Raw genomic sequence first — 72,089 nt, forward strand, 5'->3', positions numbered from 1 at the left:
GTTTCACATCATCACATTACTTGAAACCTGATGTTCCTCTTAGTTCAATGAGTTGACTTCAGAGTGTTTAGAGGCATTGCCGTGTTCAGTGGGCAGATAGCATTTGATTTCACTCACACATGCCACCATTGTAAAGCCTATACGGCTATTTCATGGCATCGTGCACATCATTTTAGCCTTGTAAAGCCTCTTCGCTATTCCTGGCATCATTTGCCCACAAGCCTTATAACACAGATCAGATTTTATATATTGCAATTCTATCTTCACCGATAGTTCAGATTTCACTTGCCACAATCACTGTTTTACAATTGATTTATACAGTAATTTTCACGACACTTTGAGTACATTTCCTGCACCATGTCTATGACTAGCAACCTCAATCTGAAGGCATCTGCTAAGCTAGACAACTCCAATTATGGCACATGGAAATACCGAATGGAGACCATTCTAGTACTTCAGGACAAATGGGAGTATGTCGATGGATCTACACCTAGACCATTGGACAATCCAACCACTAGTAGCTCTACTCCACCTGTTATCACAGCACCAGCAGCGGGATCTACAACAGGATCTACAGCTACACAAATAGTTTTCACACATGTAGCAGATCCTGCCATTGCCTGAGCTTAGGTAGAATGGGATAAGAAAGACAAGTACGCCTATCATCTAATCAAGCAGAATGTGCAAGATGTCATGCTAGGATAGCTCAACATAGTCAAGACATCGAAAGAAGCATGGGATATGTTCGAAGCCCTCTACAAGTCCAAGAACACATCTAGGATTCTCACACTGAGAAACCAAATCAACCAGAGTTTTCGCAATAGCAGCGAAACCGGTCATGCTTATGTACTCTAGATAAAAGACTATAACAATCAACTTGCAGCAGCAGGAGAGACTATGGACCCCACAGAAACGATCCAAGTAATCCTGAATGGACTAGGAGAGGGATATGAGAATCTAGTCCAAAGTATTGCCATCCAACGGTAAATTCTGACACTGGAAGAGCTCCAGTCAATCCTACTTGGTGAAGAACTTAGGACGTAAGCCATTTAAGCACGAAAAGGTCATTCTAATGATCAGGCATTCACAGCTTTAGACAGAAGCAGAGGCAGAGGCAGATCATTCAAGAAAAGTGGTCATCATTAGCAACAAAATCAAATTCAGCATCAGCATCATCCTTAGCAACATCAGAATCAGCAACGAGAAAATCATTTCAACCGAGGAAGATTCCAAGAATGAGGGAATGCATCTAGCAACGTGTCAAACATCCAGTGCAACTACTATCACAAGTTTGGACACTATGAAAGAGATTGCTGCAAGAAGCAATATGACCAAGGTGGTCAATCCAGTAGTAATCGAGGAAATTTTTGAGGCAGAGGAAATCATCATGGTGGACATTCTAGTCATAGTCATTTTGCAAATAAACATGGAAATATGTTTCTTGCAAATGAGGAAATGCAACAGACTGATACAGTGTACCTAGACACTCATTTCAATCCCAAAGAGGATTTTAGCTATCAAGTCGACCAAGCAGAACAGAATCCTTGGTATATCAGCAGCAATGCATCATCTCACATGACAAATCATCAGGAATGGTTCACAGAGATGAAACCATTAGAAGGTCTGAAAAATGTCATCTACACAGCAGATAATACACCGAATCCAGTTCAAGGGACACGTGTTATCCCTAGGAACAATTTCACTGGTACGAAAGGATTGGTGAAAGATGTACTCTATGTTATGAAGCTCAGCAAGAGCCTCTTGTCAGTAGGTCAAATGACAGAACACAACTATCGAGTCATCTTCAATGGAGATGAATGCACTATCAGAGACAAATCCAAAAGATGTTAGCTAGTAGCAAAAGATATTAAGGAAGGATGCTTATATAGAATGCTAGCTACAGTACCAGATAAGCATGCCATGTCAACTCAACCACAACAAATGCCACTATCTGCAATATGGCACAAGAGATATGGTCATGTCAATTTCAAGTACTTGTTAGATCTCAGGAATCAGAATATGGCAATGGGATTCCAAAACTATAGTTTCTTGGAAAAGTTTGTGAAGCATGTTGCTTCAGTAAACAAAAGCGGACCAATTTTGGTAGAAGTACCTCTCGTGCACGAGGTATTCTTGATTTGATACATACAGATGTATGGGGTTATGCCCAGACCCGTAGCATCAATGGTTCACTTTACTACGTGACTTTCATGATGCCTACAGCAGATATTGTTGGGTCTACTTTCTAAAAGAGAAATCTAAAGTGTTTTCTAGATTTCAAGAATTCAAAGCCATGGTAGAAAACCAGACAAGCAGAAAGATCAAAGTCATGAGATCAGACAGAGGAGGTGAATACATGTCCTTGGGAATTATGCGACCTTCCACCAAGAAAGAAGGCCATAGCAAACAAATGGGTATACAAATTGAAGTACAATCCAAATGGAAGTATTCAAAGATACAAAGCCAGACGAGTTGCAAAAGGATTTGCACAACAATATGGTCAGGACTATGATGAGACTTATGCTCCAGTAGCAAAGATGGATTCCATACGATTCTTGATATCACTAGCGACACTCAACAGATGGAATGTGTATTAGCTCGATGTCAAGAATGCATTTCTCAATGGTTACCTTTACGAGGAAGTCTATATGCAACAACCAATAGGTTATGTTGCACCAGGAAAAGTGAATAAGATTTACCATCTCAAGAAGAGCCTCTACGGCTTAAAGTAAGCACCCAGAAGCTGGTATAGCAGAATTGACAAGTATTTTACTGATCTGGGATACATGAAGTCTAATGCAGATCGTACTCTCTACTACAAAGTTCAAGGGGAAGACATTACTATTGCACTTTTGTACGTAGATGATCTGATTGTGATAGGAAGCAAGGATAGCTTCATCAAAAAAATAAAACAAGACTTATCAATAGAGTTAGACATGAAAGATCTTGGACTTATGCACTATTGTCTTGGAATTGAGTTCTGGAGAGATTCAGATAGCACATTCATGAGTCAGCTCAAGTATGTTGACAGTCTCTTAAAGAAGTTTCATATGGCAGATTGCAAGATTGCAGCCACTCCCATGGAACAGAGTTTGAAACTTACTAAAGATTCACAAAAGCCTACAATCAATGACAGGTACTACAGGCAGCTCATCGGATCTCTTATATATCTGACTATCACACGGCCAGATATCTATTATGCAGTAAGCTCACTAGCACAGTTTTTGGCAAATCCAAAATAGTCTCATTGGAAAGTAGCCAAAAGAGTCTTGAGATACATTAGAGGTACAAGACAGTTTGGAATAGAATACAGAGGAAGTCATCCACCACGGTTGCATGGATACTATGATAGTGACTATGCCAGAGATCATGAGACCAGGAGATCGACACAGGGATATGCATTTATATCATGGTTGTCAAACAAACAACCAACTATTTCTATCTTCTATTGAAGTAGAATATAGGGCACTCACTACAGGTGCATATGAGGCTATATGGCTCAGAAGACTATTGTCAAAAACAGATTACTTTGATGAGTCAAAGCCAACAACAATATACTGTGATAAGCAATCGGTTCAAGCATTGGGCAAGAATCCAGTATATCACTCCAGGACATCCCTCGGAGCTATGTCATGAAGGACCTCTCTACATACGAAGACCAAGTCACTATCGACTGGATTTGGGTTTTCTAGAAAAAATTTGATGCACAACTTCAGCCTATTTGCGAGAGTGGATATGCATATTGCAAGCTTGGGCCACATTGTGCATGTACCAAAATAGACTACTTTCAAGGGAGGTGAAGTGGCCTCCACTCCTTGTAGAAGAGCTTGCTCCTCTTCTTCTACCACTAGAATCAGGTGAGCAACTTCAAGGCTCAAGCTTGGGCTCTAATGAGCAACACGTAGATGAAGAGTAGCATATTGTGAAATTCTCATCTGCACCCAAGCCCCCTCCATTTAAATCAAGAAGGATTCTTATTTGGACGAGGTCCTTTGTGGAACGCCCCACTTCACAAACTCTTCAGCCCACTCCCATCGATGCATCACATTCTCACCCCTTGTTAATATCCCTCACTCACCAAAATATTCCAATCCACTTCTATCATCACAATAGCCAGCAACACTGCCTCATCATGGAAAATAGCCCAAAGAGGGACATGCAGATGAACAGAGTGTGCGATCGAGATCTCAAGTGCCAATAGATCAGAATACCACCAATTACCCAGGGGAGCAAAACACAAAGGTTGAATCTTCAATGACCCAACCTATTGATAATGTAGAGGTGGAATATTCGATGGCCTAGCCTATTGATAATGCAACAATAGAGCACAAACAAATGAACGTGAGTGTGCCAATAGGAGCCTCTTCTCAAGAACACTGGGCAAACACAAATGAATGAAGCAATCCAAGTACTTCCCTAGGCAACCTTAGATGCTGGAACTACTTCGATACAAGGGGATTTGTTGCCAAAGGGATGCAAACGCCCCCCCAACCCCACACAAGAAGTGCCTTTTCTTCTAGTCCCCAGGCATGTCATTCCAAGTGAGGGCATAGATCCCTTATTCCATTTTGAAAACCCCATGCCTTGGGATGTTACCTTTGGAAATTGGCGATGGCTGAGGGAGACTAGATTGGACACTACAAACACTACAACATATTGTGACACATTGGGCTCCACCCCAAGTGCTACTCCATGGAAGACAAAAGCACAATTAGATGGTTAGGGACACTTGTGCTTTTTATGATGAATGCACGACTGCCAGCAATAGACAGAGGCAAAATTAGTGAGTGTTAAGATGTCAAATGCTAACTTGCAGGCCACACAAGTAGCATTGGTAGGCTAGTATCAAGAAGCAATAGGTTTGCTCCACATTTCACGGAACATCGTGGATTCACAGAATTGATGGTGGAGCTAGAGGAGAAAATCGATTTGTTTATAGACTCTGCTACTACTAAACTTCAACAAGTTTATGCAAAAATGCCTATATGGCCACACAAATTAAGGATAAAGATGAAAATTGAGGATCATTCAGTCTGAGGAGGTGGATGAAGTGAGATTAGAGTGTGATAAGCTCTCTTAGCACATCGACTCAATGAAGAAATTGATTAGTGGCATGTAGCTAGTTTGGCTTGTAATCGAATGTTGTAGATAGTTTTGTAATCAAAATTTACATACTTTGTACTCGTATATTAAACTTTGCACATACTGAATATCGAGTTGGATTTATTTTGCGTGTACTGGATATCAGAGCCAAATTTTGTGAATATCAAGCTGGAGCTAATTTGGGAACAAGTCCAATTTGTCCAATGTTTGTATCCTACTAATTTTTCAGCTTGTCAGACCAATTTCTAAATGTGACTAATTTTTGAACGTGTGTGTGTGTGTGTGTGTGTGTGAGAGAGAGAGAGAGAGAGAGAGAGAGAGTTTGGCTAAATAAGTTCCTTCATTTATGTGGATTTAAATAGCTTTACATTACAATAGTGCTTGAGCACCTGCACTCCGCACTCAAGGAGTTGCACTACCCAAGAGCAAGCTAGCTATGCATATTTTATAAATTTGTTTGTTTGTCGGTATCGCCTACTATGATGATTGCTCTCACCAATTTTGCCACTGAACAATGCATCATAGTGTGCACATGTTGTGCCAGATGGGCTGATTTTTTTATTGGATTTGGCGGCCCATTTGCATGTTTGGGTCTTGTGTCCCTCAGCTCGAAGTACAGTTTTTGTAGAATTGATCACCTGTGGGTAGCAAAAGAGGACCATCTTCCATCTCCAAAAAGGCAACGTACATGCAAAAATGAATGATTTTTATAAAAGTTATTAATGATGTACAAAAAAGGTTGGTATCCCACTACATGCATCTGCTTCCATCTTCAATACTCTTTCCAACAGTTGTTTCTTATCATATACTCCATAATGTCAATGGACGACTCATCATGGAAGAGGTCGTGCTCAAAATGTGCCATGTAGGATTGGCGATCCTCCATTTGCAGCCACACAAACAACCATGGCGTGACTTTGTCGATCAAATAGGAGCACATTTCTTCATCACTTTACATCTCAAACTTTGGAAGTGCCCTCTAGGTTCCAGCTAGGTTTTTGCAAATCCTTGTTACAAGGAGTCATTCAAAATAAGACTATTGGCTACCGACAAGTGAGTGAAGTTGTTCCAGATGGTTGGCAAGTCCTTGAATATAATGGGCTTTGGACTCAACAATCTTCGTTGAAAATCCATCATGAATCCAACATTATGATAGTCTTCCTGCACCAGGACTATTATCTTTCAAAATAGTTTGGCAAAGCATGTGCTTAGGATGTTGGTTACTTTTGGTCTTCTAGCTGTGCTCCAAATAAAACCTTCAAATTATGACAAATAGAATTCCAAGAAGGCAACAGCATCTTTACGAGTAAACACGGTCCATCCCGTGTGCCCACCACTACTTTCCATCAAGTGTGCATAGGATGGGGGTCCCCATCCCATGCATCCACCACTGCTTTGCATCAAGTGTGCATAGGATGGGGGTACATCGCCATGATATGACTCAATGACCTTCACTAGTAGGCCATTCAAATCTAAGATTACAACTCTTCTTTCTTGATGGAGAGGCACTAGTACCACTATCAGTGGAATTGCTGGAGGTGGAGGCAAGGACACGGGTGATCCATTAAAGGGATGTCTACAGGTCCCGAAGGCTTTGGCTTCAATCTTTCCAATATGTCCAAGCACCTCTTGTGAATCTGATCCCTTTTTTTTTCTTCCCTCCTCTATTGCCTCTTTTGCTACCTAGCGATATGTTTTTGGCATGCTTTCTTTTCATGGCAACTGCTGATCTGGATGGCCAACTGCAAGCCTGCTTCCCTTTCTGCCACATACATTGAATCTTGGACCACATTGTCTGCCTGAAATAAATCTGGATAGATAAACATGATAGATTTAAGTACAGGATTCCAATATTCAATACAGTTTTTAAAAACAGTATATCCGAACCGAAATTAAATACAGGTTTAAGCCCAAATTTTAAAATAGATTTTAAATACAAATGATAAATAGATATTAAGAACACATGTTGAAATACCTATTTTAACTATTCTGGAATCATTCAAATCTGGGCATTTTAGTTTGAAGGACACTTGAACAACTCAAATCATCCACATTAACATTGATGGTGAACTAGTTCAAATCTTACTACATACAAGACAAGCTCAATGACAAATAAATCCACTGCAGTGTGCTAATATTCTTAATTGAAAGCACAAAATAACTTGATGCCATGTAAAGCAAAGACAAAATTTCAATTGTGTAACCACCAAATCATACAACTCCTAGTGATGGAATCACAAAATGCTTCAAATTGATAAACTTTGCATAGATCCATACAAGTCTCAGAATACTGAGTTTTTGTTAAAGCTCTTAATACCAAGCCAGAATCAACAAAGTAGAAAGTAGGCAACTGGGCATGCCCATTAACAGATACAATGTAAGCTATAAGTCTTCACTGACCATATGGCCATCTGGGGCTATAACTTCTTGTAGGCTCTGGGCTTTAAGTGCGGACCATGTGAGGGAGTTGTTTTTGCTTTTGGACCATGTGTGCTCTGTTTTTCTACCAGGACATCTGCAGGCTTGGCACTAGAGCCTACAACAACTGCATGACTTTTTACCTTTTGCTCCTTGCTAGCGGCTCCGCTCCTGATCTCCGGAGTTCTTCTGCACCTTGAGACATGTGAAGGCACAGACTGTAAATTTTAGGCACATGTTCATCTTTCGACTCTAAAATTACCAAAAAGCCAAAACTGTCTCACCTTTCTCCAATCCATTTGCCTTTTATTTCTTTGCTCTTTTACCAATAAAACTCTACAGCAGTAGGTCATCCTTCTCTACAGAAACATCCTGCCCTGAAGGTTCATCCTCCCTTGCAGGGGATTTCTCTTTCTCTTTCTATTCAGCTAGAGGGAAATTCCCCTTTCCACTAATGTGCATTTCACTTACATCCTCCTTCCCTATGAAGGAGTCAAGCAGAGACAAACGGTCACACTCAGGCCGCTTCTCTAACGAACCTACTTGAGACATTTGCTACCCTGCAAGTAACAACAATAGTCAAGTGACTAAAAGTTAACAAGACTTAAATGCAGGAAATAGTCTCCAATAGTGCTTATGTTATTTGCAACTCTTGTTTGAGCTCTAATAGTGCTCTATACTAGTCCTACTTCATGCTATGCTTATGCTTTTTAGTGCAAGTTAGTATTCAATTAGTGCTATAATAGAGCTCTAATAGAGCTTTCTACATTTTAGTACTCTAACAGTGCTCAATTAGTACTTACTAGAGTTCCAATACCTGTTAGTCCTCTAATAGTGGTGTAATAGTGCTTGTTAGTGATCTAATAGTGCTCTAATGTGCTTCTTAGTGCACTGATAGTTGGTCTGACCTATGCTAGAACTTACTAGAGTTCTAGTACCTATTAGTCCTCTAATAGTGCTATAGTAGTGCTTGTTAGGGTCTTAATAGTGCTCTGTCAGTGCTTGTTAGTGCACTATTAGTGCTGGTTAGAGCTATGCTAGAACTTCTTAAGAGTTCAAGTACATGTTAGCCCTCTAATAGTGCTCTAATAGTGTTGTAATAGTGTCCTCCAAGGCTATGCTATAACTTGATATAGTCCAAGTCCCTAGTACTACTCTATTAGTGCTCTGATAGTGCTATAATAGTGCTTGTTAATGCACTTAGTGTTGGTCAGAGCTACATTGGAACTTCTCAAGAGTTCAAGTACATGTTAGTCCTCTAATAGTGCTCTAATAGTGTTGTAATAGTATTCTCCATGGCTATGCTATAACTTGATATAGTCCAAGGTCTTGGTACTAGTGTAATAGTGCTCTAATAGTGATCTAGTAGTGCTTGTTAATGCACTATTAGTGTTGGTCAGAGCTACACTAGAACTTCTCAAGGGTTCAAGTACATGTTAGTCCTCTAATAGTGCTCTAATAGTGGTGTAATAGTGTTCTCCAAGTCTATGCTAGAGCCACACTAGAACTTCTCAAGAGTTCAAGTACATGTTAGTCCTCTAATAGTGCTATAATAGTGTTGTAATAGTGCTCTCCAAGGCTATGCCTTAACTTGATATAGTCCCAGTGCTTGGTACTACTATAATAATACTCTAATAGTGCACAATTAGTGCTGGTCAAAGCTAAGCTAGAACTTCTTAAGAGTACCAGTACATGTTATTACTCTAATAACGGTCTACTAGTGCTACAATAGTGCCTATTAGTGCAGTAACACTGCAAGTCAATCGTGTGTTGGTACTTGTTATGTGCTCCAATGGTGCAAGTCAAAGATGTGCTACTCTGTAATAAATATTGTAAGTGCTATGCTAGAGCTCTAAACAATGGCCAAGGTAGTGTTGGTGAAAACTTACCTCCAAAGCCAATTGAAGCATGTAGTTTTGTGTCCTCATATGGTGTTTGATGTGCACCTACCACCAATGACCATGCAACATTAGTTATATGTTGTCCACAACCCGGATGCATGCACTCTTGCTCGATGGCACATAACTGTGCGAAGCAAAACAAATGGTACGGGTGTTTGCATGGTAGCATGCAAACACCTTGTACCTCATCATCATGGCCAAGGTTGCACCTAGCACAAGAACCAAAAAGTATCAAAGGGATTGGAATCCTAGCGGCTTGCTACCAGCATGGCACAAGAGGCTGCAGAGTTGTAGAGGCTCTGCTCCACACATGTTGGAGCATCTTCCAAGCAAACTCTACATGCACCTCACATTCCCTTAGATCCACTTCCTGTTGGTGCGCTTCTTCCTGCAAACACATGAATAACTAGAAACCATATCCCAGGTGTTTGAAAAAGTCAAAGTCTTGCAAGCACCAAAGTTTGCACAGGTGAGACCAACATACCTCTGCAGAATCCATGGTAGCCTGAACATTGCCGGAGCTATCAACCTCCATGTAGAAAAGCATGGATTTCAGAGTTTCTATTCTAACATGCAGATTCTATTTTTCTGTTTCCTTTGCAGTCTCATATGCCTCCATGGCATTGGCCATATCATTCTTCACCTTCTGGGCTACTGAGCTAACGCCTCGAGTTTCATGCAGCTGGCATTTTGCCTTCTCAAGAGACTCCGCTGCCTTTTTGTATTCCTCCCTCACCGCATCTAGCATCTTTTCTCTGTCTTGCAACAGTACAACTGCAGATTTGAAATTCTCTAACCTGGCATCTTCTACGCCTAGGGTTGGCCACCCTTGGTTGCTCCCATCGAAACAAACGCTTCTGCCAACAAAAGGTTGCGAAGCAAGAGGAGTTCCAGATTTCCTCTCGCTGTCATCCTTCTTGTTCCTACTCAGCTGCTTGTCAAACTTTTTATGGAGCTTGTCTTGATGTTGGACTAGGGAGAATATGCTCTCAGCAAAATCTGCCCAAGCAATCAACCCTGTGTTTGTATGACCATCCTGTCCATATAAGCAAATCCTCTCGCAAATGAGAGGGACAAAACTCCAGGTTGATCAGAGGTTCTTGATAGACCTTTAGATGAAATTCCAAAAGCTAGGAATACACCTCAAGCCTGACAAACCGACACTTTATTTTTTCTTTCCCCTGCCAAAAATGTGGGAAAAAATAGTTACTCAGGACCTGTTCAAAACATCAAGTTTTGTGAGTTGGCACGGGTTCAGGCCCACCAAGCTCAAGCCATACTTTGCATGGGATTCCTCCTTGGTCTTGCAAAACACCTTCTGGCATGGAGTGTCAATGTGGGGTGCTTTAAAGCTTGACATTGCCCCAAAAAGTGAACTGAATACTGATACTACAAATTTAAAATAGAGACACAGTTAGAGAAACATCTGATATGGACTGCAAAAAAGGAAAGAAATATACTATTAAAGACACAGTTAAAACAGATATAAATTAACAGACAGAAACACTTACAGAAACAGACAAACAGATAGAGAAATACTTAACAAAAACAGATGGACATAGAAACATTTATTATAGATATAGATATATTGAAAAAATACTTTGACAGGAGGTCTCCGACAAGAGGTTCAAGTAGAGGACTATCAATACTATAGTTCAGCATCTATATATTGGGATTTGTTAGTGCAGCTCACTAGGATTTCTATACAATTCTCTCGATTCATAGTGTAAGATAAGAAACAGTAAAGCTAATTTGTTGCTGCATGACATTCGACAAGCCAATAGCTATGCTTAAGGGGATTTGAAAAGGTAAGACACAGAAGCTTCATCACCAACCGAGCTCTTCTATGAAGTCTTTATCTAGTAGCATCCTGTCTTTGCAACTCATTTTCATGCATGCATAAGCTGAACATGCATTTGTATTGACGAATTCTCTTCCTCTCGTCGTTATAGAGTTCCTCACCATTAGTTTCAGAATGGAGGGCTCTGAGCTTGTTTAAAAGAAACAATGGTCCTACATTTTAAAGCTTCACAATGGATGCTACAAACAACTAAGGAGCTCCTTTTTACAGAACGAACAGTCCTATGTTTGGAAGCATGGCTACTTTTGGACAAGCAAGGAGCTTCTTTCAAAAAAGGAGCAGTCTTGGAGCTATGCCATCTCACTTGGTCCACTTGCTCATGCAAGAAGGATGTCGCTAGGTTTCGTTTGCAGCTCGCTCTAGCTCACAATCAACAATAGAAGAAGTAGACTTCAGCAGAAGGAAGAAGAAGACCGAGAAGGAAGCCTTGCATGTGCTACATAAGGCTTGGTTCATGCAGAACTTTCATTTGGTCTACGGGTGTGTGTGAGAGAGGGAATCTACACTCAGTGTAATGCGTGTCGCCAAAATCATAATAATCCATTACACTGAGTTAGTTGGTAAAGGCATTCACTCCACGATTCAGTTACATGCTTTTTTTTTAAAATGTTCACCCCTTTACTTGTTGCTAAAATATTACTATTGGGGCACCACTATTTAGCACATGCAAGTGTACCACCTTACCATACCCCCCCCCCCCCCCCTATGAGTGAGAATGTATTTATGAGCAATTATGTAGTTTTGGACATAAATCTAAATACTTCAACATAAATCCATGAGGAAGTCTAAATACTTCAACATAAATCCATCTATCAAGACAAACCTGCTTATTGTTGATGCTAAGTCTATGTGTGTTTACATTATATGCCTCAATCATTTCTTCTATGACCTCGGCATCCCAGCCTTTTTACCATGGTAGGGTTGCAAATGGGTGCAGGTCATTCATTTAATGCTAGCTCTTTTAACAAATTTTCATTAACTTTCATCAGATGATAAAAAATTGTTGAAAGATTAGATACTATATTTGGCCAGATTCCTTGCTGGACATGATATTCCTAGAGCTAGACATGTATATATCCGTAAGGAAATCCCAAAGATAAGAAAAATTCCATTATTTGGAAGGAAAGGAAGCTGATTTCCTTATTGATTTTTTCCCTTCCATTTGTGCTTAATATTGATCTAGAAATTCGGGGTATAATTATCCCATGATTACTTGTGTACATTCAACATCCAAAAGGTGACATTTTATTCCATGAAATCACCATACAATGAATATGCCAAATTGAGTATTTCTAAGACAAGATTTATCCATGAGTGTGATATTTAGAAGTATGATAAATGATACAATCAATATACACTTTTATCACGTTCTGTCTATTTGAGGGCTTGAATAAGGAATTAGAAAAGGCTAGTTTTTAAAAGAAATTATCCATTATATAAATATTTATTTCCAAAGACAATTTTCTTTGGGTGAGCATCGTATGTCTTGTCTTTACCCATAAGAAAAGAAAATGAAATTTCATGGCTGTACAGTTAGCAAAGTGATTTAATATTGATGCACTTAAGACTTTCTAGAACCCTCTCTAAGGGACATGTACTTATTAAAACAAAAAATACTAGAATCCATTTGGGTTAACTTACTAAAATTCCCAAAATATTCATATTTGAAGGATGAGCAGTCTCCTTCATTAGTAAATTTCAAAAGGGATGGATGAATGAATACTTTAGGAACATGTGATGATTACAACCATCTTTATAAAGGCTACAATGGAAACTTTTGTTTTCATTGCTTTAGAAGATGACTATTAAGAACTTTGGTAAATTTTAATGTCATTGTTTGGATTTGATAGTAACGATTGCATTTGCACCCCTTAAGAAAGTTCAAACTTAAGGTTAGATAGCCAAGTTTCCTAAGTTACAATACATGTTGATGGAAAGAATGTTAAATTAGAATGCGTTATACATGTTGATGGAAAGAATGTTAAATTAGAATGGCTAACGCACAAAGTATGCATACATGTGAGGTGAAATAGTAAAGCTTTAGCTAATATACTTTGGTCTCTTAAGGAAAGATATCTAGGATGAGAGATCCAATGAAGATTCTCAATATATTGAGAACTTAACTTTTGAGATTTGGAAAAATGATATGCAATCAACTACGGATTGTTGTTTTATAAATAAGGTTTTGCTTAATTAACCAAGGTGGATTGATATTGGTACATAGCTATCCTATTGGTATCTACAAACCTCCATCTTGATTGAGACTTTCGTGGGCCAATAAACTGGATAGCACAATAGCCAATTCCGCTCATCCTTTTGTTCCAGCACCTTTGGTTCTGTCATATCAACCTCAACATTGACTCTTTATCCTTTTAGCTATTTTGGGCATACCTTGGTCATTCCTGATTAGACTTATTGTCTTCAACAACTAGTTTAGTATATCAAATTTCATTATTCTAAATCCATTTTGGTTATTTTAAGCACAATCTTAAAAACTATTACTTCAACATTAGTTTGGTTGCTGTTTTTTGGAAATTTGGCCACACATCGGTTAATCTTTATGCATTTCATCAGTATCTTTCTTTCACTAAAAGGAACAATTTGCAAGCCAAAAGTATTATTTGTAATTAATTAAGCTTGTTGTGTAATTATGGCCAAGATGATATTTTTGGATCAAAACAGTAAACGAGATGACAATAATAATGGGAATTGGGAGTTCGAACTTTTAAACAAATGAAATAGTAGTACAACATAATTATAAAACAAGAGAAGGGACCAAAGCTTACATCAACTTCAACAATGCTATTAACAATATACCAACTTCAAAACCTTGCCAAACAACAAAATGAATGGAATGAAAAGCATAGTTGACATTCAATCTCATATTTTCCAATGTCAAAGATGTCATTTTTATTATTAGAGACAAAAGTCATCCATAAATGGGATAGCCCTCATGATTTTTTTTAATGCAAAGAACATGTCCCAATCATTATTTTTGAAAATGAGTGATCAATGCAACCAAATTCAAGATAGAGATAGTCCCAAATTACTTGGTCAAATTAAATGACATAAGAGATAAATTGGCATCGATTGATCAAGAGACTGAGATAGAAAAAGTAGTATAGATTGCCCTTAATTGTTTAGGTAAAGAGTATAACTAGTTTTTGATAGCAATGGTGACCAAAGATACACCATCATCCTTTAACATCACGTTAGATATGCTTATACAAGAGTATATGAGAAGGCGTGCAAAGATTAGTATTAAAAGCCATGATCAAGCACTTTTTGCCAAAGGAAAAGGATTTCATAGATGAAAATGTAAAAATTTCAAAGATTTAATAACTAATCGAAAGGGAACTTGTCAGACAACCCTAATAAACATTCTCATGTTTACCAATCTTGACAAACTCTATCAAGTCATCATAGTCAATATCAAGATCCTTCCACTTAGAGGAGGACGCAAGTCAAATAGGGTGAGTGGGAAAGAAAACTCTATAGACATCGATGGATCGATAATATCAATATCTACAAAAGTGGAATGGTTTGACCCAAATATAAGGTCAAGCACAACATACCATTAAAGATCAACTGCATCAAGAATGTAAGAAAACTATCATACATGTTACAAATGATTGACCATCGATAGTGTATCCCTCAAGAAATTTCTTCTATCCACCATTCTAAAGCCATCCTTCATTGTAACATTAATTTTATAATATTAGGCTTATACCACTTGCAATGCAATAAGGTAGTTGAGAATGAATCAAAATATATCTCCAAGAACTATTGGACGTGGCCAAAGAATCAAAATTTAGCAATAGTTGGATTTTTATCCCATTGCACTACGGTGACTCCATCAAAATAAGCAACTAGTCTAGAGTCCTATGTCACTTTGTTGATATATTTCTCTCTATTCTAAAATGATATGCATTGATTAACATATGAGAATAGGAGCTTGCTATGTGTAAAGGCCCTCTTGTAAGTTTAAGCAGCATAGTGGCCACCATTCTCTCATTGCTCTAAAATTTGTGCAATCTATTACAATTATAAATTACTGTTGTCGTTATGCAAACTTTGTTTTTACATGAGAAATTTTATATAAAATATAATGTCCAATGCACACATCTTTAATGTAAACCATTTTGAAAAATGATTCCATTTTCCCTTTATTGGATCAACCATCCTTGAAATTCAAACAAAATCTTCTTTAATAAGCTTTGAATAATTGGTGGTAATGATATTTCAGCATTAAACATCTCTTAAAATTAAGAAATGGGATAAATAGGCTTTAAATAGTTGGTAGCAATGGTATCTAAAGGAAAAATGAAGAATAGATAGAGAATCGATGATAAGTGTCTTCAACAATTCTTTCTATTTTCAAAATTCATTTTCCGATGGTGTCCATTCAGGTATCATGAGGATAGCCCTTCTGTTTAGAAAGATGTGTGCAAAAGTAACAAATCCAAAACAGTACATAGTTTAGCCTTTGTACCAAAGTTTTGATTCTGATCACTAAACATGAATGTGGGTTATGGCCTACAGCCTACAAGGTCCTAGATCAGCCATAGTGGTCCCACAATCATGGAGAGGTTGTGACTCACACAACATCACCCTTATAATTTGAAATAAGAAGTAATTTTTTAAGCAAGCCATGTAATCAAGGAGATTGCCTATTGACATCGAATTCAAAAGGAGCAGGTGACAATCTTGACTCGTGTTCACATGAAAAAGATAATGTATTAAACTATAGGTTGACAATGGGGCTTCAAAGTTTAGGATGCAATTTTGCAATCAAGAAGCTGCAACCTAAATACATATTGATCACCTTTGTGTGTCAATCTACGATGGCATTTCTTTAGTCTGCTATACACTTATGCAAGCTATTGAACTACTCTAATCTCTGAGCCTCTAAATTTTGGGGCTATAGATTAATGCATTGGTGCTATTGCATGCATAGTCCAACAACTCAAACATTAAATTTAATGCAAGGCTCTATAACTCGACACTTGGCTAGCTTTTGGGTGGCCCCATATAGCATGCGACACTTATTCAGTTTTGTGCATTAGTGTAGTTCCTCAGCCTGTCTAGACCAAAATTTTCATACTATCTAGGCCTTGGATTCCATTGTTGCACCTTTACAACTTTGTTCTATATCAGGCATTAGATTAACATGGAAAAAGACAAGATAGAAAAGCAAAGCTTTCATTCTCTTCAAAACTATACAAAAACATATTTCAATAAAGACAACAAAAGATACAACCACTCACAAGCACAAAGCTTTGTTCATTCCACTTTGAATCTTGTAGCGAAGTCTTGAATTGGTACCATTGAGAGGAATCCCACCTTGAGTCAGCTACATGATCATCTTCATTGAATTGAAGACTAGAAGCAAAACTACATGTATCACCATTTAAAACACACTAGCCAACCATGTAGAGCTCTTCCAGCTCACCCCCAAGCACAAGGAGATCACAACTAAGGTCTACAACTAGACCCTAGCCCAATAAACATGCATGTCCTATACCACAAATATCTCTGCCCACAAGAGAGGAATCAGAGTAGCTTGCTAGCTTGCCATGCCTATGGCCAAGATTCATAATCTAGGTATTGATCAATGAATGACCATGGCCAAAGTCTGGCTTTTTACCCCTTAAAACCTCTAATCCAAATGGTATGTCTAAACCTTAGTCCTCCGACTCTTGATCAATCTTTCTTGACTCTAATATAGCCACTCTCTAAAAGGATTCTTCAATGAAACATGAACTCTAGAAGGGCAAGAAGAAGCTAAGAATACACGTGTCCCATCTAGATAATTCCTACTGTTAAAAAAATCAAGGCCATAGCACATGCCATATACTTGAGAGATGAGCATAAAGTTATGATCTTACATCAAGCAAAGCTACCCAATACTCTTTTCCTTATGGTAGAGGCTTAAGACAAAACCATTGAGATAATATTTAATAACTACCATAACAATGCTAAAATAATTCCACATTCATATTCATCATGTTAATGTGTAAGTACACTTTTCTAAATGACATCTTTTGTACCTTTCTTGAAAATCATTTTAGACTTTCATTATGGCTTGATGGAATGTATAAGTGATAATGAGCGTGTGCATACAAGTCAAAGCTAAAGAGTTATTATGTCTATGCTACACATATTCTTAGGCTTAATAGTGTTAAACTCTTTGAGTCATAGGTACTCCTCACCATGTAAAAGAATCTTTAATTGAGCTAATGCTTAGTTGAAACTAAGTCCTTTGGCCTTTCTTGCCCCCCCCCCCCCCCTCTCGGGTTAAGTCTTGTGTGTTTTGGTACATCCATGAATACATTTTTGTGCCCATAATATAAAAAATTAAGCATCTACAATACGATAAGGAGCACCAAAAAAGACAAGGAGCATTCACACTTATTGGTTTGGAAGAAGGATTCATCAGCCTTATACATAAGTAGGCTCATTTATTGATTTAATGCAGATTCAAGGTTTAGTGAGTGACGATAGTGCTACGTTGTGGGTGGAAGGAAGATTTCCATGGAAATGGCCAAATAGGTCCCGACGATGTTAAAAATTTGGGTATTAGTAATAGATGTGGGTGGGTTAGTGGTGAACTGTGATAGGCTTAGTGGCCAATCAATGGATTTAAAGGATATTCTAGAGTCGTGTAGAGGTGTCGTTACATGGTTGACACATGTTGGGTGGGAGGAGGAGGCCGGTGGGGGCTTTAAGAGGAACTGTGATGTGATGATTATTCCATGCCCCCACGTCACCATGTAACAGTTATATCTACCAGATGTTGGGGAATGGAGAGAAGGAGATGGAGAGATGAGGGCCAAACCCATGGCATGTTGTCATACTAGCTCGATGGATAGTGAGGAGGATGGACGTGAGAAAGGAGTTATCGCATTGGAGGTGTGTCGGAGTGTAATGGATGCAACATGCAGACATAGGAAGGCAAAGATGAGTAGAGGTGTTTGCTTGTTTCATGTCGATGTGTTTTCAGTTGTCTTTTTGTTTGTGACGGGTTCATTTGGCCTTGCAGGTTGGAGGTGTTTCCTAGAGGTATGGGGAGACCACCCGATTCGAGTCGCAAGAAAACATGAGAGGAAAAGGTTCAGGGGGTGATTCACTATAGGTGTGGGATGGGGGCGACATAGACCTAGGTTTGCTTGCATGTGTCGAAGAGTTTATTGAGAGTTCTTGTATTACAGGTCTATGCTCTATCAAGATAGGGGATTCTTTGTATAGAAAATAATTTTCATTTGAAGGGTGCTTATGCAAGTTGGAATTCTTGATGAAGTGTTTTCGATGGAGTGCTTCATCTACTTCCATTACTTTGCAATTTAGTTTAAATGTTATTACTTAAGACTCATTTGAAAGAAATTTGCAATGGTTCAAATATGTTTAATCATTTGTCATTTAAAAGATGGAATCCTCATAATAAAATGTTCCAACAAAATACATCATGCATTAGGCTAAAATGCGATGACAAAGCTAGAGCTATTGATGGTGAAACTTCTTGGCTTCATTGTATTCAGTTTGCCGCGAGCCAACATGATGTCAGCCTCATAAAATTCAATGAAGGGCATAGCAAGCTAGAGAACAATATCCACATAAGGCCCCCTAAGTTGCACTGGAAACCGTTCACCAGCACGCTGGAGAATATCTGCAGTCGAGGAAGGAACTTGGACAATGGTTTGTGCACTCTTGCAGGAGTAGCAAAAAGTCCGTAGGGGATCTTGGCTAACATGCAACCCTCCACAAGAGTCGCACTCATACTCTCACAAGTCGGCATTCGTGTTTGTGAAGTGCAGCACTCCGAGGACCTGCACAGACAAGAAACAATTATGAGTGGTTGTTAAAAGCAATCAAGAAAGTAGGGATACAATTCAAGACAAAATACCTTGGTTCCATAGCCCAAGCACACCACTTGGTTTGTGAAAGCTGCCTTCAAGGCATCTCTAGTTGGGCCCTCTGGAACCTTAGCAAGTATGCTAAAATCGAAGACACATATATTGCTTTTGGCCTTTAGGAAGGATACATTTTTTAGCATGTACATGACCACTCATTCTTCATTGAACTCTTGAATCAATTGCGCCGTAAGCATTGATTTCTATCCATTCACGAACAACAGCTATAAGAGGAAAGATTAAATGAAGTTGACATGAGAATTCTTTCCATATCTTTGTTTAAGCAAATAAATCGTAAAGGGTAGGTATAACTTATCGCAGCTTTGTCTTGATCTCGAGGACCATCCACAACTATAATTTGGTCTATCATTCCATTGTGATTGTGCTAACTTTGATGATGACAATGCCTATTGTGCCAACAACATTTGCTACGTTCCAGTTGCAAAGGTTGATCGTTTTCGTTGCCTGGTGCACAGAGAATGGTTTGGTAGCAATTGAAGGTTTCCTTCAAAAGGCTATCCTCTAATGATGCATGTGGTTGCATCAACAAGTAGACATTTTAGAGGTCCCCCCTTCACTTATACCTCTTGGAACCACACTTGCTTCTCCCTCTATTCTATAGGATTCTCTTACTGGTAAGAAGTTACATATTGGTGAATGTAGGTGGAGGGTATGAGCAATGTAATAGTATGGGAACAATTTTTGTTTGTTAAGTCACTCTTCAAAAAAATTGGGTATTTGACATTTGTGACTTTGTATGTTCAATACTTGCATAACAACTTTCCGTCAAAGACAAACCTATGTGGTGCACATTCAGATAGCTGAGTTATGCCCCCCTACAAAGTTCTCTTTGCTGGAAATAATGGCTTTGGCATTTGGAGGAAAATCATGGGATGGTGGTTGGAAATTGTTATTGTCATTGGGTCCATCGTAAGAATTCACCTCCTCACCAGTCAAAGTCAATATTAATGACATCAATAACACCACTCTTTGCGGGGGAGGTGCTAGCCATTGGGCACTTCACACAGACGTATTTACTCGAGCGAACAACACAAGTGCTAATTTTACACCTAAAGTCAACATACTCCGGGTGTGTTCGTACGAGCTTCTTTACTGATAGCAAATACAAAACAAACTATCAAAACTTTGCACATTATCAAGATAAAAATGGGAGAGAAGATAAAATGTGCTCACCTTGGGCATAAACCTCTTCAGCTACCGCTTTGGAACGAACCCATTAATGAGTGTCTTGAAGAAGTTTTTTTGATCGACGAACTTTTCAGCAAGTTCTCCTTGGGGTGCCTGCTTGGAGAAGCAATTGACAATGGAGTTGGAACTTGACTAGGTGGAGAGGCTCTTTTTTCCATATAAGAACATCCAGATTTAGCAGCAGGACCTAAATAGCATAGTCAAACAATAAACAAGGTGTAAGTTGAAAGACAGCTAGAGGAAAACGATTCTCTATAGTGAACGCAAAAAAATGATCTGGAAACTAAAACTAAGTCAAACTGTTTGTTCGAAAACACTGCGCAATGTTTGCTGAGAACAACGCTGTCTGCTATTAACTGGAACCGAAAAAATGTTGGAATAGAACAAACGAAACCAAAAATCCACGAAAATGTGAAGCAATGTTCACTGACATGAGGATAACTATATTTGTTGCTTGAAAACCACCTCGACTAACAACAGATGGACTCGTTAATCCCCCAACCAAGTTCACCAAAACGAATATATCGTTTGCAAAAAAAACGATAATGAAGGCTTGCAATGATAAGATTGGAGAAGAGTCCAATGAAAGGTGAAGATGATCATACTGTTCAATTCCCCAGAGGCGTTTACAAGCACCACGTTTTCTTGGATGTTTGCATCATGGTATACAACAGTCGACTTGCCCCAGGCTGCTGTCATGGGAGACTGGGCTGATGCGGGAGTTGCCGTGCCAGACGCTGGTGGCACGACAGACTACAGTGCATCAGGACAAACTTTGGCAAGTCCTGCGAGTAAAAACAACGAACGTCAGTTCACTGTTTCGAAAATTCCAAGAAATCATAACGCACAAATACGAATGAAATAAGGAAGGAGGCAGAGTCTTCTTATCCTCAAAGACCTTTCTCAAAAGCTCCACTATCGGTGTCCATGTAGTCGCAAGAAGCCTCTAGTCCAGCCATCGCAAGTAACCACAAAGTTTGCAGAAACAACAGTTGATCAACCATCGCTCATGCATCGTGATTTTATAGGCGAACAGACACAAAACGCAAGAGAGGATTTCCACATCGCAATTATGTAGATGAGCATGCACATCTTCTCCACAATCTCACAAAATGTGCATGCAAGGACATATCAAGCTGAACATTTGAGAAGAAGATGCTTGCAATCCACACTTTTTTCCCGTATCTACCTTTGAAAGATATTAGCTTGATTATTCCCTTAGTTGGCATAATCACTTAAGGATAAGATCTGGAGGAGATTATGTCGGTGGGAGGTAGTCACAACAACGCAGAACACCCGATGATGTGGAGAAGAAGGCCCTTCAAGAAAATCATATGCCGATGGGAGGTGGTCATAGAATGAATCACAACATAGCCTTCAAAATAATTAGGATGGATTAGGAAACCATAAGCATTGAAAAGATCACCCGCAACACAACTGTTGGACGTTTATCACTTTGCAAATGAAGACGAAGACTTACACCCACAACACACCTATCCATTCAAATCCATGCAACTACTAGAAAACTACACAAAACTGGCACTTGCCACCTCACTGCCCAATCACAGAATTCCACTCCCACCTGACATCCCAATCACGTCATTTCTATGCCAAAAAAGTTCAAAAAATGAAGAATTTCTGCTTTCCAAAAACCAAGTCGTTGCTAGGCCAAAAAAGGAATCAACGTTACCTTAGAGAGGACGATTTGCAGGTGGGGCACGTGTGAGATTGAGTTTGCATGGTACGGGGAGTAGTGGGAGTTAAGGGCAGTCTTAGGAGGCAATTAAGGACGTTATTAAGGTGATAATTGGGGTTAAGAATTTAACAGTCGTCTCGTCTTGCCTGTCACCTCGCACTTCAGCTTGTTTCAGTCTGAGCTACAGAGCTTCGTTCCTGTTCCATCTCCAGCTCTCTCTGCATGATTCTCTCGTCTTCGACATGGGTTTGCGCCGTAGAGTCGTTCTCTCAGACGACGGTAAGCTCATCTCTTCCTTTCATCGCCCTTCCAGAGATTCATTCCCTCTTCCCTTCCCCTTTCCCAGCGCATTTCGCTCTTGCTTTGCTCGTTGGGAGAGCTTTTACGATCTATCCATCTCCTCACCACGCTTCCTCTTTCTTTTGTGCAGAGGACGACCAAGCTTCTGCGCCTCCATTAGAAACGAATACCAGGTTGGCATTTCCGCTCTGCTCCTTACCCAGAACATTCGAATTGAGCTCTTGTGGGACTGTTACCCGTCTTACATCGGAGTTAAAGCGTTCGCTACGTAGTCTAGCTTTCTTTAAGCTTGTACGCGCTAGACGAGCATTCTCTGATTAAAAGGCGTAGCTGCTTTGAGCCCGATTTTGGTATTACATTTGGATAGTACGTGGAGCGCGCCGTATATGGAAACGCGAATCATTTTGTGTCTCATTTTCCCTATCGGAAGAAGCTTTTCATGCGTTCGGTGTTCTTTAAGTCTTCGATTAGAACACATCCTTGCTTTGCAGTTGAAATGAACATAGTACAGCAAACCAGGGGAACATGCACTTGGTGAATCAAGCACAAGAAGAGATGGCGGCTCTCGAGACAAACCCTCTGCATGCAAATTCAGGTGTTGCGTATCTGTTACTCCTAAAACCACGCTAAAGGTCAAAAGAACCCAAGTCTCTAGATGGCCCTTGTTAATAGGGACGCCGAGCACCACATCCAGCGACACTAAGAGTGACTAAAGTTGCCGGGTTCAAACGGCAATGTGTGATGAACCCAAAGGGCCTGCTGTGCGAAGACTATTCTTACATTTTGAAAGATGTGACCGGCAACAACTTAGCAAGGGGGACCTTCCGCGGCCCTTCTATTATCTTGAAGATGTACTCGGCTTATGTGGCCTCCCTAATTCTACGTGCTGGAGAATGACTTGTAAGCGACGCCATCTTAGCTGTTCACAAACAAAATCTTCTCAACGTAGGCCCTTTCAAAATACATGAGGCATACTGCAGAAATTGAGCAGTATTTCATCAAGACATCCTTAATGTAGTGATGTCTAGATGCATGTTCTCTTGTGGGATTATCTTGAAGTTGTGAACCTACACAACATGAATATGTGACGCATGCATGTGTCATGAATGAACTTAAAAACTAGTTTTAGAGCCAATTCATGGCCAATTCAATAAGAGGATTTGGGGCAGCTTTACTCTTTCAACTTCATCTATGGGGACATATTTCTATCTTCACTTTTGAATATAGACTTGGGATAGAAATTGTTTCACATCTTCCCATTCTTAAAAGTGCAAGCGTATGTGGGGAGATTGTTTCATTTTTTATTTGCTTTGTCACACACACAATATTGTAAGTCCATGGAAATTTAAAAACACAAACTGTACTAAGTTTTCCATGCAAAATTTAAAACAAGTAGTGCACTTGTCCCAAGTCCTTGACTTAATCCTTAATGCAAAGTTTGAAGATATGGTTTGGGATAATAATCTTAGTCGAAGGCGTTGAGCAAGGTAAAATTTAAGGCTATCTTCGTCACCTTAAGGTATTGTTTTGGGGATTCGAAAGCTGGCTGCTGATGCAATCTCCTACGTTACCTACAAATAAAATGAAATAGTGTCATTTGCCTCTACCAGGCATGAGAAAACTCAACATTACAAATAGGCAATGACTATGTTCAAGTCAATCCTTGCACGAAGGAACAATGGGTAGACGGTGTTTTCTTTTAATATTCTCAAAAGCTTGAGGGAGGTTTTCAGCTACTAGTTCTACAAGTGAGCTGAGGTATCTAGTTAGCGTTACGTAAATCTAGTTAAAAAGTTGAAACTTTTTTTAGATATAATATATTACTTAAAACATAAAGCCAACGAATATAATATATTACTTAAAACATAAAGCCAACGAATTCCAAAAAGTAGACAACTCCAAGGGCACTAGAGAGGAACGCTCAACTTGAATCCAAGGAACAATACTCACCTTGGTAGGAAACCCAAGTCTCAAGTTACATAGATGGAACTCTAGATAGGAGTAAAGTGACAATAGTTGATGTGATGTGAATATCTATTTTATTGCTATACGAGGCGTTTTATGGTTTTTAGTGATGTTGAGCGAGAGGTTGTGTAAAGGTGTTTTGTGAACCCACTCCCCTATGGAGTCCAGAGGGAGGTAGGGTGAGACCTGTTTCATGTGAATTGGGTACCCGGAGGTAGATATATTTAAATAAATGTGGATGTGTTGGGTCGACATCCCAAGATGGGGGAGGTAGAGTGTCTTAATTAAAGGTTTAGGACCCAGTGTAAAGAGGAGGATGGGGAATTCTCTAGAGGGTTGGAGGTCAGTGTGTTTCCACGTATGAGGGTGTGTACAGACTTGGATGAGGAGTTTTTTTTGGGATATACAGGAAGGTTTTTTCACTGTGCACGATGGTCTTCTCCCTCTTCCACCCCCACTTGCATCGTGAGATTGAAACATGCGTAGCACACGAATAAATAAATTAGGTTTCATTTTGGTGGAGACGACGGGTAAGCCCGAAAGTTTAGCATTGATGTTTGATGTGAAAGGAAGGGAGGTAGTCATAGAAACGAGGAAGCAATTCGAAGTGATGTAGATAAAGAGAGACACTTCGTGAAAGCAAGATCGACGGATGTTTTGAGAACCATGACGAGAGGAAGGTAACGGGCTAACACATGGACACTATGAAGAAAATTGTGACATGTGAGTTATGCGTGACATTGAGTAAGGAAGTCGGCAGTGGAATGGTCCTTTTGAGCCAGGCTGTCCACATCGTGAAATATGAACCAGTCTCCTACGTGAAATATGAACCAGTCTTAGGAGTTTCTGGTCATGTTTAATAACATAAAGTAAAGCTTTACACAGGTCTTGAGATAGGGATGACAGTTGTATGAATTTCCCCTTGTTAAGAGAGTCGACGTGATGATGAGCAGAAGGAGACAACGTAATGGTCGATACAAAGAGTCGTCGAGGTAGGCATGGAAGGATCGTCCAAGCTCCTTCTGTCGTGAAATATGAACCAGTCTTAGGAGTTTCTGGTCATGTTTAATAACATAAAGTAAAGCTTTACACAGGTCTTGAGATAGGGATGACAGTTGTATGAATTTCCCCTTGTTAAGAGAGTCGACGTGATGATGAGCAGAAGGAGACAACGTAATGGTCGATACAAAGAGTCGTCGAGGTAGGCATGGAAGGATCGTCCAAGCTCCTTCTGTTTAGACTGGGTAATGAAAGCGCCATGGCCACTGACAAGACAGTGGAGGTGCGAGAGGGCTCTTCTCAAACGACAAGCTGCAAGATTGATGTTTGATTATTGAAGAAGACAATCGGGAGCACTCAGTGATGGATTACTGATTTGGAAAATCATTACAAAGTCAACAGTGGGCTGGGTGCAGCATGTCCGAGAAGGTGATTTGACCAGCAATTTGGGAAATCTAGAAGGTGCTTTTGGTGTAGTTTGTTGGGCTGCTTTCCTATGCAGATGTTTGTCCTCTGATAGGCCTTACACCGCTCCAGGAATTAATGCAACAGTGATTGTTGACACTGTACAGCAGGCTGGTTCAGTTAGTTTGACCAAAAAATCAAGAGGACCGGGGAGGAATTTTGATGTAGACAGTTGCCTTGGGCTGTTAGCTTTGTGTTATAGCAAAAGGTATTTAGATGGTAGAAGATCACCTTTTTGTAAAGTTCAGTAAAAACATATATTTCCTTGGTCATGGTTCTCAAAACGTGGAGGATTTTATTGATCATGTGAAGATGGAATACAAGAAGTATCATATTCATGATGACTAGTTCAAGGGAATGTATTTGTGTCAAGGATTTGACAAATACGTACAAACATGGTATGATGCGGTGGAGGATTTTATTGATCATGTGAAGATGGAATACAAGAAGTATCATATTCATGATGACTACTACAAGGGAATGTATTTGTGTCAAGGATTTGACAAATACGTACAAACATGGTATGATGCGTTTCCCTTTGAAGTTCAATCAAGTTGGAGACTTCTTATGGGGGCTTTGGTGAAGAGGTTCAAGGTGAATGAGCATGAAATGAAAGCACGGGAAGAGCTGAAGGTTAATGAGCAGTGTGACAATGCTTCGCTTCTTGAAGGTGGACATTTTAGTGATGAAGATCTTGCTAATGGTGCTGAAGACATGCTTGAGGATGTTGCAGTAGGAACACGAGTTAATGTGGTTGAGGACTTTCTGTTTCTTGACAATGTGTTGCCTCTGGGGCTTCTTCATGAATATGATAGCTGCCATGAGGAGATGGTAGTCCTTCACTTGCACAATACCCGTGAGCATGCCAAGAATAGAGGATAGTTCTGGGAGCGATTGTTCAGATGCATGCTTTGAATTTGTGGGTGTTTTTGATGCTTTAAATGGCTTGTTGGATGAAGATAGTGACAGCATTGGTGACTCGTTGGGTTGGCGATTTGCTGCGGAAGAGAGGTTGGGAGAGCCTATAGATTGCACATAGGTGAGGATGCCCTTTGAGATAAATAGCCTTAATGCAGTGTCAGAAAATTCCTTTGTGGTCACAAGTCAAGGTTCAGGTCAGGTAAATTTATCAAGAGTTGATTTTATGCATTCAAACATTGCTATGTGTGATGGGGATAAGTAGAATGTCTGCAACATGATGATGGTGATGAAGTGATCGATGCTGATTTTGATTCCCTTTTGGACATGCTGACTTTGAGTCCTCATAGTGAAAATGTCGTACAAGGTTCTCATACAAGCAGGGATATGCAAGATGAAAGGGCTGAAGTGCCAAATATTTCAGCAAAGAAAATGAATGAGGGTGAAGCTCTTATTCAGGATATGATGCATAGGAGTCAATGTGAGGTACTTGAGGGTGGGTGTCTTTCAGGACTTTTGTTGATGACTCAGGTGATGTGATTAAGGGTATTGCAGCTTGCGGGGATGAGGTAGTGGAGCTTGTTGAGGGGTCTTTAGCTATAGATCATGGGCTGGGTGAGTCCAAGGGATCTATGTGCGTGGAGATGACCTCAAAGGTTATGGCTTGTGCGGAGGTGAGCCAGCCTCATGATGCAAGAGGGAAGACTTTGCTTGTTTGTTGGATACTATGCATGCTCATGTGGGTATGATTGCCTCATAGTATCAAGTTGGTATTGATTTTGGGCAGAAGACGCTTGTTTGTTGGCCTATGCCTTGGCCCTATGGAGGAAAGCATTGTGTGGCCTAGATGGATGCACTACATGGTAGTGTTTTTGTTAAGGTCTTTATGTTTTTGCGATCTTTCATGGTGGGCAGTATGCATGTGGGGGTTGCAACGGTAAGTTTCTTGATGAGTTCTTCTACAGTGGATGGTTGTTTTACTCATTATGCTTTAGATACCGGATGATGAACCTTCCGTGGGAAGATGAGTTCATGCAACTGCTGAGCACGCGTTGCATACTTTGCAGTTGGGGGGAAATGTGATGTGAAAATCTATTTTATTGCTATATGACGTGCTTTATGGTTTTTAGTGACGCTGAGTGAGAGGCTGTGTAAAGGTGTTTACCTCTGCTATGGAGTCCAGAGTGAGGTAGGATGTTGTGTGAGCTCTTAGATGAGACTTGTTTCGTGTCAATCAGGTAACTGGGGGCCAAGATATGTAATTAAACGTTGGGTCGACATCCCAAGAGGGGGGAGGTAGAGTGCCTTAATTAAAGGTTTAGGACCTAGTGTAAAGTGGACGATGGGAAATCCTCTAGAGGGTTGGAGGTCAGAGTGTTTCCATGTATGAGGGTGTGTACAAACTTGGATGAGGAGTATTTTTTGAGGTATACAGGAGGACTTTTTTGTTGTGCACGATGGTCTTCTCCCTCCTTTACCCCTGCTTGCTCTTGAGCTTGAAACAATCATAGCACATGAATAGATAAACCGGGTTTCATTGGCTTGCCATATGAAGTATAAGGATGGGACAAAATTTTGCAACTTCGTAGAAGAGGGGAAGCTTATACTTTAAGCATTCCTTCACTCTTACAAGTTGAAGCTGCCAGAGCGAAGGTTATATTTAGATGCCTTGTCCACAAGCCATAAGCATAACAAAGGTGCTAGAAGAGGGGAGAGACCTCGAGACTTGCAATACAGGAGATCACTATAGAAGCAAATGGGAAAGTCTTCACCCAAAACCCACAACCATAAAAAACTCAAAGCAACATTGTGAAAATAACAGTATGTAAGCACTTGCCAATGAAGCCATCATGAACCATGGTAGAGCAAATGGGCATGTGAATTGTAGGAGTTAAATGGGTTGTCGCTCGATGATAGAAATGTTAGGAACAATAGACAAGCAAGAAGAATTGTAGGTAAGCATGCTTGCCATGTTAAAACCTAGCCGATAGGATACAACACAAAACATAAGCAACATCAACCATCAAGGGGAGGATGTGCAAAAAGGAGGAATGGAAGAGAGGAAGGAAAGGAGGGGGGTGGGGAAACAATCTTAGAGAGGCTTTTACAACCTTATCACATGCCATTTTCCTCACCTTGTCGAGCTAGACCCCATTTGATATTAAGGTCTAATCTAAGCGCTTGTGAAAACCATGTATATTTGGCTTCTTGTAAGAAAAACACCTTTTTAAAACACATTTAAAACAATGTAGTAGCTAGCTTGGATTTCAAGTGTACCTTTCATTGACCAGGTAGTTTCATGTTATGGTCTTGGAAAAGCAAAGGATGCATCTTCTTAGGGGAAGCGACTTAGGAACCCTCTCACATGTTATCCTGGGGTTAAAATTTGTCTTTGTTCTTCCTCAATGTTGGTTGAAATAATCTTTTTCATAGGAGTACTTGTGAATAATTTTGTAACCACTTCCACAGAACTGGACGTGTCGATTCCCATTGTCACTTTGACACTTTACCATAGTTGATTTCTCTTTTATATGTTGTAGAAGCATTGAGTAATTTTCAAGGCTGGAACGTTTCAAGTGAAACAAATAGGGAGGTAGTTTGCATTGGTGCCTTTAGTTCAGTAAAGGATTGCAGTAGCTGTAAATTGCATGCTTGAGGAATTTGTGAAGGTTGCATTGCTAAGGAAGACATCTTATTTCCCATCTAGAGACGGAGAATATTGAGGATGCATGCCAGGCTATTGATCGCAATCACACATGAGGAATTTATCAAAGGGAAAAGGAGGCGTTGCTCTTATTCTTGTTTATAAAGAAGCCCCTCAATCAATAATGCCTCCAAATTTATGTTGTGCTATGAGGGATTTGTTTGCATGTGGTATTTTGACAAAAGGACATAGCTCCAGTTATCTCTGAGGGTTGGAGTACCTTGAGGGTATGGATGAGGTTTTGGGCATTATGATATCATTCTCTTAGTGAACAAGGTGAATGAACGGAGACCATGAAGAAATTTGCTGATCTGGTCCTCGTCTGCTATAACAGCATAGCCATTTGTGTGAATTGATTTGTGTTGTGGTGATCGAGTCCCCACTATGTGGTGTCTTTTGTTAGCTCAAAAACCATTGTGGTGGCAAGAATCAAGATCCAGTGTCGTTGATGAACTTCTCCAATCATATTGAGCTACAATCATCTTTGTTTTGTTGTGCTTTATGACTAAAGGTCTTGTCTGTCATACTTGTCGAAATTGAGCTTCTCTGGGAATGACGACTTTAAGGGGGGCAGAATCGGCTAGGAGGGCTCTGTTACTTTGGCCTAGAGCACAAACAGCGTCAAATGCTTGATTTCGCCCTCCCATTCCTCGTCTGCACATTCTTATTTTGTGTCTGCACGATCCCATTCTTCTTTGGACTCTCTATCTCGACGCTCCTCTGTTGCATGGGTTTCTTGTTGCACATGCTTCTTGGTGTTGTAAGACTGTCGTTTGTTGGTGAAGAACAAGCTATATACAAAGTGGGATAAATTTGTAGAGTATCCTGAGTAAGATGATGGGAATGGTAATGCTAGAAGCATGGTTCAAAAGAAAAAGGATCAGAGGTGGAAGAACAAAAAAGAAAGACATGTTTGAGTAGTAGGGACCGAACTCTAAGAGAGGATGGATGAGTCAAAGAGCCCCAAACAATTAGAAGGTTGTCGCAAAGTAGAAGTAACCACCCCATGAGGAGAAGATGAAGATGGGGTAGCTCCTAAGCCACAAGCTTGAGGAGCTGATGAAGATGGGGTAAGCCATATGATTGTTATCTCTAGCTAGGGTGTCGTGAAATATGATTATACTCTTGGAAAGGAAGATAAAGAACGTTTGGTTGTGCATAGCTAGGTTTTTACTAGTCCACAGATAACAATTGAAAAAAAAAAAAGCAGATTCTGCATCCCTATTGTCCAAATCCATTAAGGGACTTCAACTAATAGGCTTATTTGGCGGAAAAAATGGTGTGTTCTCTCTCCTCCTCTGTGGCCTCAGGGAGGTAGCTCATCATCTAGCGAGTGCCACCGTGACTCTAGCAACATGTTTCCCTAAAGGGCGAGTCTTGTTGTGTCATGCTCTCTAGGTTCCGATTGTATCGTGTCCCATGTTGCCTCCACCTTGGGTAATCAAAAAGGCCTATGAGACCAAGAATCTAGTGTCAAAACTAAAACTCAAATGAGAAAAAGGAATACACTCCATGTATCAAGAGTTCATGTCACGTGTCATCCATGTGTAATTTGAGCACATCAAACCGTACTACTATGAAACTCCATCCTGCAAAACCTTGCTTTGCTACAATTCTCCGGTTGCTAAAATACAAAAACACAAGATAATGCAAGCAATTTGAATAGCTTAATGGAGTATTGATGTCTAAGAGATGTAGTTGTGAAAGCACAATGCAGACTCTAGAGAAAGGTGCTGGAGCAGACCAAAATGGGGAACCAAACAAGGATGGGCAACCCATGACGACAAGATTCTTCTTTGTCTAGAATGTTAACTTCAATATTATCATACTCCTTTAAAATATTGCATCCAACCCTTTGTCCATGTAATAACAAGAACCCACACCTTGGTGGAAATTGCAATTCTAGCACTGTCACATCTATTAAGCAAAAAAAGAGATTTTGTATTTTTATTTGATGATCCATAGCTGATCCTGTGCTAAATGGGGATGGCATGAAGACGAAATTCTAGCCTTTTTCTTTTAGGTTTTTACTTTGAGTGATCTTTGGGCTGTCATCTTGACTCAGTTGTGCTTTTCCTTGGTTTCTAGGCAAGATGTTACCAAGGCAGATTCTACCAAGACTGTAAGGTTTTCTACCAGAAATTTCTCCATTCAGGTCGTTCTCAGCATGATATCATTAGAGTAAATGTATATTTTGCTGAGCTGTTGTAGGGCCGTACCAGCAGACATAAGCGCTTGAAGAAATCTGGCAACTATGTAAATCTGGAACGAGGTACTGGGAATACATCTCAAGGTTTTAGGATGACAGAGTGTGTTTACATTTGTTAACTTGTTTCTACCTTTTTTGCACTGCTTAACAAATAGCCTAATTTCCACTTGGGATCCATTTGCACTTACCCATAGTAGACTGTGGCTGACAATCCTTTGATGTAGGTTTCCCATCAAATGAAATTGGCGCAGATGGCTATGAATATAAAGCTACTAGTGATTTTCCTTCAAGGTTTTTGGACATCCTTTGTACCTTGCAACATGAAGAAAGCAACCACCTTTTTACCATCTTCTAGTTGTAGAATCTGTTATGTTGCTTTGGATATGGTTACTTGTTTTAAAGATAATTCCAATGCTACATAATTGGCTACTTAATGCTTGTACTATATTTGGTTGATGTTCTCCTATGCTCTAGAATTTGCAGGAAAAATAAAGGTGAAACAAGAGTCCCTAAAGGGGGTACACGACTGCCTCGAAATTGCAAAAGAGACAAGAAAAATGCATCCAAAGGTCATCACAAATTTGGGTCGAAACTCGATAGTGATCAGCATCAAGAGGCACCAGGAAAAAGCACACGGAACGAACCAGATGAAGACATAGAGAAACAGTTGGAGGAAGTGATTGAGCCAAGTATACTGGAAGACAAATATATGACAGCCAAAGACAACCATATCAAAGCAACTGACATAGCAGAGAGGCTTCAGGTAAGCATATGAGATTCATTAATTTCTTGTCAAGCCTGATGTTATAGTTTTCTTTCAGAATTTGTAAGCATTTTCCAAGCTAGCATGGATCCTAAGGGACTGTTCTTGCTGGCCTTTACAAGCCTGTTTCTTCACTATTTTAAGATGTACTGGCTATCTCATGTATTACTGCCAATCAACCGGCTTCACTTTGTGTGAACATGGCAGATTATTTGAAAGAAAGATTCCTCCTGTTGTACATTAAACTTGTATAGCAGATATCTTACGTTTCACCAGAAAATGATTTAACTTCTTTTCTTGCTTTGTTGTCCTCTTGTATTTCTTTTGCATTGCTCTTGCTTTTGTCCTCAGTTATGTTTCTCTTACGTAAAGGGATTTTTGTTTCACTCATGTAAAGGGTCTAGTACATAGACTCCCAACTAGATAATGGATCTCACAAATTAGTAAATTACAGTATTTTGAAACACAGAAACTAATTACTCCAAACAATTTTGGAAAAGGAAGCTTTTGCCTGCCCCAATTTACCTAGGTTATGTGCCTTGATTAATCAGGCAGTTGATGTGGGTTATCCTTGCACACACCATGTCCAAAATGCTAGTCCAAAAGCATCTTCATATTCCTGCAGTGTTGCTTGAACTCCCAACCTTCTTGCTTATATACAACAATTTCCACCATCAAGGTAAGTGTCTGTAGTTGAAGACAAAGGGGTCTCTTTTACGAATGGCTCGAGTGCGTAAACAGTAAAGTGCATTGGAGGGATCCCCTTGGGTTAATCAAAGTTTGATAATTCCTTTTTACCCCCTCATATTATGAATTCCTTTTGTAGAAGACTTTGGAACATAGTTTCTTCTTTATTGACTTATGCTTTCCATTCATGCTTCTCTCTCATTTTCTTGCTGAATTATCCTTGACTTTTGAAAATCCATTTTCAACTTGTGCTTTTCAACCCTACACAATCTCATTGGCCATCATTTTATTGAATAGCTCTCTCTTGTTCTCTCCTTGCAACTAATTTTCAAGTGTGATTTTCCTTTTCAGTATATCTCGTATTTTAATGTATGTTTTTCCTTGCTTTTGGCACTCAAACAAGAGTTACATGCGGCATCTCAGAACATATATGGACAAATAGAATGATAAAGTTCTCTGTTGGCATTAGCCAAGTATTTTGTTTATTACAAAGCTTTTCTGGACTCCAAAATCTTGGCAAATAATCTTTCTAAAGGATGTTATATAGTTGTCATGTGCTAGGGTATAAAATGTAAACTTGGTGTACATATGTGCTTAGAAGCACATCAATCTTGTAGGTAGAGAGATGCTTTATTGTTATTTTTCTATTGTCATTAGGTTTTCTTAGTGTTGTAGAGCCTCTGTAGTCAGCACAGTCTGGAACAAGGTCGGCCAGTCTATGAGAATCTGCTGTCACAGACTGGGTCGGTTTGTAACAGGGTTGGTTGGCCAACATCAAACCAGCTGTATAAAAAGGCATCACTTGCCCTCATTTCACCATCAGCTCCAGCACTGCGCTCCACCTACACCTCCAGCCGCAGGCCGCACAACATCCACAGCAGGTCCAGCTGCTTTAGACGCAGCAACTCCTTCAAATGCAGGGGCAGTAACAGCCGTAGAGCAGCATCTAGTCAGTAGCAGCAGATGCAGCCCCCATAGCTTCTCCACCTCTCGTAGGCCAGTTCTCCCCTAGCCTCTATAGCATAGCCTCAGCCATGGACAGCTCCATAGCCTCAGTCATAAACTGTTCCATTGTGAGGCGTCCAATCACAAAAGCTGAGATTTCACACAAAATAACAATTTGAAATTGGAAAGGAGTGGAGTTTCTTTATTCCAAAGTCAATCCTTTTGGAAAAAACAATTCATTTTGAACCAAGTTCGTATGAGGAGTTGTAGACTTTCCAACACGCTACAATTTTGATGCATTGTAATTTAAATTGTTCAATCGTTTGGATGGTGAAATGATGGACTCCAGGTCATGAAAAAGCACTTTAGACTGATTTTTCTGCTTGGATTTCCGTGTCAAAGGGTTTTTGTAGAAGCTCCATGTGCACAAATTTCGAGGTGAATTGAAAGAGATACAAACCCCAAAACTAATGGAGATTGAGACCAAGGTTCCAAGTACAGTTTTTGGGATTGAGATTACGATACCAGAGGTAGAGCATGGGGGTGGCGGCGCAGTAAATCTCTCTTCCTTTGAGAATGTTTCCTCTGTTATATATTTGCCTTTCAAAAAGGGTTAATATCAATATTTTGAACCGAAAATACCAAAAAATGTGATAACAAAACATTGAAACAAAATAGAGTGCATTGAGCTAGGGCCTCACAAACTTCCTCAGTATACACTCCTACACAGGTGCAAATTACTGAGACGTAGACACAACCCTTACCTGAAAGCCAAGGTATCTAGTTGAAGTGCCTCTAAGAACCCAAGTGAAACCTCCATATTATCAAGCACAACACCTGTCCAAATACCATTTGATTTATTCCAATTAACAAGTCCTCTTGAGGTTAGGTAAATTGCCAATGGATGCGGCAGTGGTAGTGAACTTGTGCTGTTCTCCCTTGATTATGACTGGTATGTCGTCCGTAAACTCCGTAACTAGCAGTGCTTGCTCCTACCTAAGTGGAAGAGATAGCCCCAATGTGCCTTGATTGGTAGCCTGCAAGAAGTAGCCCATAGCCTCAGCTACAAAAAGAAAAAGATATGGAGCAAGGAGGCTATCTAACTGATCTAGAAAGCTGGAATACAGGGCCTCAACCTCCACGTAACACCATTCTATTGGCCAATTGTGAGTATAAGGAGGATACCCGTCGATGGGAAAAAAAGAGAGGACAGGAAGATGGAATACTCAAGAAGCAGTTATAGACACAAAGGAAACACAATCCTCTATCTAAATAAGATCCTCTTCTTAACAGAACTCAAGATGATAGATACACTTTGGAAGACCCTCTTCAGTAGGTGCCAGGGAGAACTATGTGTAACCATTCTTGGTACAAGCTTGTCATCAAAACTCCTGAAGGAACAGAAACGACTCTGTGGGTGCTCAAGAAAAGAGCTTTGTATCCCATTCCAGAGCAGAGTATCCATATCACGAAAACTCAAGTCTAGTTCCCACAACAACGGACGAGAAGCAATCACACAGACAGTAACCACGACTCACAATACCCACAAAAGAAAACTTCTTCAGATCGGAATACTCCCACGACAGCTTTAGAGAAAACATATGGCTACACAAAGCCTTCGAATTTCACAACTACTATCAAGGTAAGCAGAACCCTCCATGTCTATCCAGGAAATGGTTACGATCAAAATCACATCTGCTTTCCCCCAAGGAAATTAGCATGCGCGATGAGGTTAAGGACGAACTTCTCCCCTCTCATAGGCCAGCACCCACTAGCCTTCGATTCAGACACACTCTCTGTGTCTATCATAAAGAACGGCAACTTGTAGTGTTCTGAAGGTTACAACTCCTCATGCACTCATAAAATAACACCATGGCACATTTACTTTGACACTTCTAATCTCCACACATAAAACAAAGACAACAATACACAAGCGACCTCAACCATGTCAATCACGTCACAATGGATACCCCTTTGCTTTGAGAACCTGGTGCACCCACATTGTCGATCATCACTTCCTTCAAAGTTTCTTCAAAAGAAACATGTATTCAAGGTTGAAAATTTACATCCACCCATGGTCATGTAGCCATACATCAAAGGGATAAAAAAACACAACTACTAAGATGAGACCCCCCCACCTATGGTCATGTAGCCATACATCAAAGGGGAAAAAAAACACAACTACTAAGATGAGACCCCCCCACCTATGTGTACCTTTTGTGCCTAGCCACCTACATGGTGGGCTCAAAAAACAAGATACCAATTTTATCCCATCATTTTGCCACCCCCCTAGTCTGAGGACATTTATGTCTAGCAGCCAGGCGTGTATAAGTTCAGCAACTCCTCTGAGATATCTTAATCCATAAGGTCTTCTAGCTTGTCTTGCTTCATAGTAACAGGACCACAACTGCTCACACTCATAATCCTGACAATATTTATCGAGTCTGAAACCATTGACTCTATTCTTGTGTTGCTTTCCATCCAAGTCTTCAAGCTGGTAAGAGCCATTCTTAAACTTCTTCAGAAAGGCCCTTCCCATTTAGTCACGGACTTCTTCCTGAAAGTAGAATCCAAACTACTGTTATATCTTAAAACCAAATCACCTTCTTTAATATTTTATCTCTGAATTTTCTGTTTGCCCTCTTTCAATTCTCTTCCTGGGTTAAGGTATAGTGTTCAATTGCCTTCTGTCTATCAAGTTGGGCTTCTTGTAAATTCAGTAACCTGTTTTTATAAGCTGAACCTGATTCTTCACTCATCTTCATCGACATTTGTAAGGCTTAGAGAAGAAAGGGAAGCCCCCCATTCTCTAAAAAATATAGCTCTTCTAGCAGAGGCTGCATGTGAGCACCCTGCATGGTGGCCCAGATGGCCATCACTGTATGTACAGTGGTTGTCGATCCAATGTCTCTGTGCATCTGGCTCTCCAAATATGCCACGCTGCAATACTCGCCAGTATCTCCCAGGAAGAGTCCATAGACGCATGTACAATTCTGAAGGGTGAAGCAGGAACATCATCTAGAGAGCATGACTCAACTAAATGGCGTCGAATCGATAAAGGCCAAGATGAGTCATGTCTCTCATAGAAGACCTGGGTTCCTAAGAGAGAGAGCCAAGCAATTTAGTCCCAAGTCATGAAGAAGGGGCGATGAATAAAGGTACTGAAAATCCTTGCTATATCCTTCCATATATATATCCCCCCTCCCGTGCCTCCCCGCGCGCTGCTGCCTGCGCTGCCCCGCACCTGCTGCTGCCTGTGCTGCCCCCCTGCTGCCTACGCTGCCCCCTCGCACTGCTGCTCCCGTGGCCCCCCCTCGTGCTGCTGCTTGCACCTCCCCCCCCCTTCCCTCTCCGCCCCTCCTTCTCTCCTCCCCCCTCTCTCTCCTCTTCACTCCTTCCCCTCTCCTCCTGATGTCCCTTTCCCTTCTCTCCCTTGCTGCCGTCCCTCTCCCCCCTTCTTCAATCTCCCTCCTCCTTCAACCTACCCCCTTCTTCTTTTGACTTGCTCTCTCTCCTCTCTCCCTCCTTCCTTCACCCTCTCCCTTCAAGTGTACCCCCGTTTTTTGGGGGTCTCTTGGGCATCAGGAAAGTGGACGGAGTTTTTTTTTTTTGTGTTTGAGTCGGCCTTCCCTACCTCGATTGACGAATGGACACCCATTCAATCAATCCGTTACCACACACCTCAGTCGCGAGAACCGTCACATTTTCAAAAGACGAGCTGCAGCAGTTGCAAAAGGACTTGGAGCATGAGTGTTCCACGACTCTCTTTGCACGCATATTTGATTCACACCCCTCCAGATCACAGGCTAGAGATTGGATGCTTGCAGCGCTTCCCCAAGAGCTCATCCCCCACCTTAAGGATGTTCGTTTATTGGGACGAGGTTTCTTTCAGGTGTGCCTAGATTCCCCGGACGTCACGAGAGACTTGCTACAAGTTGGGTTTCTATTTCTAGGCTACGTGAGGGTTTTTTTGTTTTCCTTTCAACTGGGCTTTGAGAGGACAAGCAGGGAGTTTTTGTTTTCATCAGGTTTCCTGGTCTCCCCTCAGTTTATCACCGGCTTCTTTCAGTTATTGGCGAGAGGTTTGGTGTGGTAGCAGAGATCCCCCCTCTTCTTGGCGAGCCCTCTTCGGCTGTTGAGGCGGTCAAGATGAATGGGGTACCCAGGGTTAGGGTCATTGTCCAGGATCCTAATATTTGAGATGATCACATCATGCTACAGCGACCCGATGGGTCTTTCTTCCATCAGAGATTTGAGGTTGCAAGTCGACAGGACTAGTGCAGGATTTGTAGATCCTCGGGGCACTTCGCCAGAGATTACCCAAAGAAGAGAAAGAGGTCCAGAAAGCAACCAGCTCGTACTAGCTTACGACAGAGAGCAGGAGCAAGACCTGCCGCTCCATAGGTACCGCCTCAGACACGAGCTCCCTCTCCCCGGGTTGCTCGAGTCCCTCCTACACCCCGCACCACCTCTAGCCTATGGTGGGTTAGGCCTTCTACTTCAGATCATACTTCCACCTCTTCGGAGGCATCTCCCTTGGAGCCTCGGGAGGCTAACGTCTTGGAGCCTAGTGTTCAGGAGCCTTCTTTCACTCCACCCCAGGACCAGGCTATACCTCACTCAGCGGCCCAGGTTGTTGGCACCTCATCCGTAGCACTTCTTGATCAGGACCTAGTACAGGTGTCTCCTTCCGTGGATAGAGGGAAGGGGGTCTTACATTCTCTCCCTGCTTCGGTAGGAATCCTTCAGACCCCCTCCCAGGACTAGCTTAGTGGAACTCCTTTTTCGCTCTCGAGGACCTTTCTGACCTCCCAGATGATGATTTTGTACCTTTCACTTTCGGAGAGTCAATTATCGGCATCCCTATTGAGAGATCTCTCTCTCTCTCTCTCTCTCTCTCACCTGTGGACTTTCCTCCCCTTGGACCTCGTGTGTATGGCAAGAGGTCAGCTCCGTTGGAGGGTTCTTTTTTCGCTACCAGGTTGAGTAAGGTATTTTGACCCGCTTCCTCCCGTCGATGAGGATAGCCAGTTAGCCAGTTGGAATATACAGGGATTGGGCGGCATCCTCATCGCGATCATAGAATACTGATAGGAATCAGCTCCATATTGATAGGAATCAGCTCCATCCAGGTGTGTCAGGTGGTTCCTTAGACATTCTTTTTCTTCAGGAACACAAACTGGATGCCAAAGATTGCTCCAAGTCAGGTAGGTTGTTTTTTAGGACGGACTTTTTGGCTTCCTATCTTAGGAACCAGAGGAGGTACATGCATATCAGTTTCAGATTCTATCCTCCCTCCGGTCATTGGACACAGTACCATCACTCTCTCCAGGGCCCAGTGGATTTTACTTTTGATTGACGGATGTAAGGTTAGTTTTCTCAACCTCTATGCTCTGAACAACAGAGGGGACTGTGTTCTTTTTTGGAAAGAGTTCTCGTGGGTTGACATTACAGATTTGTGGATTATTAGAGGTGACTTCAATATGGTTGAGGCACCATCCGATAAGCAAGGGGGTAGAGAAGGTGGTATTCATTCCCTCGAGAGAGCAATTGGGGATGTCTTCTTGTTCAGGTTCAATGACAGAGATGTTTGGTCAGATGATGCATTTCATATTCAGTCTCAGTCGCTTTTGTTTTCGTGGTCGAATCGTAGGGTGCAGATGCCTATCCATGCTCGAATTTACAGATCCATGATACTCAGACAGGTTTTGTGCATGGCAAGAGCATATTTGATAATATCTTTTCCTTTTGGGAAGCCACAGAGTGGGCTATGCAAAGCAGGTAGAGGTTGGCAGTTCTACTCTTGGACTTTGAGAAAGCCTATGACAGAGTAGATTGGGGTTTTCTTGAGGGCACTCTTCTACGATTTGGATTTTCAGATGCATGGATTAGAGGGACGGCCTTTCTTTACAGATTAGCCCAGAGCCAGGTTTTGATCGGAGGGGTAAGAGGTAGCAGGTTTTAGATTTTTAGGTCAGTTCGTCAGGGATGTCCTTTAGCCTCCTTCCTCTTTCTTTTTGTGGCAAAAGCTATGAGTATCTTCCTTAGATCTCAGGCTGATCTTTATGGGTTGAGATTGTCCCTGAGACAGGAGCAGGAGCTTCTCGACTATGAGTTGGCTAATGACACTGCTATTTTTATTGAGGCCTCTTCGCAGTCACTTGATTCTTTTTGGACAGCCTTGGATATCTTTTACTCAGCTGCAGGGGCACACATTAACTGGCATAAATCCTTTGGCTTTTCTTGGATTCAGAGGGGTGTTCCTATCAGATATTTGGGATGCCTGGTAGGATTGGGCATCTCTCCAGCACAGCAGTTTGTCCCAGTATTGGAGAGTATAAGGAAAAAGCTAATTTTTTGGAGCTCAGCCAAACTCGACCTTGCATCTAGAGTTGTGATAGTGAACGAGGTTCTTTTGGCCACTGCCTGGTTTGTGTGTTCTTGTTGGTGCTGGTCTAGGGGTTGCATCACTCTGCTTATTAGACCAGTCAGGAATTTTTTATGAAGTGGACTTGATGGCACGATAGAGGTTGCAGCGAGGGTGGCCTGGAAGACCATTATTCTTCCTACATGTGAAGGGGGCCTTAATATCATTGACTCGGACTTGCAGTGTAGGGCATTGCTTTGTAAAGTGGTGGTGAGGGGACTCATGCCTGGGCAGGAATCTTGGAAGGATTTCTTTTTTGAACGCATTCAGGGTTGCACATCTATCTCGGGAGATGATTGGATGGACAATCCTCGTTGGATTTTTACTTCCATCCCTCTCAAATCTCCTGCCTCTCCTCTCATTACTGCCATCCTGAAAGCTTGGGGGAGCTTCAGGAACACTCTTCGAAGGGTTCCATCCTCTATCCTTGAAGAGATTGATAGGCAGCCGATTATTTGGAACGATAGTATACTTGATGAGCATGGCAGACCACCGAGCACTTTCCATTACATGCAGTGGTCTAAATGGGAGAGAGGCTCCGTCTACACAGTAGGCACTTGAAAGGCATTTATCAAGCTATCTGAGGATCAGAGACTACAGTCAGTGAGTCACCTCAGAGGGATAGCACGCAGGGTTCAGCAGTAGATGTAGCCATCTCAGTGGAATGGACAGTTGAGATGCCTATTACTTCCAATACTTGGATGGGAGTTTTTTTTAGGATAGCAGTTCCTCTATAGATGATCGCTCTTCGAGGTCTCGAGGAAGATGCACTGGTCTTTGACGTTGGGGATGGAGGTATACTCTCTAGATCCACGGATGATATTCTTCTAGAGGTTGCCTTCTAGCTTGTCAGGATTGTTGATTTTGTGGACTTTGACGTTGGGGATGGAGGTATACTCTCTAGATCCACGGATGATATTCTTCTAGAGGTTGCCTTCTAGCTTGTCAGGATTGTTGGTTTTGTGGACCATGGAGCAGGCTTGCAGTGGTATATAGACCCTGACCCTCTGCTCTTGGCCCTGGGATCCTGGAGATTGTGATTATATGGAGGTGCACCTATCAGGTGCTTGCAGTGGGACCCAGGAGAGTGGGAGTGGATAGATCATGGGCATCGAGAGAGGGGGATTCCCTTAGTTTCACGGTTGATAATGTCAGGAGATTTTCGTTGAGCAGTACGGGTTGGGTTTCCTCCAGAGCCCTCCATTGGGACAGCTTCTTCATCACCGCAGATTTACGTAGGAATTTTTGGAGGAGGCTCTGAAAATTCCTCAGAAATAGAAAGATCACTCTTTTCTTTTAGCTTTCTATTCATGGAGGGATTGCAGTGAACCCGTGGAGATCACGATTTGGGACTGATCCCACTTGCCCTAGTTGTCATTTTGCAGAGGAGTTAGTGTGACATTGTCTTTGAGACTGCAGTCAGGCGAGGATTGTTTGGAAAGGGGTTGCTCGGATACTCAGCATTTTTCATACTTCCCCTTTCTTCATGACTTGGGGCTCAGTCGCATGGTTATTACTTATTGGGCCCTAGGTGTTTTATGAGAGTGAGCCTTCTTCTTGCGCACTCTCAGTCCACCGATAGGTGAAAGAGCCCTGCTCTCTTCAGGATTCACCACTTACTCCCTTCAGAGCTTCTTATGCTTCAGTGGACACCTCTTGGGAGATTTTGGCTAGCATTTCCTCTTGGCACATTTGGAGAGCCAGATGTACAGAGGTCTTGGATGGCACCTAGATACACCCATCACAGGTGTTCACGGGTATTTGGACTAACACGGTTCACACTTTGATAGCCATTTGGGCTAGCATGCAGGACCCTTCACGGGTAGTCTCTTCTAGGAGGACTATATTTCTTCGAGTTTGGAGGGGTTCTCCCTTTTTCTCAGAGGTTTCTATCGGGTTGAGATGGCACTATCAGCCCCAATCCTTTCTTTTTGGCTCTTGAGCTTTTCATGCATTGCATGGTGTATCCCGTATGGAGCTTGCTCTAACGGTTTTCTTTAATACTTAATAGAAGTCTCTTTTTGCAAAAAAATAAAATAAAATCATGGCCTTTTTGCAATCGCAAAGGCAATGTTGAACTGACTCCAAAACAAAAATGCAGCGAGGACGAGTAGGGTCGGCTCCGAGCCTCTGGATGTCCATAGGTTCACCGCAATCTCGCCATGAATAGAAAGCCCAAAGAATAGAGTGATTTTTTAGTTCCTGCGGAATTTTCAAAGTCTCCTTCCAACCTTCTTCTATATGTCAATTGAAATCTCATAACACTCCCAATGGAACCTCTGTAGCTCAACTGGAATCTCTTGGCATTACTAACAGTGTAACGAAAGAATGCCCTTCATCAATCCATTTCCATTTCCCGAGATCCCATTGCAAGTACTTTATGGGAACACACCCGTAAAGCCACAATCTCCATGCTCCCAGGGTAACAAGACGTGGGGGAGGGTCTCTAAGTACCACTCGGAGTCTAAGCCATGCTCTTGCAATCCAAGAATCCCGTCCGGCTGAAATGTGGCATTCTCTTCTATATCACAGACAACGATAACTTGTAGAAGAATGTCTGCTCTCGTGAAAGTGCCCATCCAAGTGAACACAAAATAGGCATATCATATGTTTCCATCCAATCCATTGGAATGTTTGCATCCATCTGCTGAATGTTGCCTATACTTCCTTTGAGATGGCTTACTGATAGAGCCTTACAGTTCTCTGGAAGCTTTTTGAAAGCTTTTCAGGACCCCACTGTGGAGGTAGGATCCCTCTCTAACTTGGACCACTGGATATAGTGAGAGGTAGGGAAGGGGAGCTCCTCCAAGAGAAGAGAGGGTAACTTCTCTTTTCGGCTACCCTCTACCTCATGGAGAAGTAAGGAGGAAGGAAGGCTCTGATACCATATGAAGAGACATGGTAGCTAGCTAGGAACGGAATGGAAATATGGAAAGCATAAGGAAAGGCAAAATGGAAAGGAAGGAAAGTACAAGTGCAAGGCAATAACCAAAATACTCACAATGTATTGTAGCTTGATGTTGACTGATATATTAGATAATAGATAAGTACAATAATATATAGTGTGCCACTAGACTCTAGAAAGTCACAATGTCTATTTGATATCTCCCAATATGACGCGTGGCATGTCTAGGAATCACTAGACTATAAAATCGCTAGTACACATTTTTTACTCACTTTGGCTTCATATTCCAACAGAGACTTCCCTATTGGGGAGCATCAATGTTTCCCAAGACACTCTGGCTATGACATCCATTGTGTCATCAATTCCACTCCATAAAAAAGTCTTACAGGTCTCTTGAATTGAGTGATACACTCACTAGAACGGCACCAACAATAACATATAAACCAAGCCGTGGACAAAAAAACTTGATTGACCACCACAACCTTGGATGCAAGATCAAGCTTGGCCAAACCTCGAAAAGAGGAGTTTTCTACTTGTATGAGACTTGGTTTTAGGATCTTGAAAAGGTGAGTGAAACCACTTAGCTTGAGTCTTGCTAGTGCAGCATATCTCGTGCTCAAGCGGGCTTGCGTAGTTGGATGCATCGTGAAGATCGTACTTGAAACGAGAACTGAGGTATGTATAGGATGCAACAATCTCCATCGGGCCCCATTAAAGGTAAATTACTCTCTTTGCGTGGCCACTCGGGATGTGTTGAAGATCATGACCTTGGTTTTACAGAGGTTGACCTTCAAATCATGTGTCTTGCAGAAAGGTTGGAGTCCATTCAAACGCCACTGGAGACCCTTAACTAAGGAGGAGATAGGGCCACGCCATCTTCGTATAGTAGAATTGGGATTAAGGAGCTAGCTAGGGGAAACCTACATGTCCTCGAATCGTGATGAAGGACTCCATCTCGTCGATTTATAGGCCAAGCTTGTTTGAGCCCAATCATGCTTATGAGCTCCTTTGTCCACCCAGTGAGCCAACCTTGTTTGACCCCAATCGTGCTCATGATCTCCTCTGCCCACCCTAGACGAAGAGGGGTAAAAGAAAATGGCGGGCAAGAGGATGAGGGTGGAGGTGGGAGGAAGTCTGTAAGCAGGTCGTGAGTATGGAGTTTCTCGATTGCTCAACCATCCGGAGCAAGGCCATCCATTAATTCTCCACAAATTCTTATGCATTTAGTGCCCAAGGTGATTAATGCTTTTATTTGGTTCTTGTAAGTGCAAATCATTGTCACATGGTGTCTCAATTGCTCCACTTGCATGGAGATTAAGATCTAAGCACTTAGATTGTCCTCAAGTCACTTGACTGGTCACATCCAATCCATATGAATAGACCAACGTCCAACAATGTTCAATATTAAAGAGCAAATTGCCATTATTTTCTTATTTCCTCTTCACTTAAACAATATATAATTGAAGAGACCTTTTTCTTGCTCATATGTTTCCAACCCATAGCTACCAAGGAACGGCATTCCGACATCCGGAATGTTTGTGGAACGCTGTTCTAGGTAGCAGGCTGGAACTAGAACGTCAAAAAAAAGTTTTTTTTAATTATAAATAAAGCTCAAATAGGTATTTTAGAGCTTGCATATAAAGTTTAAAGCTGTAAAATGTTAGTTTCTTTCATTTTCTAACATAGTTTCATGCCATATGATGACGTGTTGTGTATGATGTGGTGCTCTGGTTTCCGTTCCCCCTTCTTGAAACGTTCCCGTTCCGGCACTAGAATTTCCGGAACGTTCCCATTCCCTGGTAACTATGTGAATCCAACCAAAGCATGGCAAATGCAAAGCTCACCTTCTTCAATGTAGGCTTGCTGTGATAGCAGACTCGGATACAAACCAATGTAACCAGCCTGAGTTGACTGTGTGAGTGAGAATACACCAGAATACATTGACAAGTAGAGACAAGCATAAGGTGCATACTCAATTATAGTTCGATACTGGACATTAGACACACACTCAATCATAATTCGAAATTGGACCACGTCATGCTGGAGCTATATGAGGATCATGCTTAAAAGGCCTTTTGGTTTGCGGAGAATTTGTATCCTTTCTCATTCGATGAGCAACTATTGTACATAATGAGAGACCTCTAGCCACATAAATCTATTAAACACCCTAAATGCATACAAATTTGACAAGACCTGAACCTCATACATGTTAACGCTTTTTTCAGGTAAATGACATTGATGAACTCGGATCTAGTGCAATACTTGACATTGTCCATTTCTAGGCTATTATTTTTCTGATTAGCATTTGGCTTAAAAACCCTGGAAGCCACACTGCAAAAACCTTGGATTGTAACAGTTTTACCCTACTGAAATTGGCACTTATAGCAGGTACTTGAAGAGTCTATAGGCCCGATCCAAGCTAAAGAACAACGATCGAAGGAGGCTAACTGGATTTATGACCGAGCATTTGGACGCCTAGTTGTAGGACTGAGGGAGACTTTCAGATCTATTGCTGACATGGTTAAGTCTGATATAGTTTTGGAAATTGAGTTCCTTTTGACACAGCTTCATGATAACAAGCTTGAGGTGGGCACTCTTTTTTTTTTAAATCTATAAAATGGTCATGAATTTATTTTCTAGATTGATCATTAAATAACCATTTTGTTTCCTATACTCTTTTCCTGATGTAGATCCCTTTCATTGCAATGTATCGGAAAGAAGGTTGCACTCGACTCTTATATAAGCAAGATAACCCCACAAGCCTTTTTTGCAAAGAAGGGATTGATGGATTGAACCAATACGAGGTCTGCATTTCAATTCTGTCTTGTTATGGTGGGCCTGAGCGAGAGATGTAATGCTAGTTGCACATTGTATTTATAAATGAAATTATGTACTGGTGAGAAACATCAAAAGATCTTCAACCTCCACGTATGTGCCTTCTATCAGACTTTCCCTGTCCTGAACTCACCGAAATCACTTGTCCTGAACTCACTGTAATCAAAATTTAGTTATATCTTCAAAAATGATATTTTCTGTTATACTCTCTCTCTCTCTCTCTCTCTCTCTCTCTCTCTCTCTCTCTCTGTGTCTGTCTCTTTTTATTCCCTCTGGAAGGATGTTAAAAACTCACACTTTTGTGTATCTTCTTGTGATGGGTATCCGAAAGGCATTGTGGCAGGTTTTTTTCTGGGATAGAAGATGGCACTTGTTACAGCGCCGTAAAGCTGCACTTCAAGAAGCATATCATAAGCGTGTGAAGATACAAAGTCATAAAGAGTCGAACACAGGTGTTATGCTGGATAGAGTGGTGAGAGCCCTGGAGGAGGCAGAGTCTGAACAGGATGTTGAGGATGCAGATGCCCTTTTTAACCTGTACTGTCCTCCTGAAGCGGTCAAGGTGTTTGAAGGTCAATACAAGAGACCCAAACGGCAATCTTACTACAGTATCTGCTGCAATTCTGGGTTGGGAAACTTTGCAAGTCAATTTGGCATTACGCCAAAACAGTTTGGTGAAAATCTTCGATCTATACACAAGGTTCCTACCATTTATACTTTCTACTACTTTCCATTGCATGGTTTTGTAATCCTATCTGATGTTGGATGAAATTTCTACCAGGTACATGAAGTTTTTGATCCTCCTGCTGCTCCTGAAGACATTGCTATAAGATACTGCACTCAGCAATGGAGTGATCCTCACAATGCACTTAAGGGAGCAAGGCATGTGGTATGTGGCACGTTTGGTGACACAGCTATTTATTTCTTGCTACAGGAATGGTTATTAATATTTTTTCTACTTGGTTTTGAAAGAGATTGTTAATTAGTGTAGTCCATGTGTGTGTGTGTTTCTTGTTTGTAGGCTGCCAGTGAAATAAGCTCTGAACCTGCCATAAGAGAACATGTCCGAAAATTTTTCTGGGAAAAAGCAGTAATAAATACAAAACCGACTGAAAAGGGCAAGATCACAATTGACAAGTCCCACCATTTCTTGTCTGTGAAATCCGTACAAGCAAAACCTGTAAGTAAGCTTCATGATGGGGAGTGGATTCTCATACAAAAGGCAGAAGAGGAGGAGCTCCTAGAGGTGACTGTTGGATTAATTCAGGAGGTCATAGATGGGTCACTCATGCCTAAATTTCAGGAACAGTATTTAAGCATTGGATCAAGTAGAGTAGCAGAGCTTTGGAACGATCAGCGTAAACAAGTATTAAAAGATGCTGTATTGAAGATGCTTTTACCTTCAATAGAAAAGGAAACACGGATGCTGCTCATTGCAAAAGCAAAAGCTTGGGTTCAATGGGAATATGCTGCTGAGTTGTGGAAGAAAGTTTCTATTGCTCCGTATCCCCATCCAAAATTGGAAAAAGATGGGAAAACTGTGGATGATCCAGCTCCAAGGGTACTGGCATGCTGTTGGGGTCGTCGAAACTCTCCAACGACTTTTGTAATGCTAGATACATGTGGAGAAATAATTGGTACTTTGCAGACAGGGTATTTGGACCTCCGTATTGGAAGCTCTGAAGATGTTCAAAGGAAAACAAATGACCAGCTGAGGCTTCAAGAGTTTATAGTGCAACATCAGCCTCATGTGGTAGTTTTGGGGGCAACAAATCTGGCATGTCGTCATCTTAAAGACATAATTTTTGAGGTTTGTATTAGTCCATGCCATGAATGAGAGGATATAATTTTTTCTATATTGAATAACATCTGTCATGTACTCTCTGGTACAGAGATGGCTGTGGGGAAGTGATTTTCTTATGATGTTTCGAATTGAATTGTAGAATGTTTCCAAGGTTCTAGAAGATCATCCTTACAGTTTGGTGGAGGGATTGGATGCGATCACTGTGGTATATGGAGACGAATCCTTGCCATTGTTGTATGAAAAGGCGCAGGTGTCCATGGAGCAGTTACCTGGGAAGCCAAGTATAAGTTGGAGCTTTTGTTATTTGTATCTGAGATTGGGATTAAGATTTAGTGAGAGTATGCTCATTTAATGTGATGATTGTTTGCAGGTGTAGTTCGACGTGCTGTTGCTCTGGGTCGTTACATTCAAAATCCACTTGCCATGGTAGCTTCATTATGCAGCTCTCGCAGAGAAATCGTGGCATTAAATCTACATTCCATGCAGAGTTTTCTTACTGCAGATGAGGTGTATGATGCAGTAGAACAGGTAATGATCACAGTGACCAATCAGGTTGGAGTCGATGTAAACCTTGCTGCTGCACATGAATGGCTTTTTTCTCCCTTGCAATTTGTCTCTGGCCTTGGTCCTCGGAAGGCTTCTATGATCCAGCAGATTATTCAGGGGGCTGGAGGGATGTTAAGCAGAAACGAGATGCTGAGGCCCCCTTTTTCCGTAAAGAAAAATGTATTTACCAATTGTTGCGGGTTCATCCGTGTTCGTGGAGTTGGGTATGTTGTCTCTGGAAATAAGGAAATGAATCCTCTGGACAACACACGGATCCATCCAGAATCTTATGAGCTTGCAAAAAAACTTGCAGTTTCAGTCTACTGTGCAGATAATGTTGAAGTAGACGATGAGCTCATTGGAAAGGCTATCCAGCATATTAGAAAGAGTCCAGAATCACTCATGAATTTAAATTTTGAGGCTTTTTCAGTAGAGGGGTTGACAGGAAAAGTTAAGCTTGAGACATTGAATGACATAAGAAAGGAGCTACTTGATGGATTCCGAGAATGGCGTGCTCAGTATGTACAACCCACACAGGATGACGAATTTACTTGGCTTACTGGGGAAGATGAGGACAGCTTAGCAAAGGGGAGGATTGTCAATGTGACTGCTCGTAAGGTTTATCACAATAGAGTCATGTGTGTCCTTGAGTCAGGGATCTGGGGGATGTTACAAAAGGATCAGTTTACAGATGAAGCTTCTATTGACCTTTCAAAAGTAGTCTTTGAAGGGAGCATTTTGGCATGTCGTGTAGCAAGTATATTAAAAGAGAAATTTTTGGTGGAGTTAACTTGTAGGGAAAATTATGATGAGTTTGGAAGAGGAAGTCAACAATTTGAAGGCACAAGAGGGTGTGCAAATTTTAGGGGAAGATGGCAGGAAGCCAATGGTTCAGGGATGAGAGGTAGGGGTGGACGATATGGGTCCAAAGAAAGGGATGATGGATCTGATAGAAGAGATCAAGGATTTGAAGGCCCCCAAGGGGGTGAAGATTTTGGGGGGAAATGTCAAGAACCCAGTGGTTGGGGGGTAAGAGGCAGGGGTGATGGATTCAGAAGGGAAGGTCAAAGCTTTGAACACCAAGGAGGGCATGACAATTTTGGAGAGAGATGGCAGGACGTCAGTGATTCAGGGGTAAGAGGCAGGGGTGAAGAAAATGGGGCAGATGATGATAGAGGAAGAGATGCTGATGATGGTTGGGTAAGTAGTCAAAACGATGCGATTGATACCTGCTGGGGTTCACAAGAAGGTGATGTCAGAGGAAGAGCTGCTGACCTTGATGTTAATAAAAATAGCAGCAACGCTGGAGGTGATCCTCACTGGGGTGCATCAAAAGGAGACCGTCACATTGAGGGAGGATGGGGCGAAGAACATGACCCCTCCATGGCCAGTGGCTGGGTTGGAAGTGATGGTCTGCTTGGCAGGGGTGGACAATATCCGTCCAAAGGAAGGGATGATGGATCTGGTAGAAGAGATCAAGGATTTGAAGGTGCACGAGGGTGTGGAAATATTGGGGGGAAATGGCAAGAACGCAGTGGTGGGGGTGTAAGTGGCAGGGGTGATGGATTCAGAAGGGGAGGTCAAAGCTTTCAGGGAGGGCGTGACAATTTTGGAAAGAGATGGCAGGACACCAGTGATTTAGGGGTAAGAGGCAGGGGTGGAGAAAATGGGGCAGATGATACAGTAAGAGATGCTGATGATGGTTGGGTAAATAGTCAAAATGATGCCATCGATACCTGCTGGGGTTCACACGAAAGAGATGTCAGAGGAAAAGCTGCTGACTCTGATGTTATTAAAAACAGCAGCAACGCAGGAGGTGATCCTGACTGGAGTGCATCAAAAGGAGACTGTCCTGTTGATGGAGGATGGGGGGAAGAGTATGACCCCTCCACAGCGAGTGGCTCGGTTAGAAGTGATGGTCTGCTTGGCAGGGGTGGACGATATCCGTCCAAAGGAAGGGATGATGGATCTGGTAGAAGAGATCAAGGATTTGAAGGCGGACAAGGGTATAAAGATTTTGGGGGGAAATGGCAAGAACCCAGTGGTTGGGGGGTAGGAGGCAGGGATGATAGATTCAGAAGGGGAGGTCAAAGATTTCATGGAGGGCGTGACAATTTCGGAAAGAGATGGCAGGACGCCAGTGATTCAGGGGTAACAGCCAGGGGTGGAGAAAATGGGGCAGATGATGATACAGTAAGAGATGCCGATGATGGTTGGGTAAATAGTCAAAGTGATGCCATTGATACCGGCTGGGGTTCACACAAAAGTGATGTCAGAGGAAGAGCTGCTGACCTTGATGTTATTAAAAACAGCAGCAACGCAGGAGGTGATCCTGACTGGAGTGCATCAAAAGGAGACTGTAATGTTGAGGGAGGATGGGGGGAAGAGCATGACCCCTCCACAGCGAGTGGCTGTGTTAAAAGTGATGGTCTGCTTGGAAGGGGTGGACGATATTGGTCCAAAGGAAGGGATGATGGATCTGGTAGAAGAGATCAAGGATTTGAAGGCAAACAAGGGTATAAAGATTTTGCGGGGAAATGGCAAGAACCCAGTGGTTGGGGGATAGGAGGCAGGGTTGATGGATTGAGAAGGGGAGGTCAAAGCTGTGAAGGCCAAGGTGGGCGTGACAATTTTGTAGAGAGATGGCAGGATGCCAGTGATTCAGGGGTAAGAGGCACAGGTGGAGAAATAAAATTGTTGAAGGCACCAACCAACAAGAGGATTAATTACACATAATTGATAATGTGAAATCCTCAATACGAGAAAGAAGACGGACTATGTACTCAAGAAAATAGAATCTTTCACATGCATAGAGTAATAAAATTGTTCAAGGCACCGATGAACAAGAGGATGACTAATTATCTCCTAATTATAGAGCTTGTTCATCTCTTTGAGATATTTTTACAAAAGGTTACTCTTTGTGTATTCTTCTTTCTTCGACTCACTTGAGAATTACCACGATACCTAAATATGAGCATCTCAACTTCCCTCTATTAAAGGAGTGGAAGATGTAAGGGCTGCATGGATGTCAAGACTTTAGCCAACAATTCAGGTCCAAACCAAACAAGCAAGGAATGTGACAATGCCAAGAAGTAAGGGATGCAAGGTCCAGCACTTCGGGTCCAAACCAAATAAGTATGTGTTGTTGATGATTGTGTTTTCTTTAAGGAATGATTGTAGTCGAGAACTAAACGTGCAAAGAGAATGAATGATTTATAAAAAAAAGGATGCCTTGGTCGAACATTTCTCAAATTGAGAGACCATGATGCAAAGCAAATGGATGATTTATAAAAAAAGGATATGCCTTGGTGTGATATTTTCATGACGGAAAGCAAATCGATGATTTATTCAAAAAGGATATGCCTTCGTCTAATATTTTTCATTCATTCACTTTATCAACAAGTTAATGACAAAAGCTTCTATATACACTTTGATGAAAGTGTCCACTTTTGAATCCGATGAAATTAACATTATAATTCTTAAAATTTTGCCCAACGCTCATATAGAGAAAATTTTAAGGAAGGTATGGAGAGCATATTTTAATCACAAAACTTGTTATGCTAATGATGTGCATGAAGGGCTATTGATGAGATGTGTGCCAATGAATGAATAATGTACCTATTGGAAGGATGCTCCAACCAAATAGCCTCAACCTAAATTCATCACCTTGAAGTGCATATGTACGAGGAGTAGCTAACATGGAAATGATGGGGACATCGATTTTGCAATCGCTTCTAAATGCTACCTAGAATTTTTTTGCTTGAGCAACAAGAAGACTCAAGTTGTATAGATGGTTCTATGGCTAATAGAAATTCATAGATACTTGAGTACCATTTGATATTGCGAGGTTGCAATGTTGACTTCAAGCACTCTAAGAATCCACAAAGACATGCTTGGCAACAAATTGGTGGTAATGTCGGCTCAATTCAGAGGATGAGCATATGGTAAATGATCTGCCCTAGAAGATCTATTGGAAGGTCTAAGACAAGGTCACACTTTTACCTGTAATAATTGACAAATTGACTATGATGTTTGTTTGAGGGAGAGGGGGTCCTATCCCTTTCGGAGGTGTTACCGAAGGCCAAAGGCCATTGGCGTGAAGCATGAGTGTTGTAAGCTCTAATGCGATGGATCGTGCGGAGTGCATCGTGCAGTGGTGTGCGGGTGTCATAGGTTGTACTGCAGTGAATCGCACTGTATGAGTGCACTATGCTAGGTGACAGTCACATGAGAACTCCACAATATGAGCACAAGAAGAGACAGCCATCATGCACTAGTGAACAATTCCCATATAGGAAAGAAACAAAAAGAATGAGAAAGTGACCTAGTTGGCCGAAGTACATATCACTGGAACAGCACCCACAAGTCACAAGCTAAAACATAGGTCTATCCCCATAGTGGACAGAGAGGTATAATAGGCAAGCTCATATCTCAAGCCCCTATCTTCTCACACTCTCCTCTCAGCAAGCTCATAGCTCCAGCCTTTATCTCTCCCCTCTCTCTCTCTCTCTCTCTCTCTCTCTCTCTCTCTCTCTCATGCAAGATGCCGTATGTTATGCTTGATGTCATGTGTTGACACATGGTCAACATGTGATCAATGCTTGTCGACATGTGGTCAACGCCTATCGACATGGTCAACGCTTGATGACAACAACTGCTTGGGGTGTCTCTATTGTAACAATGTTGGTTGATCCAAGTTACTTGCAAAGAAGAGTGACTCAGAGAAAAATGAGTGTCCTTTGTGCAAATTATCCGTGAGAAGGGAGTGGATACATGTCAATTGCACATACAAGTGAACAACATAGGAGTCGAGTGTCCACTCAAAAGCAGAAACAATAGGGCCACCTTGGTTTTTAAGACATGTAAATATGTGGTGGGAGGATGTGGATGAAAGGGTTTGAAATGCTTTGAGTGCTTTTTTAAATTATTCGTAACTTCTTATAAAAATGCATGTATTAGAGCTCTCCCTCTTCTCCAATATTCTCTCCCTTATTTCTTTTTGTTCCCTTTCTCCTTCCCACCCTTTCTATGGATGCAATACCCTACCTCAGGCAATCCCTTAATATTGTAGGTCTTTTGAAAACATGAAAACCTTAAGAGGAATGGAAGCGCACAAGGGGGGAAAGGGGTCAAATGAAGGAGAGTTTGTTAGTAGAGGGAGACTTTGAACAAACCATAAGATTGAAAAAATAGCAAAATTGGCATAATTTTTTATAGTTACCAAAAGTATAATGAATTTTGCAAATCAACACATAATTCATATCTTTTTGAATATCAAAAATCTGAGGAATGTTCTATAAGTGACACTTTAAAAAGTAAAACTTTTCATATTTAAAAGTTACGATAGATAAGGAGGAGGGGGGGAGTTCAAAATTGATACTTGCAACCTAGGGCAGAGAGAAAGTATTAGGATGGCAAAGGAGCGTATAACCATGGAAGAGAGAGCTAATGGAATAGAAAGAAAGGAAATGATATCCAAGAGACGAATAGAAGGGGAAACAAATTGGAGGGAGAGAAATAAAGACAAGAGAATGCAAATTGAATTGCCAAGACAAACTGCACAAGACTGGCAAGACAGAATTCTCATTCATCTGGTAGGAACCTCGGCTTTTTTCTTCAATGTCACCAATCTTCCATGAAAATTGATCGGGAGTTTTTAGTTACACTTTAACAATTGAAAGGTCATTGTAATGTCTTGGCTTGGGCAAGAATGAATTCTGAGGTTCATTGGTTGAGTCCCCAAGGCTTGAGTTTTTAGTTCACCAATGGAGACGCAGTCATAGGTTGAGTGTTGCGCGATCACAAATCGGACACTCATTGCCTAAGATTTTGTACGGTGTTTGGTAGGTTCAATTCCTACTGTACCGAAAAGAATGCATTGGATGGATGCTTGGGCATTGAGAAGGAAGGACTCTCAAAGGTGAAATGCCATGGGGAGATACCATCCGTGATCCATGGATCTCCAATTGAGAAACCGTATCCAAGCTTGCCGAGCATGCCATGTGCTACGGCCCCACCTTGGAGTTGAAAAACTTAGCGAACCGAAACATCATTGTAGCTAAAGGAAAGGAAATCAATTGAGGCTCCGTTAGTAGCGGTAGGTGGAAGCGGATTAGGCAAAAAAAAGGGGAAAGGGCCTTGAGAGGGAGACCCCCGCTTTCCCCGGCCCCATGTGTGGGGGGGAACTTGCAAGGGGGGGGTGGAAACCGAATTCTGAAAAGGTTGGAAGATCTGGCCAAAGCCCCATAGATCTTTCTTGGCAGGTTTGACTACTGTTGCAAAATGTGGATACCGTGTTTGAATCATGATCACTTTTACATGATTAAGGGGGACCACCCTCGCGGCCTAAGTATTCCTCAATGATCGATAGCGTACTACAAGTATCATGAGGGAAAGGTGAAAAGATTGCCATATGCCGAGAGTGCAATAGAAAACCTGAAATCTGATGCAAACCATGAGTCGAAGGAGCGAGGCTCTGAAAGCGCTATAGCTTTCAGAATCGAATCCACTAATGTTCGATAGAATGCATATGCGAGGTTGAGAAAGCACTATAGCTTGAGGTGAAGCCACTAATGTTTGATAGAACCCTTGAGTGAAGCTTTGCGTTGTCATCTCTCGGTGGGCGCACTCTAACAACATACCTTTTACATAATGGGTCAACGAGTAAATGGAAACAGCAGCTAAAGCCATTAGGTGTAGGCACAACGAGGTTGAATCTTCGGCATTGTCTCTATTTGACCCGAAACCGATTGATCTAGCCATGAGCAGGTTGAATTGAGCTCTCCACAGAGGCCTTGGAGGACCGAACCCACGTATGTGGCAAAATACGGGCATGACTTGTGGCTAGGGGTAAATCAAAGAGCTACAACTTTGTGGATTCCGGAGGACCACAACAACCTACATGTAGGCAAGAAAAGGAGTCCTCCTTCTGCCTTTTGCCTCATAAGCATGCGAACGCTTTTTCGATAGCTGGCTCATAACGATGAAACCAGCAAGCTATTTTTAAGAGTAATGGCCATACCGTGGGAAGTCGTGAAAGGTTCTCCCCCTTTGTGGTTGAGTGCCCCAGCCCTCAGCGATGAATGAAGCAAGTTGAGTTCTAAGATGAAAGCAGGTTAGGTTCGGCCGAGGAACCGCTAGCGCAAGCAAAAATGCATTGGATGGGAGACCCAAGTACCCCTCAGGACCAACACTTAAATAGTCCGGGGTACAGAGGACCACCACCAAAAGGTCCAGCAGGAACCCCACCTAAGAGTATCCTTTCAAACTTTTGAAGGGGTCCAGAGGACCACCACCAAAATGCTCTCATTCCCACTTGTTGATGCTCGTTGCTTTATTTCATACCCCAGAAACCTCGTTCCGACGGGAACCTCTCTCATAGCTATGAGCTAGCTCATTAACCCCGAAGCGACCGATTCGAAAGATGAGAGCATGATCGTTAATGCCAACACGCCGGTTCTCACCCTGGCTGAATTCATCTTGAACCAAAGGTTTTCTAGCCATATGCATGCACCAGTGTATCGAGAGCATTTCAGTGAAGAAAGAAAACTAAACTTTGGACCACATTCCCGCCAAACATGCGTAGAGCGAGCCAGCCCTTCACGAACAAGATAAACATGAAGGGATGCTGTGCCATAAGTGAGGCAGTTGGGCCCCATCTCACCAAGCCAAAAATGCTACGCGTTCTCTCCTTTAAACAAGAACTTCATAGGCACGTAGTGCCCTAAGGCAATTTTTCCTAACAGGGGTAAGTGCCGTTAGGAAATTTCGTAAATGGAATAGCATTTGATCTGGGAGGGCGAGCCATATGAGTCAAAAGGCCTTCGTACGGTGGTTCGTTGTGAGGGATGGGGAACAAGGGCCCATAGCCCGACCCCTATTGGCATTCGAATTCAAATCTTCAATCGAACTTATTGGTCGTCTTATCGAACTTATAATGGGATTTGGATTGTTCGTTCACGAAGCCTTTTTGTGACTGAAGGTCATATTCTTTCAATGGGGCACAGGGGAATGCAAGCTGTTGCCGAGAGTAAAAATCTCCTCTTTCTGATTGAGGGCGAGGAGGAAGCTCCAGCAAATGAGATTGTATTCGACAAAGAAGAGGAGAATGAAGTGCAAAGTGGCGAGGTAGAGGCAAACTCTGGGAAAAGAGGGAAGCAAGGGGTAGGGGTAAAGGAGGATAGAGAAATTGGGTAAAAAACAAAAGGTTGGGGGGAAAACCAACAACACAAAATGGAGCAACATGCCAGGCCTTTCTATCGATCATCGGCGAATCGATTCTCGAAAAAATGACATACTAGCCATGCCTATACCTACCAAATTTAACTACTATTGGATTCGAACAAATGACTCTCGCCGAATGATACTCCAACCATTGAGTTAAGTAGGGGGGAGGGGAGGGATTCATTAAGCCCCCATCTTGAGGTTTTACCTATTCATTCTCTCAATGGTGTGCCGGGCAGATACTTGGGGGAGTGCGAGTATGAAAATGCTCCCCAACATGCTTTTCATGTGGGAGGTTCTTTGCCGGCCAACCAAAATTGCAAAGAAGCACTATAATACACAATTCTATATAGCAATTCTGTTAGCAATAGCGGACTCTTCTCTCTGCGAGGAAATAGCTGGTATAGGGAAGGCTAGCGGGGATAATGAGGTCAGTAACTCTAGAGGTGGAAATGAAATAGGGGGTTGGCCCTGTCCCAAGGAATGGGGTTGGGATGTGTGTCTGTGAAAGCCTGGATAGCAGTGGGTAAGGTATCCTAGCTCTTGAAGCGTTAATAGTAAGAAGTGCTAGGGGAGGGAAAGGGTTAAGCGCGTAGCAATGGTCTCTGCATTCAAATACTCCGACTAGCTATTATGGTAATGGACGCTACACCGTGCACATAGCCCATGGCCTGGTATATTCGACACGGGGGTGAATGCTTACGTGATGTGATGCCACCGAGGAGGACAAATAGGTCCTGGCAGGCCTACCACTCTCATTACGAAATAATAGAACACATGATTCTCACTTAATACTGCCAATTTCGTGTTTTCGATTCATTTTCGCCAGGTTGTCCATCTTAGCAGGATAGTTTCCTTGTTCATTAGCCAAAGCCGTTGTAATACATGATATCATCAGTTCTTCACACATATGATAGCTTTTCTGGGTTGATTCACAGACAGTCTTGTATCGATAAAGCATGCATGTGGTTTGTCTAGTAGGTAGCAGGCTCGGGTTACGCGTTGTGGCCACTACTAGTGAATGATTGGATTGTTGCAGTGCTGTAAAGCTACAAAAAGCCCCTCCTCCCTACCCAAGGAAAAGAAAAGGGAAATTACCATGCCTTTCTAGCTTGACCTAAAGCTTTGTTCGGGAAATTTCGTACATAGATGTGGCTTGCCTACTTGCTTTTCGTCAAGGCACGTGGTTTCCAGCAGGTACCCTTCCCGCTCGATCATAGGGAGGGGAGCTATTTCCTGGTCCAAAATCATCTCAAATGGGATCATGAGGCGTCCCAAGACTATGTGCCTTATGAACAACGCTCATATCAAACAGTCATCGCCATTCCCATAGCTTAGAAGGTTAAACCATTTCAGTGCTCTCCCAACAAATTTGGTTAACCAAACACTTGGCATTCATTCCATTTCGTATGATTCATGGAATCAAAGATCCTCTCCAACGTTCTACTACACTTACGACATGGTGGTTAGTGTAGGTGACATCAACTAGGACAGACAGAGCCTTTAGCCGATTCCTCGAATCCACATTCCAAGGGCATGTCTATAATACGGATTTCTCTCATTTCATTCTTTCCACTCGTACTCCCCAAACAAAAGTACCGATTTTCTTTCGCCCATGAGGTCAAAGTTATTTCAACTGCAAGCTCAAGTGCCTCTCTATCTTGCCTTGCTCAACAACCCTTTTCATCATCTGGTTCCCAGGGAAGAGCATTTGATCTGGTTCATGATGGTTCTTGCTCTAGCTGATCTAGCTCCCCGTTATTTGCCTTACTGGCTAGTAGAGCACTCTCATTTGTTGGAGGCATCTGATCCTTCGATCCTTTCTCGAGCTCCCGCAAGAGCATTCGAAACTAGAGAAAGGCTTTTTCCATTGACTCTAAGATATATTTGTCCACATCTTTGTCACCTAAATCAACATACCATTTATTGAACCATTTGTAGCCAGTTCATTGCTCGCAAAACTTGAATCGTATCGCTTAGCCGTAGCCACCTTTATACTGTCATGAATTTTTTATAGCAATAATTTTCTAAAAGTGTCTTGTTCGAATACATGGCTAGGGAGCCATAAATGTGTCTGAAACGTTAGGCTCGTCAAGCAGTGAAACAGCTTATACCAAAGCGCATGAAGATAGCAAGGGAAGCGAGGCAGAGTCATATTAATTCCCATCCTGTACGAATATTTCCAAAAAAACTCCACAAATAAAGGATGGGTTTTGGGGACAAGGGATGCTTATTCCTCACATTTGTGTGAGCGAGGACCCTATTGGGAGGACCCTATTGGCGACGAGTTTTTGGAGACGGGTATGCAGTGAGCATGCGGGCCGGGCCTTAACTCGAAGTTGTGGTAGTCGTAATTTGAATCATCGGATGCTTCCTTTACGTTACTCTTGCGCTAATATCTAGCATCTATGCTTCCTGATTGCAATTTGTAGCCTGTAAGAAAGACACAACGCCCGCAAGGTGCCACTCGCCCTTTCTCGTACAGTTGGAAGCTCTAACCCTTGGTCCTTTCTGTCACACCAACTGAAGTCTGGCTTTGGCTACGCATTCAAGTTTCCAGATCCCATAGTCGTTACTTCCTTCTCTCTAAGTCAAGGGAGTCAACATCAGCCATTCTCCTCGGCATGTTTCAAGGCTGCTCTGTTGTACTCAATTCCAGTTGTCCGTCATGTGGCTTTCCTTTGGCGAGGCGAGGTAAAGATCACTCATTAGCTTCGTTGATATTTATTCCCGCATGCGGTGCCACTTCAATGATGCTACGTTTCGGAAACACAATGCATTCGAGTCATTAGTCGTGGTTCATGTGTCATGACTCTCTACTTTCTGTCTTCTAGGCTATAGCTACCTTCCAATTCTAACATCTACGTAGCAATGAGCACGCACTAAGTAGTAGCGATGGTCCTACCTATGCATTTGATAGACCCATATGCCATGTATCGCGACAAATATCATCGCCAAGAAATTATTAGTGGCTTGGTTCTCTTCCTCTATCAACCCAGGCATCCTTACCTTATTGACTACGTTATGATGTCTCTCGATAACCTTTCTAGGTGCTAATGTGCAAATGAGTGCTTGAAAGGTAGATATGTACTAATTGTAATGGCGGTGGAGAAAAATGACTAGTATGAGGTGCTAGCCGAACATTTTGGCTTATCCTAACTGTAATATTTGGCTTGCTCAAGGCAAGCCGAGGCGACATGGCTTCTCCACTCTTAACTCGTATGATGGAGAAAAGATGCAGTCCAAACACTCTGACTTCTTCGATTGGCTTGGCAAGGAGGGCAAGACAAATGAAGCTTTGAAAATTGCTAGAGAAAATCATGGCTATTGGGGTGCCAGCTGAACACTGTGACTTATAATGTCATATCTGGCATGCCTTACATAGACCAAGACGACATTGGTCCTCTCCATTTTAACTCGCATGATGGAGAAGGGGTGCAGTTTTGACAATGTGACCTCAACTAGTTTGGAAGGAGGGCAAGACAAATGAAGATCGAGAACTGCTGGAGATAATGACTGTTATGGGGTGCCAGTTGGACATTGTAACTTATACCAACATGCTATCTAGCCTGCTCAATGCAGGCCAAGGTGACATGGCCCTCTCCATGTCCACTCAAATGATGGGGACAAGGGGTGTAGTCCAAGCAATGTGACTTGCAATACTCTTATTGATTGGTTTGGCCATTCCTTTCACACCATTGGCAAATTCACCCTCGAAAATAAAATGATTACGCACAGAAGAGGATTCGAACCTCTAACCACCTGGTTGGAAGTGAGGTACTCTATCCGATTGAGCTCTCGATGCCCTGGTTGGTTGGCTCATCCAAGCCCACCTTTCGACAAGGCCCATACCTCATTAAAGACCTCCCCACCAATAGATAGGGATGAATGAAAATGACCGAACCACGTACACGGAATGCTGGTACCGAGCAACTGCTTTAGAGACAAAGTGACGAAGAGCTACAATGATCCATATATTGACGAATACCACATATTATCGAGAGAATGGTCCCTGCAATGACATAAAACCCAATGGCTAAGAGAAAGCTAAAACCATAAATAAATACCATCGAGAATGGTAGAAAGTGCTTCATATTATTCCATTCCTTAAAAAATGGTGGAGACTGGAGCCAGTCGAGTAGTAACTACTAAAGCGAAAACCGCTTGTTATTTTGGACGTGCGAGTATAGCATAATGAGCTCGAGTTATGGCAGCTCCAGAGGGAGGGGGAGTAGGGGTATTTGGAAGAGGAATTTCTCAAGGATTTAAAACCTAAATTTTGAGAAATTTCACGCCATAGAAGTTGTCGGAGGACGAGATGCGTTTCCAATACTAGCTGTTGTTCCCCTTGAGGCCATTAGATGAACGAATGGAAGAGCAAAAGAGGGGTGCATTCAATGTAGATATAGAAATAAGGAAATGAATGTTTCCAAAACTTCAACAGGGAAATTTTTAGAAGTGTTATAGTTGACGAGTAAATCCCCTTCTGTGTTAGCTAAAGTGACGATAACCACCTTGAACTCTCAAAGATGTGCAAGGATCTCGAAATTCTCTTTCAGTTACAAAAGTTCCTTCGACAAAAAAGTTGTGGCGATTGAGAAATGAAATTGAATAGAGTTTCTCTATATTTCGAGTGGGCCAACTGGCCAAATCGCGTTTTAGTGCAAATCCCCATTCCGGGCATTTTTTCCCTTTTCGGGCCTATGGGCCTTCGGGCATCAGTTTTCGGTGTCTCTAGGGTCAATTAGGGGATTTTGGCCCGCTCTGGACAGGCTGGCGATGTCAAATTCGTCAAATTCTGCATAGAAATCTTCTGTTGAAGATCACATATGTCAGACATAATAAAAGGAAAAGATTTTAAATATGACTTATTTTATATTTTTACATGGTTTTTGGTATTTTTCCAACATTACGTTGGCCCTCTTCTGATTGGTCAAGAGCCTATTTTTCTAAACCCTAAAAGGCCCAAAATGAGCTCCCTTTTTTCCTAATGTTCTTGTAACAGTTCCAACCACTATAGATGGCAATGTAGCGAGGCTGGCTTCTTCCCAAATCAACTTCTAGTTCCATGGAAGGCTAGAATATATAGCAAACAAACTTTAGATCCCAATAGAGCTCAATTTGGACCTCCTAAAGTCAGAAAAAAAACATGTTTACAGTTCCGAACTGTCATAAACTGCTTGCAGTAATTTCCAGCCTACTAGTGTGTGCTTGAAAGCACCATTTACAACTCCTTCCTGTTTGCTACAATGGTTAAAGAGATCTCCAATTGTCTTTGAAATGAGGAGTACAAGCATAGTCAATTGTAACATTAGAAGATTATTTTTGAGCTCCAGTAGGATGACACAGGGTGGAACTGTCATTCTCATTGATCCTCCAAAGCAGGAAGCATCATCTAAGTAATGCATACAAGCCCTCATCTAGATTTTTCAAAGCTATCAAAAGACCTCATAATCCTTCCCATGAGATGACCATATGCTTCTCCAACAATGATTACTGGGATGAAAAGTCTTGAGGGAACTGCTATGCCATAAGTTAGCAATACTAGGAGAAAGCTAGTAGCTAAGGATAATAGCAGGGAGTCGTCTCGAGACTCATTTGAAGTATTTATACTAAACAAGTTTTGTATAGCATCATCATTAGTGTATATGAGCAGACCAGCAAGGTCATTGTAATGGCCCCAGGGGCATGCAAACTGCTTGAAATTCCTTGAAAGACCACTTGTGGGACATTGGTCAATCCCCAAAGCCATAAGGCTAGATGGGCACGGTGTACATGTGGCTAGCCCTATAAGTCCAAACATGAACAAAGACTAACCATAGAGACAAGAAGGGCTTGAATGAGCTTTTCATCAGCCCATGCCACTCTTATACCTTAGTCCCACACTCGTGGGAGCTTAGTGGAGCTTCAACGGATAGTGCTGGAAGCTGAGAATGCACCTATGGGAGCTACTCTTTTCTGCTATAGTAGTATAAATAGATTCTAGCTGATTCTAGCCCCATAAATACAAAGAAAATTCATCTGGTCAAGCTACGAAAATAGTCCCAAATAGTTGCAAAGCCCCAGCCAAGCGGAGTGAAGAAAACTTACCAACAAAAGAATAGCTTGATGAGTTCAGAGACAATGGAGATAATGACGTGCAAGATGCTCAATCCTATTCGAGCAACATCCGAAGCAACACATCGAGTCAAACAAAGAACAATGCAAATTTACTGGCAACATCGTGAGCTAAAATTACTGGAAACACACCGAGAAGGCAGAATTAGAGGAGCTCCCAGGGCTAAGGAGGGCTGCTCTTTCAGCATCCCTTAGTTGAGAGAAAGAGCGTTCCCGTGTGTAGATACAATCGAGTTATTTCCCAGTCCACCGGCTGCACCTGCTGCAGAGCGTAGAAACTGGTCTATTCAGTTTCTTTCAAAGCTCCAAACTTCATTCAATGTAGCCTTCCACCGGTTCTTCAAGTCTAGCAGCCCACTGCTAGGCTGGAGATGAGGATTTTGGGAATGCTAGCTTGGTAGGCAAATGCTGAGTCCAGCAGGGTAAAGTCACACGGGGACTTGGAAACAAGCTGCCAGCAGGGCTGGCACCTGCTAGCTCACGCAAGGAGCTCCTCTTAGCAATGATCTATCGTCTAATAACAACGGAAGCTACCTCGATAAGGACCAAAAAATTTCCCAAAAGCTGTGGGCAGATCATCACACTCCAATGAGCAGTAGGTGACTTGGGTTCCTCTTCTACCACTGAGCAAGCACAGTGATTTCCTAGCCCAACAGATAAAAACCCAGAGACAGCAGGTCAACCGGAAAGAAGCTTGCAAGTTGCCTTGTAAAATAATATATACTCGTAAGGCCTGCGTGCAAGCAGTTCACCATTCTTGGCATCACAAATGTCAACCAAAACGTACCAATGAATGTTGGCAGCTTGTCAAATGTTGGAAGGTTCATTTTTGTGATAGTTGCCGAATAAGGGCTCGTTGAGCATGTAGCTTTTTGGGCTAAGAGAAGCATACGTTTAAGTCATTTTCTTCCCACAATTCAAATTACACGCCCTGGACCCTTAACACCATCGCTCCCCTTCACAAGGCAACGAACCCCATGAGCCTAAAAAACTCTAGGACCATCATGTCATGTCAAAGATCTATGCCTCATTGCTCAAGACATAGGTTATCCAATTTGTAGAGCTCTAGGCTTCCACGCTAATCATGTGACTAAATAACATCCTTAGAGTATGAGATGTCATTGGGGAGGCTAGAGCATGGAGATAGAGTGTTTATTTTCGCTTTAGGAATTTTGACAAGACTTTATAAATACTCTAGATGAGGAAGCGTGAGCCAACCTAGATTACATTGATTGCCTTTTGCAAAGCCACTCTGGGCTCACTTTTTCCAAAATGATTCACATCCCATACTTTTACGAAGCCACTTTGGGCTTACTTATCCAAAAATGGTTTATGCCTTCTATCACAAATATTATCGAAGGTATACAATATCAATGGCATACAAAATTGTCCCATGCCCGTATGCTATGCACCGTGTGACACCTCAATCAGTACCCTCACACTAATTCCAATCCTCATCATTAGTTCTATCACCTGTGCTCAAGCTGCCAATTATATTAGTGGTTAACAGTCACTTGAACGAATCATCGAATGAACCAATCCCAATAGAATTGCGCTCAAAGTATAATAATCAAACATAACACCAATAACACTAGTGACATCAATATTAACATGGAATCACCCCCAATCTTAACCATCTAGCATGGCAAAACATAGGTTAATTAGGCGTTCCTAATGAAACAACGCAAAGCATCCACTAGGATTCCCATTGCATCCAATGCACTCTTGTGAGACACTTTGCCATAGTCAATACACCTAAAACAAAATAATATCCATAGCAAGAAATATTCGGAATACAATTTTGTAACATCCCTCTTGCTTGGATTGCAAGTGACCTCAGTTGCATGTTTGATTATAGGAACTAATGAGGTTTGGAAAAGGTTGAAAGAATCGCCCAGGCATCCATAGAGTATCATCTCTCGGATGGTTCTTAAACTTGAGAAAATATTTGACATCACTACATACAATGGTCATAGGATCAAGTATCTCGATCCCTTGATTAAAGCTAATCAAGATATCGATTGAAACTAGGAAAGTGGTGGAGTTTGTAAAGTTCAACATTGGACAACATTGTTATGGTCATTGGTCGTCATAACAAAGGAAGAATTGGTGTCATTAAGCATCATAAGAAGCATAAGGAAATTTTCAAAATAATTTATGTGCAAGATGTAATTGGACAAGGGTTTGCCGCTTGATTAGGTAATGTGTTTACAATTGGTTTGTTCCTCTAAGAAATTTTTAATCAAAAGATGCAAAAAATATTAAGCCTGGATTTTTATATCGGGTGATGAGCTACAACATAATGTTGGAACTTGAATGTAAATCCATATGATACATGCTTTGGATATTCTCCAATGATGGGTTAGAATTTTGTCTTGCAAGTAGCCTCTGATCATCATCTTTGGATCTCTGCAAGCTTCTAAGTCCTACATGATGGGAGATTACCCACCAGTGATGCATAAGCTGGTGGGAGATCACTTGCCTTAATTTTCAAACGAGGAAAGAACAAAGTTTCAATGTTTCAATAGATTTCTTAGATTGTAGACTATGAAGTGCAGGGTCGAACAACCCATGACATATTCGTCCATGTGAACAAAAGACAACAATGTAACCCAATCTTTTTGAAAGTTCCAATGCATCAGACTGAGAAAATCAACATAAGGAAGCTTAATTAAAGCTCAGATAACTCTTATTGTGTTTCCTCCCCCTTTTCCACAATGGCTTTGCCACAAGTTACCACTACATATACATAGACAAATGTACACACAAATACACACATGCTTATACTAATATCACAAGCACACAAAATTACACATGCTCAAATTTGTGTACACGTGTAACTGCACATGTGCATGTGTATGTACATGTGCCTCACATGGGAGGTTGTGTCTAGGCATATGCACATGTGTTGATTCTCTAAGCATGTATCAGTGTGTGAATGCAATTTTTTATGTGAGCTTTATGTGAGCTAACACACAAAGATACACATGCATGTACAAATACATGCATACACACATGCATACACACAAACACAACCATGTGTAGATATAATATCAAGGATGACTGACAATTGCTTGGACATGCTTCGTCTTTATCATCATTGTTGTCGTCTATACCTTAGGCTTCATTGAAAGTTAGTCATTTGATTTGAATCAATCCCTTGATGACTAAAAACAATTTCGCCCCTTAACCCTAGGCATACAAACCCTTCTTTCTCTACAAATTAGAAATTACTAAACTTACTCATGGTTTCACTAGTTCCTCCGAGGAATAACGCTGGCCAATATATGTTCCCTTCTCTCACTAGCCCACCTAATTACATAGAGGTCTCCAAGAACGTCACTACATTGCCCATACTTTGTAATAAGCTAGGCTTTGACTTCCCTACAACTGTATGAAACATCAGCATGTAGACCTCATCAATGCTAGTCGAAAATCCAGATAAGCAGACTTAATCCCCTAACAACAGTTGTTGCACAACAGCCATTTGAAAAATGGGGGATTGATTATGTAGGTCCCATCAGGCATTCCATGGCTGAACTAATAGCCTCCTCTTTCGGAGGGGAAGTTCGGCAATAGAATTTTAGATGGAGAGGTTCTCAATGGGAAGAGGAGTTTGCATAAGGAGGGGAAATTAACCTACATGCGAGTAGGCGACGGGCTCAAGAGGGTAAATGACAAATTGACGTACAGGAGTGGCAATGATCTAAATGTTATCTGAATAAGAGTGGCAGTGAAATAAACGGTCTTGCTAAGCCCTAAGCCTTAATGTTCACGGTCTTGCTAGGCCTTAATGTTCACACAATAGAATACTATTACCTACAGTGCCATTACCAAGAGGAAGCTGTAAATTAGGCCTTACTGTTCACACTAAAAACTATTACCTACAGTGCCATTACCAAGAGGAAGCTGTAAATTGACGACGCCATATAGCCTACTTAGAATTATAAAAACATGAGAATTATAAAAACATGAGCAACTTCACTCGGCAAAAATTATAATTTCTTGAAAGACGATAGAAAGGCTTGCCTACAAGATTGATCGTTCCAATCGACAGTTAATCCTCGGCAAGACTTTCATTCCTTACATGAAGAAGCCTTTCATTCCTTGCATGAAACTCACTAACGAGGAACAATGAATTTGAGCAAGAAAGGTCGGAAAGGTCGGAAATGTCTTTGTTTCCTTGCATGAAACAACTTCGTGAATCCTAAAAATAGAGTAACAAAGATCAGCCAATATTATCTCGTCAATTCTCACCAAACACTAGTGAAACCTCGGTACGTCTTTGATTCCTTGAATAGTCTCCGCATCTTAGTTTATTCCTTGAATAGTCTCCGCATCTTACAAACTAAACCTCTTCGTAGCTTCAACAGTGATGAGCAGAAGAAAGAAGCTACAGACTTCAACTGAGAAGCGCAATGAGCTTCCTGACAGCGATAATAGAAAGGCAGTGTCCAAAATTACTACGAACTCAGAGTGTCCAAAATTACTACGAACTCATGAAATCAATGCGATAATAGAAAGGCACAGTGTCCAAAATTACTACGAACTCAGAGTGTCCAAAATTACTACGAACTCATGAAATCAATATATCGGCATCGGATACTGTCAATCGAGTCTCCATAAAAGGGACAACAGAAAGAATAGAGAAGTTTATCAGATCAATAAATTGTGAGAATTATAGATACGATAGCACGAAAGTGCTCATTTCCTCTAAAGAAGGGAGAGATATATAGTTCTGATTTAAGAGCGGATGGGCTTAACATACTTTGACAGTACAAGTCGGACGTCCGAAAACCATCATACACAAACCAAACATGACAAGTTATTGATCTTATAGAGACCAGCTCTTGTATTTGTTCCATAAAGCGCTGAGAAACAGTAAAATAAGATACGGAGGCCACTGAACAGCAACCAAGCATGAGAAACTACGTCCACTTAAACCCTCTGGAATTCTGGGACATCCACGGGATAACTATCAATTCGATCCAACCAAGGACTGATTTTGGGCTTCTTCACGGTCCTCAGCGCTTTCCACACCGCACTGTTGCACTTGAACCCAGAACCAAAAGCAATTTGCCACACGCGATCTCCTCTCTTCACCCTTTCCTTCGCTTCCAGATACGCAAGCTCGTACCACATAGAGCTGCTTGAAGTATTACCGAACCTGTGAAGCGTCATGCGTGATGGCTCGAGGTGCTTCTCCGTAAGATCCAAGTTTTTCCGCAGTTCATCGAGGACCTGCCGACCACCTGCGTGGATACAAAAATGCTCGAAGGCTAGCTTGAAGTCCGGGATATAAGGCTTCATGTCTTTCATGTTGAGGACCTTTTTGCAGAAGAGTGTCGCCAGGAACAAGAGCTGCTCAGAGAGAGGTAGAACCAGAGGTCCAAGAGTAGTGATGTTAGTCTTCAGAGCGTCGCCTGCAACTTCAACGAGATCTGGGGACAGAGACAACCCTTTTTGCATGTTCTCGTCCTCTTCTTGATATATGGAACGGAAGCTTCTGTCATCCGCTCCCTTGTGAGTCCTGACTATGTTTGTTAGCTGATACTTGGCTCGTCTCCCGTCTGAGCGCTTGTTGGAGAGCAGCATAGCGGAACCACCCAGACGAAACAAACAATTCGGCAGAAGCATCGACTTCCTGTTGCCCATATACCAACTCATAGTTATATTTTCCGTGCTCACCACCACGGCATAGGAGCCCCCGTGAGCCTGGAGCATGTCGTTCGCAAGATCTAGTGCAATGATGCCTGCGCTGCAGCCCATCCCACCGATGTTGAAACTTAGGATGTTCCCTCTCATCTTATAGTGATTGATTATCATCGCCGACAAAGATGGCGTAGGGTTAAACAGACTACAGTTCACGACAAGAATACCAACATCCTTGGGCCTGACCTTAGTCTTCTCAAAGAGCTCATCCAGCGCACCAAACATGACCATCTCGGCTTCAGCACGCCCTTCCTTCATACTAGGGCAAGGGGGATTTGCGAGGATAGCTCGAGGAATATAGGTCTCCTCCCCTAGGCCCGATCTCTCCATGAACTTTTTCATGTACTCTAGACTCGGTTCGTTGAACTTGCCGATCTCCTTCGCATGCTTTAAGAAGCCCTCCCTGGTGACCTTGAGTTCGTCGGTAGGCTTGTAGCAAGCGAAGTCCACCAAATACACAGGCCTTGGACAAGACATGAAATACAGGGTAGCGATGAAGACGATGGCACCAGAGCAAGCGACTATGCTCACGAGATTGAACTCGAAGTGCTCCCAGAGCTGCCAGAGGTCCTGCTGCGAGAGGGTGCCGACCTCCGCGCTGAAGGCAACGAGCAAGGCGGGGATGGTGAAAAGGTAAATGGCATGGCTAATGAGGTAGTGGTAGCCAAGCTTAACATACTTGAGGTTGACAGATTGGAGGAAGTCAGGGAGGCGACGACGAACACGGACGGAGAAACTCATGGAACCAGATTGGGTGAGGCCATTTGGGACAATTTCGGTGGCGAGAAGGGATTCTTCTTTCACCATGGTGGAGAGCAGGCGAGCAGAGACGCACCAGAAAAGCCGGAGGAGCTGCAGAGAGCTCCTTTGCGGGGTGCAACGCTGATGGAGCAAGCTGGAGAGAATTCCAAGAGGGGTGCACAAACACTGAAAGCAGAAGCTCACACACCGGGAGAATTCACACTGAAACGATGCAGATGGACGTGGAAGCTGAAGCAATCAAATACTATTGGCACGGAGCTACAAGCGAACAAAACAAAGGACATAAGCAGAGAACCTCAGGTGGCGACACAGGCAGACGCTGAGAGAGGCACGCAGAGCACAAAGATAAACCGAGACAAGCTCGAACAAGCAGGGAGGGGAGCAAAACGGGCTACAACGAGCTGCGAGAGAGGCAAAACGCAGCTACAACAAGCGGGAGAGAGGAGAAACAGGAGCTACAACGAGCAGCAAGGACCGCAAGAAGGAGACAGAGTGAGCAAAAAGGGAGGCGGCGAGATGGAAGAAGGACGGGGGGAGGGGGAGACTCCTGGAATGAGACTGAGGGAGGAGGAGGGAGCTCCAGGGGACATATATTCTGCAGGATACAGAGAGATGGTGAGAGCTGATTCAGAGAGAGAGAGCGCTGGCTATGGCGATGATAAATGAGAGCAGGTTGGCGAGGGTGGCGCATTGATTGCAGGCCCTAATAACTCTACAGTCTCCGCCAGCTACCGCGGTTTTCGCACTTGATTGGCGGTTTTCTCACGGCGGTTTTCTCCCCAAAAACTGCCCCCTTTCCTCAGCCCCAAAACCGCCCCTGTAAATGTCCTCATGTGAACCCTCGCCACCTACCCCTTATTTACTCCCTTAATGCCTCCCTCCACCTAATCCTTTGCCCCCCCCCCCCCCCCCCTTCACGGGGCTTCCTCTCTTAATACCTCTTCCTCCCCCCACCCAACCACTTACATTTACAGCTACCTTGTTGCTCTGCTTGACCTTTTCTTTCCTGCCGCTAGCTTGCATTGCATGCTCGCTTCCACCTTCTTGATCTTAAGATTGTGCATTGCATGCTCGCTTCTACCTGCTTGACCTTAAGATTGTCTCTTTGTCTCTTTCACCACCTGCACCACCCTCCAAGCATACATTAACTCAAGGGCGTTCCCCTTGTGGCTAAGCATGCTTCATTTCAGCATCCCATGCTAGTTTCAGAGAGCAATTAAGTGTGTGTGTGGACGTCAAATCTCGTACTAATGCCACTTGGAGGTAGTTGTAAATGCTCCTTGAATTTTCCCACTCTACTTGTTGACTAAGAGTATTATTTCTTACGGCAACCTTCAACCCTCCTTTATTACCACAAACCTACTCAGCCACAACTACTAGAAGTTTTTTCCACATCTTCGCTTCGTTTGTCTTTCACTCATGTAGAAACCCTACAAGAGGCCCTATGAAATGGGACAAGAAGAAGAACAAATGTAAGGGTGATTGGTTTCCAAGGGCTCATTGTGAGGATGTGCAAGCATCTATGTTCAATGGATCTATCATAAGGACCTCAAAGAAGTATAAAGTTTAGACTAATCAAGGCTATCAATAATAAATATTAACTATAATGAACCTCTAACTCACAAATATGGACAACATTTGCAAGATGGCTTCAAGTAGGATTGTGCATGCAACTTGTTATGCCTAGAAGAGAAACCTTAAAAGATGGCAAGGCTATCATGCTCAATGAGCAATATAACATGTTTAATACTATTTTTGTCCTACAACATTGGCAAACTAATGACAATTTGGCACCTACTTGGACGAAATTAATGATTAAGGCCTAGCAAGATACCTTATGGTTATAAACACCTTCTTACTCTTGTTCATTAAGGATCTACTTTGATGTTCGTAATTTAGAGTAAAAGTTAAAGGTAGTTGATAAAAGAATAAGAGCATTAGAGATTCGATGCACCAACCTCCTTCAATCCATTCCTCAAAGCTGGTAGACCATGAGCAAGCTACAGATTCTAGCACAACAAACAATCATGCTTTGCTAAGAGTTTTAGTGCACTTTGTCAAAAGTTTGCCTCAGTTCGTTAGATTGATCGTTTGAATAGGAAAGGTGGAGTTCAACCCAACAACCTCCTTTAATGCATTCCTCAAAGTTGGTCATCTATAAGAAAGCTTACAAGTCCCATTCATTGTGCATTGGCTAACATGTTCCATTTAGCATTTACTAATCAATATAGTCATGATGAATGATGAGTTCCTTCAAGTGCCAAATGCATTTGATTGGTTGTTTTGAATGGCTACATGCACCACATCAGCTAGTGTCCTCCCAACATAGGAATTACACATGGATTATGGATAACATCACATTCAATCTTGTTGTAGGGAATTTTGGTCTATTGCAAATCGTTGGTGTGCACATCAAGGCCAAGATAAAATAGCTCAGTCTCTAATAGATAATTCAAATTTCCTCATCAAGGCAAAGATAAAGAACTCACTTTCAAATGGAGAATTCAAATCTCCTTCAACTACATGGTCCCTTCACATATTGCACCTTGAGAGCAACATGGAAGATGTTGCTTGGTTCTATTCCAACCATAATCAAAGGGAATGTACATGTATAAACTCTTAGTTGAAATTTTTTGCTCCCACCACAGTGGCAAGTCATCGAATTTGTCAACCAAATCTAACATACTTGCAAAATCCTTAAATAT

At 41.9% G+C, this 72,089-nt stretch overlaps 2 protein-coding genes across 2 annotated transcripts; one reads left to right on the top strand and one right to left on the bottom strand.

Annotated features, from left to right (window-relative positions):
* Positions 1–22,293: 22,293 nt before the first annotated feature.
* LOC147895188 (transcription elongation factor SPT6-like) lies at positions 22,294–51,306 on the top strand. Its single transcript, XM_087383424.1, has 13 exons — positions 22,294–22,377; positions 22,529–22,571; positions 31,538–31,571; positions 31,661–31,721; positions 31,883–31,949; positions 32,142–32,421; positions 45,774–45,971; positions 46,076–46,189; positions 46,552–46,920; positions 47,002–47,109; positions 47,242–48,030; positions 48,164–48,305; positions 48,395–51,306. Exons 1-13 carry the CDS (start codon positions 22,341–22,343, stop codon positions 51,304–51,306), a joined length of 5,154 nt encoding a protein of 1,717 aa, XP_087239550.1. The 5' UTR covers positions 22,294–22,340.
* A 16,306-nt stretch (positions 51,307–67,612) lies between these two features.
* Positions 67,613–70,000, bottom strand: LOC147895189 (3-ketoacyl-CoA synthase 10-like). The gene has a single exon (XM_087383319.1). It carries the CDS (start codon positions 69,427–69,429, stop codon positions 67,849–67,851), a length of 1,581 nt encoding a protein of 526 aa, XP_087239445.1. The 5' UTR covers positions 69,430–70,000; the 3' UTR covers positions 67,613–67,848.
* Positions 70,001–72,089: the final 2,089 nt, after the last annotated feature.

Source organism: Dipteris shenzhenensis, chromosome 13, assembly GCF_047967505.1.
Source record: "Dipteris shenzhenensis isolate YYH24624 ecotype China chromosome 13, Dip_SZ_1.0, whole genome shotgun sequence".
NCBI lineage: Eukaryota > Viridiplantae > Streptophyta > Polypodiopsida > Gleicheniales > Dipteridaceae > Dipteris > Dipteris shenzhenensis.

Excerpts from the sequence above, each read along its gene's own strand:
- LOC147895189 (XM_087383319.1), bottom strand. The coding sequence starts at position 69,429 with ATGGTGAAAGAAGAATCCCTTCTCGCCACCGAAATTGTCCCAAATGGC.
- LOC147895188 (XM_087383424.1), top strand. The coding sequence starts at position 22,341 with ATGGGTTTGCGCCGTAGAGTCGTTCTCTCAGACGACG. Across the intron at positions 45,972-46,075 it reads TTCATGATAACAAGCTTGAG|ATCCCTTTCATTGCAATGTA; the intron begins GTGGGCACTCTT and ends TTCCTGATGTAG. Across the intron at positions 46,921-47,001 it reads ATCTTCGATCTATACACAAG|GTACATGAAGTTTTTGATCC; the intron begins GTTCCTACCATT and ends AATTTCTACCAG.